General features: G+C 40.6%; 1 long non-coding RNA gene across 1 annotated transcript; it reads left to right on the plus strand.

Moving 5' to 3' along the window:
• Positions 1–487: 487 nt before the first annotated feature.
• Positions 488–30,547, plus strand: LOC104975941 (uncharacterized). The gene is made up of 4 exons (XR_003032809.2): positions 488–3,691; positions 6,185–6,274; positions 8,355–8,433; positions 27,101–30,547. It is a non-coding gene; the product is annotated as an uncharacterized lncRNA (long non-coding RNA).
• Positions 30,548–72,089: the final 41,542 nt, after the last annotated feature.

The following is a 72,089-nucleotide window of genomic DNA, read 5'->3' on the forward strand; positions in this document are numbered from 1 at the left end:
ATTCAATGCAATCCCTATCAAGCTACCAACGGTATTCTTCACAGAGCTAGAACAAATAATTTCACAATTTGTATGGAAATACAAAAAACCTCGAATAGCCAAAGCTATCTTGAGAAAGAAGAATGGAACTGGAGGAATCAACCTACCTGACTTCAGGCTCTACTACAAAGCCACAGATATCAAGACAGTATGGTACTGGCACAAAGACAGAAATATTGATCAATGGAACAAAATAGAAAGCCCAGAGATAAATCCACGCACATATGGACACCTTATCTTTGACAAAGGAGGCAAGAATATACAATGGATTAAAGACAATCTCTTTAACAAGTGGTGCTGGGAAATCTGGTCAACCACTTGTAAAAGAATGAAACTAGAACACTTTCTAACACCATACACAAAAATAAACTCAAAATGGATTAAAGATCTAAACATAAGACCAGAAACTATAAAATTCCTAGAGGAGAACATAGGCAAAACACTCTCTGACATATATCACAGCAGGATCCTCTATGACCCACCTCCCAGAATATTGGAAATAAAAGCAAAAATAAACAAATGGGACCTAATTAACCTTAAAAGCTTCTGCACATCAAAGGAAACTATTAGCAAGGTGAAAAGGCAGCTTTCAGAATGGGAGAAAATAATAGCAAATGAAGCAACTGACAAACAACTAATCTCAAAAATATACAAGCAACTCCTAGAGCTCAACTCCAGAAAAATAAATGACCCAATCAAAAACTGGGCCAAAGAACTAAATAGACATTTCTCCAAAGAAGACATACAGATGGCTAACAAACACATGAAAAGATGCTCAACATCACTCATTATCAGAGAAATGCAAATCAAAACCACTATGAGGTACCATTTCATGCCAGTCAGAATGACTGTGATCCAAAAGTCTATAAGCAATAAATGCTGGAGAGGGTGTGGAGAAAAGGGAACCCTCTTACACTGTTGGTGGGAATGCAAACTAGTACAGCCACTATGGAGAACAGTGTGGAGATTCCTTAAAAAACTGGAAATAGAACTGCCTTATGATCTAGCAATCCCACTGCTGGGCATACACACTGAGGAAACCAGAAGGGAAAGAGACACGTATACCCCAATGTTCATCACAGCACTGTTTACAATAGCCAGGACATGGAAGCAACCTAGATGTCCATCAGCAGATGAATGGATAAGAAAGCAGTGGTACATATACACAATGGAGTGTTACTCAGCCATTAAAAAGAATACATTTGAATCAGTTCTAATGAGGTGGATGAAACTGGAGCCTATTATACAGAGTGAAGTAAGCCAGAAAGAAAAACACCAATACAGTATACTAACACATATATATGGAATTTAGAAAGATGGTAACAATAACCCTGTGTACGAGACAGCAAAAGAGACACTGATGTATAGAACAGTCTTATGGACTCTGTTGCAGAGGGAGAGGGTGGGAAGATTTGGGAGAAAGGCATTGAAACATGTATAATATCATGTATGAAACGAGTTGCCAGTCCAGGTTCGATGTACGATACTGGATGCTTGGAGCTAGTGCACTGGGACGACCCAGAGGGATGGTATGAGGAGGGAGGAGGGAGGAGAGTTCAGGATGGGGAACACATGTATACCTGTGGTGGATTCATTTTGATATTTGGCAAAACTAACAGAATTTGTAAAGTTTAAAAATAAAATAAAATTTAAAATAAAAAAAAAAGAAAATACAAAAAAGAAAAAGACATGAAAAAATGCTTCTCAAAAAGAAATATTCAAATGGCAAATCAACATAAGAAAAGGTGCTCACCTTTACAGATTATTCACAATTACATGAATAGCTAAAATGAAAAAGACAAGGAGAACAATAGCTCAAATATACATTGAGTAGAATGAATATATAAATCATGGTGTTTTCATACAATATCAGTAAAACAAAACATTATTGCTACATGCAACAATGTGTGATTTTCACAAATATAATACTGAATCAAAAAAGCCAGTAAATACTGCATATTCCATATATATATAATTAGAAAACAAGAAAAATCACCTATGTATTATATAAGGATAGTGGTCAGCCTTAGAAGGATAATGCCTAGAAAGGCCGTGAAGATGTTGGCAATGTTTTATTTTTTAACTTGGATGCTGATTACCTGGTTTGTTCACTTATTTAAAAAATCCTTAAGCTGCATACTTGTACGTGTTATACTTTAATGTATACTGTTAGAAAAATTGCTGAAGAAACCATTTTTATGTTGTAATTAAGTTATATAGTGGAAGATATTAGAATATGATTTTTAAGAAAAAAGATGAAAAATAACCGACCTGGCCTCAAGTTTCTATGTGTGCTGAAGTGTTAAAACCTAGGCGGGACACAAGTTCCAAACATGTTTTCCTCTTTGAGTTTCCTGAGCTCTGACTTGGTTCTTCCAGTAAATTCTTGACTTGGTTGCTATCTGATCTTTGTGATACCGTTCTCAGCTTCCTGCCTGCCTCCAGCTTGGCTCAGCCCCATATGTGACCCCAGGTCCTCACGCCATGGACTGGATTTATTTATGTCCTATCTATAACTCCATCTCCTTGATTTTTACCACTCTGTCAGCAGTCTCTGATAAGCTTTTAATCTAAATTTATCACTATTCAGAAGAACACTGATAGGAAAAATAAAAATAATAAAGATTTATTTTACAGAAAACAGTAGTTCTCTCTCTGGGTTCTAGCTTTTGTAAAGCTATGAGAAATGAAAAGCATAGAATCTTTATCACAGAAAAAAGACACTAGGGCAAGAGTTGTAAAATCAAATACTCAAATGGGCCAGGCAAATTAAAAATGATACATTTCTGTAAATGAATTTATTTTCCTATTAAAAGAAAAACACATACTTATTTCCATTTTTTCTAAAATTATACAGCTCTTAGTCTAAACTTGTGGTACAGGGAAATACATATTTACCATATATTTGAAGAGTTGCTGCTGCTGCTAAGTCGCTTCAGTTGTGTCTGACTCTGTGCAACCCCATAGATGGCAGCCCACTAGGCTCCCCCGTCCCTGGGATTCTTCAGGCAAGAACACTGGAGTGGATTACCATTTCCTTCTCCAATGCATGAAAGTGAAAAGTGAAAGTGAAGTCGCTCAGTCGTGTCCGACTCCTAGCGACCCCAGGGACTGCAGCCCACCAGGCTCCTCCATCCATGGGATTTTCCAGGCAAGAGTACTGGAGTGGGGTGCCATTGCCTTCTCCGATTTGAAGAGTAACAGCAAATAAAATCATTAACGGCATCTCCTCTTAGGGCAGACATGAATAGGGGTAAAGTGTAGGGCTCATGACTTGCTGAAACAGGTAGCTGATATTCTGATCCACCATATGATGCTGTGGGAAAAATATAGATCTACTGCAAGCAGTTAGAATCTATATTTTTGGGTAAAATCCCCAACTCCTAAATTTTAATTAAAAACCTTAAAAGACTCTGAAAGTCAAATAAAAAATGTTTGGGTGTGGATTTGGCCAATGAACTGTTAGTTTGTAACCCCTGTTATGGGCTAGTTGCATATTCATTAAATTCATCCTTTTATTAAAGAAATTTCAGAGGACTATCCAAGATGACAATAACCAGACATGCTGGTGCAGCATACAAGTTTTGGAACAAACGTGGAAGGGTCAATTCAAGCACTAGTTCTCAGATCCAAAGATGGAAACAAGGTTTAGGTAAGTAAGCCAATTCATTCATTCACTCCATGAGCAGTTATTGGGTAGCTGCTCCCCAGATGTGCTTCAGTTTGGCTCAATTAGAATTATGTAATTATTCTGAAGTAAACAACCAAATATAAGCAAGTGCACAAACCAGGAAAACTTTTGGTCAAATGACAGGCCAGGATTTAAAATTCAGAAACCTTGACCCCTCTTTGGGAAAGCTTTTTGGGATCAGCTTTTATGGTAGTTACTTAGGGGTTAGTCCTGGAGGCTAGAGGGAAATTAAAAGCCTCTTGAAGGCTGACCTTTCAAACCAAAGTCTAGCCATTGCTCAATTCACATTCAAGATAGAGAAACAGAAGATAGAGAAAAAGTTCACCAGACACACACAGTGAAATAAATTCATGCAGAATAATATTTCGAAGTGGACATGCAGTTAGAGCTAAGATTGCAAGAGCTAAGGAGAGATACAAGGACAAAGTGACAAATAACTAACTCATTCCATGTCCTGCTGCTATTCCATGTCCCAGTTTTTGTTTTCAAGAAAAAGGCACAAAGAATAAAATGTCTGTCATCCCAGTAGCTTTTTTTCCTCCTTTCTGTAATAGGAAGAGAGTTGAGGTCATTATTCTTTTTTATCTTTCTTTTTTTTTTTTTAATGTTACTGTCTCCGGGGTCTAGTTTTTCCTTACATATACAGGCCAGTCTAATAAATATTTTGCTTCTCACAATACCACCCAAGGACTCAAACATTAATTATTTCAAATGACAGCAATTACTCTTTTATGTAGCATCAGTTCTCCAAGCTACTTAGGGACTTCCCAAAGATGTTGCAGCTGCCAATTCAAACCAGATTGAATGCAGAGCCGAAGTAAATTCTTTCCTGGAACTAAAGGGCGTCTTTCTGAACTTTGTTTACAGAATTTAATTTCTTCTCTCTTCAGTTCCAACAGAACTTGTGACAAAGAAATATGAAAACATTCTTTAGCAATTCCAAGGTCAAGACCATAGGACAAAAAGGGGCCCTGTGGTTTGTTCCTTTTTATCAACATTTGGTGCAGCAGAAAAAGGATTGTTAAATTCCCCTGTATTGAGGTAGTCAAAATCATGTCTGATTCAGAAAAAAAACAAACAAAAAAAACTTGGATAGGATTTTGTTTACCTAGACCTCGCCCTCAATAGAAAGGAATGGAAATGCTTGGCAAGCTCTGTCCACCCATGTTCCATCTCTGTACCCACTTCTTCTAGCCTGCTACTAGTGCTAAGTCACTTCAGTCGTGTCTGACTCTGTGCAACCCCATAGACAGCAGCCCACCAGGCTCCCCCGTCCCTGGGATTCTCCAGGCAAGAACACTGGAGTGGGTTGCCATTTCCTTCTCCAATGCATGAAAGTGAAAAGTGAAAGTGAAGTCACTCAGTCTTGTCCGACTCTTAGTGACCACGTGGACTGCAACCTACTAGGTTCCTCCGTCCATGGGATTTTCCCAGCAAGAGTACCGGAGTGGGGTGCCATTGCCTTCTCCATCTTCTAGCCTAACATCTGTTTATTCATCGGCATAGGATGGCGCCTTTGTCAGCATAGCAAAAGACTTCCTGTCTCCTGGATCTCTCAGCAATGACAGTCTCTAAAATATCATCTCTGAGGATCACTAGTATGACAGAAAAGGCTTAGATTTGGAGTCGGAATTCTTGCTGAGCAAGACAATTTCAATAGCCTCAGTTTTCTTATCTGTATCATGAGAATAAAGACCCAAAACCATTATCTATAGCTACAATCAAAATTAGATGAAGAATATGAAATATCCAGAATGGTACCTTAGGCAAAACAAGTTGAATCTGAATTCCTAAGAGAAATGCATCTTGAACATTAATCACAGTGTTATATGTTATTCACAAAATTGTAGAATAGTCAACTTGAATTATTTCTCAATATGTGTCTCTTTTATTGGTTTGAAAAAGCCTGAATACTCTAGAATTTTAATAAATTAAGCACATATTATTTTTTCAGAAGAGACTCAGGCTGCAAGTTATGCTGCTAGGAATACTAGCATGCCTGCATGCATACTACATTGCTTCTGTCGTGTCCGACTCTTTGAGAACTTGCAGACCCTGAGCCCCACCAGGTTCCTCTGTCCATGGGATTCTCCAGGCAAGAATACTGGAATGGATTGCCATGCCCTCCTCCAGGGGATTTTCCTGACCCAGGGATCAAACCCACATCTTTTACGTCTCTTGCACTGTGTTCTTTACCACTAGAACCATCTGGGAAACCTGAATACTAGTATACAACAACTCAAACACATTCCCTCACGCCCCCATGGACACATAAAAGTTTAATTCCAAGTTAAACTATCTAGAAAATTAATATGAAGGTCAAAATGGGACAGTTTTTCTAGTTGAAAACCCTGTTTATTTATTCTTTAATCCAAACATTTTTACAAATCTGAAAAAGAGGTTGATTACATTTTAAATATTCACTTCTGCCTATTTGGTTCTGTTTGGTTAAAGGGTGATGGGATTTGGCCAGGCTTTCTTCCCAGAATCAAGAGTCATTCTCTGAGGAAGAGTAGACTCACTCACTGTCTTGAAACACTGATGGTATGTACTATTCACTAGACTATGTGGGGAAACTGCATGCCTATAACTTTTTAAAAAAAATCTTTTACTAACATATAACATACCTACAGAAAAGTGTGCACATCATAAGAGTATGAAAGTGAAAGTGAAGTTGCTCAGTCGTGTCCGACTCTTTGCAACCCCGTGGACTGTAGCTTACCGGGCTCCTCTGTCCATGGGATTTTCCAGGCAATAGTCCTGGAGTGGATTGCCATTTCCTTCTCCAGGGGAATCTTCCCAACCCAGGGATGGCCCGGGTCTCCTGCATTGTAGACAGACGCTTTACCGTCTGAGCCACCAGGGAAGTCTTTTTAGAGTATAGCTCAACAGAATTTTAATAAACTGATTACATCCATGTAACTAGCACCCCCCCTAAAAAAAAAAAAAAAAACAGAACACCACCAGGAACTCAGAAATCTCCTGATGCCCCTCCCCATCTCTGCCCATCCAGGGGATAAGCTTAAAGCACTCAGAGGTTTTACCAGTTTGCATACATTACATAAAGTGACTCATACAGTATGTATGGCTTTTTGGTCTGGCTTCTTTTACTCAACAGTATGTTTGTGAGACTGATTCATATTTTTGCACCTATCTGTAGATCAATGTAGCATCCCATTGTGTGACTGTATCACAGTTGGTTTGCCTACTGTGCCGATGCATATTTATCTTTTTTATCCTTCCAGCTTTGGGCTTTTACAATTAGTGCTGTAAAAAGTATTCTGGTGCTGGCCTTTTGATAAGCATGTGTATGCATTTCTGTTGGTTACATACCTAGAAGTGGTATTTGAAAATTTAAAAATAAGCCTATCTTTATCTTTGGTAGATAATGCCAAACAGCCATCTAAAAATGGCTGTGCCAAAATCTATTCTTGTGAACAATATATGAGAATTCTGATTGACCCACATCCTTGTCAACACTTGCTATTGTCAGCCTTTTTCGTAGTAGGCATTCTTCTGAGTGTATAGTTATTATATGGAAATCATGTGTGCATGTGTATGTATATACTCAGTCATGTCCAACTCTTTGTGACCCCATGGACTGTAGCCTGCCAGGCTCCTCTGTCCATGGGATTTCCCAGGCAAGAACACTGAAGTGTTTTGCCATGACCTCTTCCAAGAAGAAGTCTAGTTGTAGAAGTAATTTCTAGGATCAAGAATCACACACCCACAGAGAAGAGCTGCCTACATAATCTTCACAAAGTAAAGACGCATTTGACCACAGTACAGCTGTGAGCTATTGGTCATAGCTTACAGTTTTTGAAACCACGTCTCAGATATATTGAAGCCACAAATAAGCTGGTTATCTTTCCATAGAGTAGTACTCTTCCTGTCCAGAAGTGGCATACCTAATGATTGCTAACAACTTTGTAAATAGACGCTGGCCATTCTCAAAGGCAATGAAAAAGAGTGAGTGGATGGATCACCACAAAGCCTTCAGGGAGATCAGAAAAAAACTTTATGGGCTTTTGCAATGGTACCTCTATAAATTTATCATTACTTGATATAAGAATTCCTTTTATTTTATTGAGGTACTTGTTAAGCATAGAGTCTGGAACCAAGCTGCCAGGATCTGACTCCTGATTCTCCTATTTACTAGCTGTCTTACCTTGCCCAGGTTTTTTAGTCTCCCCAGTTTCCTCATATGTAAAGTGTGGAAAATAATAGTATATGGTAAGAGTTGTCACGAAGGTTACATGTGAGTTCAATGAGCTATATGAAGTGCTAGAATACTGCTTAGCACATGGTAGGCATTACACAAATATTTGCCTCTATTTCATAATGTTATGTCATGAAACTATACCCCATCACCTAAGAGAACACTCCAGTAGTCCTCAAAACCTAATATTATATGTGGACAGACTATGGCCAAAGGAGACATTATCAGCCTTAGACTAACTCAGGAGTCATGAATTACCAAGTTAACCATGCTGATCAGTGTGACTTCTGGGATCTCTTGCATCTGTAAGATTCTCTAATTCTAGTGAGTATTGAAATAAGAAATGTGGCTTAATATTTATGCTTGCCAGCTTTTTTAATCTTGAAACTTCTTGCTTATTTCAAGGATGAAAGAGACCAGATAAAGAAGACCAATACCCTGAGTACCTTGGGATACTTATCCAGAAGTCAATCAAGAAATAAAGGTTAGTCTAGCTAAGAAGTTTTATGTGTTGAGTGCATTGTAGATAAAAAACAAAAAACAAAAACAAACAAACAAAAAAAAAACTGCCCAGTGATAAAGGGAAATTCAGTGTGTGGATAGTCAGGTTTCAGGCACATTGTTTCAGGAAAAGTCAAGAGTCTGGGTAGATTGTCTGTTAGACATGCATAGAAATAATGTCCTAAGGTCAGCTTTAATCCAAGCCTCAGAAAAGGCAAATAATTTGCACAAGGAAAAACTCTTTGAAATGGTCAGAGAATGTAGCTTCAACAGCAGCTTGGAAATTTGAAATGCTCAACTTTAGAAAGGTTGGCCCCCACATGACAGAAAGCTGCCGAATTAGCACGAACCCATTCCTAGTCTAACAAAGACTGATTTGATTCTCATCAGATATTGTTGTTCAACTGAGAGAGACTATTTCTGAATATTTGATAATAATTCTATAACCTCACAAAGATTTTCTACTTTTGCAAATAAAACCTCTAAATAATTCTGGAACCCTGCCCCTTCTTTAAGTCTGTATCTGGTCAATTGTTTTTGTTGGCACACATACACACATACAAATACGTCAATTTCTATCACAAATGATTCTAAAAAGTATCTGTTCAGACCTTTTTACTCTTCATTTTCTGGTACACTGCATGAAAGAAGCTTGGTAAGTCTGATTAGCAGATAATCCTAAAAGTGTGAAATAGGTGCCTCTCATGCATTATTTAAGGAAAATCTTCCTGTTACTTATTGAAAGAGATCCCTTCAAACATGTCTGAATTTTTAGAATGCACAAGCAATGAGACTTCCCTGTGGGAAACTCAATAATTCACTTGTAGTTTGTAAGTTCACTGAAGGTAAATTTGCTGAATGAAACTGAAAGCACCACCATTTCAATAGGAGGCTGTTTGTGGCAGTGATTAAACAGATCAACTTATTAAATATAACACTGAGTGATTTAACCAATGTATTTATTGCAACAGTTAAAAGACCAGTTGTACACTCCATGCAGCATAGCTGCTTAAACAGCTATAGTTCCTCAATGGTTATTTTCAGACCAGATTGCTTACATTTTAGTCTCCTTTATAAACCATTTCAAGGTCTCAATTTGTATTAAAGACAACCCTCATTCTATTTAGTACTTTAGCCAATAGAATGTACTGCAAGGATGGACTCAATTTCAGTTAAAAGGGCTTTAATTCTGACATAAGGAATGACCATGTTGAGTGTACAAATTAGGTTTGAATTTTATAGCCAAAGTGCCATGAAAATCATGGGCAATATTAAAGCTGCAAGTAAATGCCAACTTTTCTTTATTGAGCCAATATGCAAAGTTTGTTTTGAAGGCATCCATGTTTTGTTTTAAGCATCACTTCATCTGTCTTTGCAGCTGTTAATACAAAATCTAATTCATGGCAAGATCACCTTGGACCACTGCTCTCTCCATCTTTTCTCTTCTTTCCCATATCCCTTGGATTACTGCCCTTTCCATCTTTTCTCTTCTTTCCCATATTTTTCTCCTACTGTCTCCTCACCAACCCTCATATCTTTTCTCATCTTCTATACATGGGATAGGTCCTACTTATTTGCATTTTCAAATCAATTAAAATAAAAACCATCTGTATTTCAAACCCAGTATGTTATAAACTGTCCACTCTAAAAGACTATGTTCAGGAAATGGAATGTTAGCTAAAATATATTTTCATTAATATACTATTCTTCATAGTTAAGATGAGGGTTTGGACTCTGGCCAGAATGTAAGCTCCCATGAGAACAAGGAGTTATTTCTTACTATTTAATGGATATTTGAATTTTTTTCTTATAATTCGGATACTATTACTCTGGACTTTAATGACTTTACAGCAAACATCTTTACATTTATCAACATTAACAAGTCATTCTAGAATATTCCATGTGCCAGGCAACACATATGACAGCTGCAAAATTGCAATTATAATCCCTTTATGAGCAGAGGGACAAATCCCAATATAAAGTTGGGGGTTGGCACAGGTATAAAGAAAACAAAAGTTTGAGGGGATATGGTGGTAAATTTAAATTGGGTAAGTATTTTCAAATTTACAAAGGAGAATATGGAACAATCTTAAAGGGCTGATACAAATGTGAACAATTCGAATTCATCAATGATGAACATAATGTAACTCCAAGCAGTAAGCAAATCCAAGGTGAGTTGCGTAAGGTTCCAAGGTTGGACGTTGTGGTATTAAGAACCAGTAAAGATCCGCCTGCAACGCAGGAGAAACAGGAGACAAGGTTTTTTTTTTTTTTTTTTTTTTTAATTTTCTCTAAAGGGAGAACAATTCTTGGGGGCTTGGGGTACTTCTGAGATAAAGCCACTCTGCCAGGAGACAAGGTTTGATCCCTTGGTTGGGAAGATCCCCTGGAGGAAGGCATGGCAATCCACCCATTTTCTAGTGTTCCTGCCTAGAAAATCCCATGGACAGAGGAGCCTGATGGGCTAGAGTCCACAGGGTTGCAAAGAGTCAGACATGACTGTAGCGTCTGAGCAAAGATATTGTAGAAAACCAAGGAGTAGGAAATTAAGGAGCGAGAGGCCCATTTTCTTAGATGGCTCTTTCTGAAAGGCTTCCCAAAGCTAACTCAGTCTCCTGTTTCAGTCTTCAGCCTTCGACCAACTCTGCAGTCTGAGTGACTCTCTCACCCCTGCCCCTGTTGATCTTCATCCTGTCACACTGTTTACATCAGCCACAGCACTTACTATGATGTGAATTTATCATAATATGTCTTTTACTTCTCCTCACTGACGGGCGCTCCATGAGGTCACCACTGTGTCAATCTTTTTCATCACTGTAATCCTCAGAGCAGTGCCCAGCACATAACGGTTGAATGATTGATTAATTGACTGAAGGAATGAAAAACTGAAAGAATTAATTTGCTTCGGGGGAGAAGCAATAAACCTAATGGATGAGATAGCAGACGGAAAGATTAGTATTCAAATTTGGGCTAGGAACAAGTACTGGCTATATGTAATCAAGCGACTCAAGGGCTCTGCCTCTCCATTGCCTCATTTGTAATCTGGGTAGTGTTTCTTACCCTTCTCTGTGTTTGTGAAGACAAAGGAGCTATTTTATGAGACAAGATTTAGCATAGTATTTGTATTAGTCATCTACTGTGTTGTTGTTGTTTAGTCACTCGGTTGTGTTAGACTCTTTGTGATGCCGTGGATTGTGGCCTGCCAGGCTCCTCTGGCCATGTGGTTTCCCAGGCAAGAATACTGGAGTGAGTTGCCATTTCCTTCTCCAAGGTGTCTATTGTTATGTAACAAATTGTAGTTGACCCTTGAATAACATGAGCTTGAACTGAATGAGTCCACTTACACATGGATTTTTTCCCATTAAGTATGTACTTCAGCACCACATGATCCGAGGATAGGGAGGAACCATGTATAAGCAGGGCCAACTGTAAGTTATAATCAGATTTTCCAGTGACCAGAGGATAGGTACCACTAAACCCTAGTGATGTTCAGGGTCAACTGTACCCAAAAACATGCAAACTGGAAACAAAGAACATTTATTATCTCACCAGTTCCATGGGTCAGGAATCTAGGGGGTGCTATGCCAGGTCTCTCACAAGGCTGCAATTGAGATGTTAGCTGAGGCTGAAGCCACCTCAAGGCCCATCTTGGAGGATCTGCTTCTAAGTTCACCCATGAGCCTCTCTGAGGACTGTCTCATAACATAGCAGCTGGCATTCCCCACTGTGAGCACTCTAAGAGAAAGCTGAGAGAGCTCAGGACAAATCAGTCATTATAATCTAATCTCAGAAGTGATATCCCACCACTTAGTCATGTGAATTACTGAGTCTGCCTCACACTCAAGAGGAGGAGTTTCATCAGGGCAGGGGAGGTAGGTATCAATGCAGCCATCTTAGAGGCTGCCTACCACAATGCCTGAACAGTAATAATAATAAGCTAACATTAAACAGCTACTGTAGGGCTCCCAGACAGCCATTTTGCTTTTTTGCATTTCTTTTCCATGGGGATGGTCTTGATCCCTGTCTCCTGTACAATGTCACGAACCTCCATCCATAGTTCATCAGGAATTCTATCAGATCTAGTCCCTTAAATCTATTTCTCACTTCCACTGTATAATCATAAGGGATTTGATTTAGGTCATACCTGAATGGTCTAGTGGTTTTCCCTATTTTCTTCAATTTAAGTCTGAATTTGGCAATAAGGAGTTCATGATCTGAGCCACAGTCAGCTCCTGGTCTTGTTTTTGCTGACTGTATAGAGCTTCTCCATCTTTGGCTGCAAAGAATGTAATGAATCTGATTTCAGTGTTGACCATCTGGTAATGTCCATGTGTAGAGCCTTCTCTTGTGTTGTTGGAAGAGGGTGTTTGCTATGACCAGTGCATTTTCTTGGCAAAACTCTATTAGCCTTTGCCCTGCTTCATTCCGTATTCCAAACCAAATTTGCCTGTTACTCCAGGTGTTTCTTGACTTCCTACATTCGCATTCCAGTCCCCTATAATGAAAAGGACATCTCTTTTGGGTATTAGTTCTAAAAGGTCTTGTAGGTCTTCATAGAACCGTTCAACTTCAGCTTCTTCAGCATTCCTGGTTGGGGCATAGACTTGGATTACTGTGATATTGAATGGTTTGCCTTGGAAACAAACAGAGATCATTCTGTCGTTTTTGAGATTGCATCCAAGTACTGCATTTCGAACTCTTTTGTTGACCATGATGGCTACTCCATTTCTTCTGAGGAATTCCTGCCCGCAATAGTAGATATAATGGTCATCTGAGTTAAATTCACCCATTCCAGTCCATTTTAGTTCGCTGATTCCTAAAAGCAAAGGAGAAAAGGAAAGATATAAGCATCTGAATGCAGAGTTCCAAAGAATAGCAAGAAGAGATAAGAAAGCCTTCCTTAGGGATCAGTGCAAAGAAATAGAGGAAAACAACAGAATGGGAAAGACTAGAGATCTCTTCAAGAAAATTAGAGATACCAAGGGCACATTTCATGCAAAGATGGGCTCGATAAAGGGCAGAAATGGTATGGACCTAATAGAAGCAGACGATATTAAGAAGAGATGGCAAGAATACACAGAAGAACTGTACAAAAAAGATCTTCACACCCAAGATAATCACAATGGTGTGATCACTCACCTAGAGCCAGACATCCTGGAATGTGAAGTCAAGTGGGCCTTAGAAAGCATCACTATGAACAAGGCTAGTGGAGGTGACGAAATTCCAGTTGAGCTCTTTCAAATCCTGAAAGATGATGCTGTGAAAGTGCTGCACTCAATATGCCAGCAAATTTGGAAAACTCAGCAGTGGCCACAGGACTGGAAAAGGTCAGTTTTCATTCCAATCCCAATGAAAGGCAATGCCAAAGAATGCTCACTACTGCACAATTGCACTCATCTCACATGCTAGTAAAGTAATGCTCAAAATTCTCCAAGCCAGGCTTCAGCAATACATGAACCGTGAACTTCCAGATGTTCAAACTGGTTTTAGAAAAGGCAGAGGAACCAGAGATCAAATTGCCAACATCCGCTGGATCTCGAAAAAGCAAGAGAATTCCAGAAAAACATCTATTTCTGCTTTATTGACTATGCCAAAGCCTTTGACTGTGTGGATCACAATAAACTGTGGAAAATTCTGAAAGAGATAGGGAATACCAGACCACCTGAACTACCTATTGAGAAACCTGTATGCAGGTCAGGAAGCAACAGTTAGAATTGGACATGGAACAACAGACTGGTTTCCAAATAGGAAAAGGAGTACGTCAAGGCTGTATATTGTCACCCTGTTTATTTAACTTCTATGCAGAGCACATCATGAAAAATGCTGGATTGGAAGAAGCACAAGCTGGAATCAAGATTGCTGGGAGAAATATCAATAACCTCAGATATGCAGATGACACCACCCTTATGGCAGAAAGTGAAGAGGAACTAAAAAGCTTCTTGATGAAGGTGAAAGAGGAGAGTGAAAAAGTTGGCTTAAAGCTCAACATTCAGAAAACTAAGATCATGGGATCTGGTCTCATCACTTCATGGGAAATAGATGGGGAAATGGTGGAAACAGTGTCAGACTTTATTTTTGGGGGCTCCAAAATCACTGCAGATGGTGACTGCAGCCATGAAATTAAAAGACGCTTACTCCTTGGAAGGAAAGTTATGACCAACCTAGATAGCATATTGAAAAACAGAGATATTACTTTGCCAACAAAGGTCCGTCTAGTCAAGGCTATGGTTTTTCCTGTGGTCATGTATGGATGTGAGAGTTGGACTGTGAAGAAAGCTGAGCACCGAAGAATTGATGCTTTTGAACCGTGGTGTTGGAGAAGACTCTTGAGAGTCCCTTGGACTGCAAGGCGATCCAACCAGTCCATTCTGAAGGAGATCAGCCCTGGTATTTCTTTGGAAGGAGTGATGCTAAAGCTGAAACTCCAGTACTTTGGCCACCTCATGTGAAGAGTTGACTCATTGGAAAAGACTCTGATGCTGGGAGGGATTGCGGGCAGGAGGAGAAGGGGACGACAGAGGATGAGATGACTGGATGGCATCACTGACTCGATGGACGTGAGTTGGAGTGAACTCCGGGAGTTGGTAATGGACAGAGAGGCCTAGCGTTCTGCGATTCATGGGGTCGCAAAGAGTCGGACAAGACTGAGCGACTGAACTGAACTGAACTGAACATTAAACATGGTTTACTGCCTGCCAGCAAAGGTACTTTATGTGTATTATGTATTTAATTCTCATACAGTGCTGTGAAGGAGGTAGAATTGTTAGCCTCACTTAATGGACGAGGAAACTGTGGTAAGCCCCAGTGTTACTAGTAGCATCCTCAGGCTTTAAAACACAAGAATCTGACCCCAGGATCATGGTCTTAACCTCATTGCTAAACTTCCTCCCAGAGAAGAGTTTAATAAAAGGCAGCTGTTGCCATTAAATTCAAGGATCATGAGTGAAAAGATGATTCAAGGAGCAGAGGCAAAGAAAGACCCAGAAGACAGGTAGCTGGATTCAGGAAACTGAAAGAAGGAGATGAAATGTCACATCCAGGAGAAAACACAGTGTCTTGTGGGTTAAGACAGGGATTAGGGCTACCATGAGAGAATCTTGGTGGTTAAATGATACATGACTAACTCAAATGTAAAAGAGCCTTGGTGAAGACAGAATCATAGCTTTACGATACAGAACAGCATCGTAGGCGTGGATCCCTGGGCAAGATTTTTAGAACCTTAATTTGCCACAATATAATAATAAAATATTATCATTTTTTTTCTAGTCTAGGGGCATTCAGGATAAAAGTTTTGGGACTCCCAGACTAAGTTATTGTTTGTGGTTAGAGGTGGCGGGGGGGAGAGTATTTACTGAAATGACATGTACTCTTTCATCTGTTTCCCTAAACATACAAATATGTTTCAAAAAACATCCATGATTCAAGAGCCAAGTTTGCATCACATTCCTGGACAGGAAATAAGGACTCTGCACATGACACCTGGCAAACCATCTCGCTATTCAGGACCTTCGGAACACTTGCTATGATCCTGGCAAAAGTAAATTACTGAAGAGAGAAACAGCAGCCTCTCCCTTCTAAGTTAAACAAATGGTCAAAACATTTGGTTAGAGGACAGGAAACAGCAGATAAATGTAATTTCGTCTGAACTCATGCTTGCTAGCCATATCCAAAAAGTTTCAAAGGAAGCCACAGCTGGTGTTCAGATAATTACCCAGTAGTTGTAGCAAAGCCATAGAAGAAACTGACATGGACCACTGAATTTTTTAAGGAAACAGAAAAAAAAAAAAAAAAAAATGATTCCTTGACCACTCTCTAACTCAGCGCCAGAATGTGAAGCAGAGAAGTATGAATAACATGTAACAATTTCTTTTTTGCAAAATATGACTCACTTTAAGAAATGTAGTGTGAAATTTTTAAGTTGGAGAATAAATTATTTTGAGGGTGACTACTGCATTTATAAGCATTGTTTAATTTAGGAAAGGATTCTGGTAAGACTTCAGAGTTTCTATTTTTCAAAAGTTTTCTTGGAATTGTGACATTGCAAATTTTTGGAGCTGGAGAGAACGTTGGAGGTCAGGGTATATCTGAAAAGTGTTGTTTGAGGAAGAAGGAGATCAAAATGCTGCTAGTAAAATAAAGTTTTACCTTATATTTCTGACTGGTCAGAAATTAGATTAGGACAAGGATAGGCTGGATGTATCATGGAATTTGCTTCTTTCCCTAATAAATTTTTACACATGACTAAGGCATCTGGTCCCATCACTTCATGGCAAATAGATGGGGTAACAGTGGAAACAGTGTGAGACTTTATTTTTCTGGGCTCCAAAATCATGGCAGATGGTGATTACAGCCATGAAATTAAAAGACGCTTACTCCTGGGAAGGAAAGTTATGACCAACCTAGATAGCATATTAAAAAGCAGAGATATTACTTTGCCAACAAAGGTCCATCTAATCAAGGCTATGGTTTTTCCAGTGGTCATGTATGGATGTGAGAGTTGGAGTGTGAAGAAAGCTGAGCGCCGAAGAATTGATGCTTTTGAACTGTGGTGTTGGAGAAGACTCTTGAGAGTCCCTTGGACTGCAAGGAGATCCAACCAGTCCATCCTAAAGGAGATCAGTCCTGGGTGTTCATTGGAAGGACTGATGCTGAGGCTGAAACTCCATTACTTTGGCCACTTCATGCAAAGAGTTGACTCATTGGAAAAGACCTTCTTGCTGGGAGAGATTGGGGGCAGGAGAAGGGGATGACAGAGAATGAGATGGCTGGATGGCATCACCGACTCGATGCACATGATTTTGGGTGTACTCCTGGAATTGGTGATGGACAGGGAGGCCTGGCGGGCTGCGGTTCATGGGGTCGCAGAGTCAGACACGACTGAGAGACTGAACTGAACTGAACTGAACAAGCTGGGGCTGTTCTTCAGGACATTATCCAAGGAGTTTACCAGTAGCCAGCGCTTCAGGTTCTTGCCCCATTAGCCCAGTTAAAATGAACTGTCTTTTTTTTTCCCCCTTAATTTATCGGCTGCACTGGGTCTTTGTTGCTGCATGAGTTTTTTCTAGTTGTGGCGAGCAGGGCCTATCTAGATGTGGTTCTTATTTAGGTGGCTTCTTATTTAGGTGGCTTCTCTTGTTGCAGAGCACAGGCTCTGTAGTGAGGGCTTGGTGGCTCAGACAGTAAAACATCTGCCTGCAATGAGGAATACCTGGGTTCCATCCCTGGGTTGGGAAGATCCCCTGGAGAAGGAAATGACAATCCACTCCAACACTCTTGCCTGGAAAATCCCATGGATGTGGGAGCCTGGTAGGCTACAGTCCCCGGCGTCACAAAGAGTCAGACACAACTGAGCGACTTCACTTTCCTAATAAGTAATTGTGGCTTAGAATAAAGATGCACAGGAAAGACCTCTTTCAGAATCTTCATGTTGTATTTATTGCATTTACCTTGTCCCAAAGCAGTTATACATGAAGAGAATTTCATGTTGAAATTCTCGTAAAGGAGTGGGATCTCAGAGCTGTTGAAAACCATGGAACTCTATGATATTCTTTGAGTACTCCTATAGCAGTAGTTTATACTTCACCATCAAAGTCAATATAAAACATTTAAATAGAAACCCTTTGAAGGCAGAGTCCAGTCTACCTCATCTTTGTATTCCGTGCTCCACACAAGGTGCCCAGTGAGTTTCCATGAACATTAAACGGTGATTGATAACACGACTTAGTGTAGCAGCAGTGAAGGCTCCGATTGGCATGTCCATCTCCAGATACCTACACCCTCTACGTCTGACAACCTGAGCGAATCACACCCACATTCAGAGGTCATAAGTTTCTTTAGGAGTCCTGGGTGATTCATGAAAGCACATGTCTATTATTTAGTTAATCTGTTTATTGAGTATTTTCATGTTGGGCAGTATCCCAGGTGCTGAGGATCAAAAGATAAACAAGACACAAAGCTGTTTTGTGTCTTGCAAAAAAAGGGGCATATTTCTTTTACACTAAAAACATGACTCATTTCATAACATTTATGTGTACATTCAACTTGCCAGAAATATATCTATTACTTACAGATCTGTACATCTAGAGTGAAACAAACAAAAAAGTACTCAAAATCTATCACTTACCTATATAGAAAGTACATCTCATCTTTGCAAATGAATTGAGCACACATAAATAGGCAGCTGTAGCAAAGCTGAAATGATAAATACAGCTACTTTTCCAAAAATGATTGAAGTTCCAGATCTATTTTATCACTTGCCAGGCACATAAACTTGTACAAGTCATCTGTAAAAGGGGTGAATGAAATTTGTCCCACGTTACTATAGTCCCAGCATTCAGCCTATAGTAAATACACAATAAATATTTCTTAAGTAAATCACTGAATAAACATGTATCTTATCTATGTTATAAAACGTCTTCTTATTTTCTTAGAATATAAAAAACCCTGGGAGATCATCCTTTGGAACGGAAGGATGAAAGTGTGAAATCACTTTCATTCAACAAATAGTTTTTGAGCACTTAATCAGTTCAGTCACTCAGTCATGTCCGACTGTTTGCGACCCCATGAACTGCAGCATGCCAGGCCTCCCTGTCCATCACCAACTCCCAGAGTCCACCCAAACCCATGTCCATTGAGTCAGTGATGCCATCTAGCCATCTCATCCTCTGTCGTCCTCTTCTCCTCCTGCCCTCAACCTTTCCCAGCAAAAGGGTCTTTTCCAATGAGTCAGCTCTTTGCAGCAGGTGGCCAAAGTATTGGAATTTCAGCTTCAACATCAATCCTTCCAATGAACACACAGGACTGATCTTTAGGATGGACTGATTGGATCTCCTTGCAGTCCAAGGGACTCTCAAGAGTCTTCTCCAACACCACAGTTCAAAAGCATCAATTCTTCGGCACTCAGCTTTCTTTATAGTCCAACTCTCACATCCATACATGACCACTGGAAAAACCATAGCCTTGACTAGATGGACCTTTGTTGACAAAGTAATGTCTCTACTTTTGAATATGCTGTCTAGGTTGGTCATAACTTTCTTTCCAAGGAGTAAGCATCTTTTAATTTCATGGCTGCAATCACCATCTGCAGTGATTTTGGAGCCCCCCAAAAATAAAGTCAGCCACTGTTTCCACTGTTTCTCCATCTATTTGCCATGAAGTGATGGGACCAGATGCCATGATCTTAGTTTTCTGAATGTTGAGCTTTAAGCCAACTTTTTCACTCTCCTCTTTCACTTTCATCAAGAGGCTCTTTAGTTCCTCTTCACTTTCTGCCGTAAGGGTGGTGTCATCTGCATATCTGAGGTTATTGATATTTTTCCCGGCAATCTTGATTCCAGCTTGTGCTTTATCCAGCCCAGTGTTTCTCATGATGTACTCTGCATATAAGTTAAATAAGTAGGGTAACAATATACAGCCTTGATGTACTCCTTTTCCTATTTGGAACCAGTCTGTTGTTTCATGTCCAGTTCTAACTGTTGCTTCCTGACCTACACTTAATATAACACATATAGTACATGCCAGATTCTGTGCTGAGCTCCATGGATCAAGTCTCCTGGTGGAGGAAGGCAAATTATGAGATTATTTCAGAAATGCAAGTAATATCTAGAATATTGTCATTGTCAAAAAGAATACAAATGATATGCAGTCTGGCTCTGAAATTGCATCATTTTTCCTCATGAGTAGCAACTGGTAAGAGTGCCAACTTTGAAAATGATCCTGTTTTCATCTATAGTAATTTTGCTTTTCTCTTTCTTCTAATCCTCTTTGTATTTTCTCTCTATATATATTTTTGGTCAAGCCACATGCATTGAAATAATCCTTTTCAAGGATAACTTTCAAATATGTTTTACAACCAGCAGTTCAGGCAACAACGTCACACAGGTCATGGTGCTGAAGCCCAGGTCTGGGTGTCCCTTGATGTTCTGCATGTTACCTCTTTAGACACAAAGAGATTACGAAGAGATTCTGAGAAAGGTCCTGAGGAGGGGTGGGGCTGCAGTGGCAGATGATGGAAGGATTTGGGCTCAGGATAGTATCTACCTACCCAAGCTATAAGGTAGTATTTCAACACCATAAATGGCACTGCCATGCCAGATGAAAAATAAAGCTTCTGCATAGTTAGTGTCTGGCTATGGCAGAGCTTCATGTAATGCGAAGCTTTAAGAATGTTTGCTCTGCTTCCATATACTCTGCAAAATGAAAACAATCACCATTAGGATCCATATTTCAAAGGAGCCATGCATGGACTTGCATATAAACTCTTGGCTTTTTATTAAAATGACAGCTTCTAGTTTGTGTTATACATAAAGTTGGGTAGAAATCACAGAGTCTTTGCTGTTTCCTATTCTCCCTGGAAATAGTGTTTTAAACTTTCTATGCCAACTTTCCTACTGTTTACACCCATGGACCTAGTCCCGTGGATTTCCCAAAACGGCAAGTAGTACACTCAAAGTACTAAGAAGCTAACATTTCAGTTATGATTATATCCTGTTTATGTGAATTGTTACTTATTTAAAAAGTAGTCTGGGTTGCTTCTGGTTGTTTGGAGTAGGAGGAAGAATGAAGGAAAACAGGAATAACCTTGTTTGCCTTTAGTTCCAAAGGGGAGGCTCGTTTCACTATAAAGAATTGGGTAATACTGGAGGAATCAAGGGGAGGCCCCCTTGGAAGGTGGTGTTCCTGAGACAGAGAAATGAGAACAGCAAGGGCAACGAGGCCTCTCCATGAAGACAGGCAGCCTGGTGGGCAGTGGAGGAAAAGTCCACTGAGCACTCATCCATGAGTGGCCAGGAGGACAAGAAATAATTCTGAGGAAAAATAAGGCAGAAAATGATCTTGACTCACTTGAACTTCTGGTTTTGTTCCATATTAATGGTCATTGTAATCTTGAGTCATTAAGTGCAATGAAAAGATTTTTGAGGTGCTGACAAAATGAAGAAAATGGGAATTGGACCTATTGAAATAAAGTGATTGTTCCTTTCTTTCTCCCTTCTCCCTTCCCTGTTGTTTTCTTCCCTTTCTTCCCACTTCCTCCCATTCTTCTTCCTTTCCTTTTTCCCTCTTCTTCTCCCTTCTCTCTCTTTCCTCTGAGGGAAGGAAAGGGCTGTGTTCAGTTGACTCTCATGAGGCTTAACTCGAAAGTCCATCTGGTTTCTCTAGAAATTAAATCTCATTAGGAGCCAATGTGTCTCTACCACAGATAACTAATCCCTTGAACAGATCCCTTTCCAAAATTGCAAAATTAGAAAGACTTTCCCATTTGTCAGCCCTATTCATGCCTCTCTCCCCAACCCCTACCCAAACACACATGTGAAGATGCTGCTGTTGCTGCTGCTAAGTCGCTTCAGTCGTGTCTGACTCTGTGCGACCCCATAGACGGCAGCCCATCAGGCTCCCCCGTCCCTGGGATTCTCCAGGCAAGAACACTGGAGTGGGTTGCCATTTCCTTCTCCAATGCATGAAAGTGAAAAGTGAAAGTGAAGTTGCTCAGTCATGTCCAACTGGGTTGCCATTTCCTTCTCCAATGCATGAAAGTGAAAAGTGAAAATGAAGTTGCTCAGTCGTGTCCAACTCTTAGCGACCCCACAGACTGCGGCCCACCAGGCTCCTCTGTCCATGGGATTTTCCAGGCAAGAGTGCTGGAGTGGGGTGCCATTGCCTTCTCCGATGTGAAGACGACCTTCAGGTATAAAACTAAGCTAAGAAGAAATCCATAACCTGCTCATTTTTAGAATAGAACAGATCATCAATGCTCTCACCACTGTTTTCATATTTTCTAGTGTAATACCTATCATAAAAGAGGCATTCAGAGGAAAAAAAAATTCTTGAAAAAATTATGACAAACTCATAAATATAGTCTACATACAGAGAGTCTAAATATGGACTTTCTTCAGTGTCATATTTCCATGGAACAGCGTCAGTTTCCTGGTTAGTTTCACAATAAAATTAATTGCCTTTATCAAGTTTTATCATTTTTACAACAGACATCTATTCGATAAGTAGTGAGCAAAGAGTCAGATTCATTCATTTTCTTTTCAGCAAGCATTAATCATGTCAAATACTGTGTGCCAAATACAACTGTAAACAAGATAGAGTCTGCTGGTGTCCTGGAAGAGCTTACCTTCTATTGGATTACTTAAGCAGCTCAGATTGGGAATGGGCCAGACTCTCCAGAGCTAAGTGATTCTCTCCAATGTATTATTCAAAATTTTCATTACTACACATTGTGGATAGTCACTGTCTCTAGCTGAAAACTGCAGAAGTGAAAGTCATGAACACTCAACTTAGACTGCAAGTACATCGAAGCAACTAGCACCTCTAAAGCAGCTAGGAAGCTGGTTTTACCTTCCAGAATCAGTGTCACTTCCTTATACCGGGGAAGTGATATTGCTTTAATGTGCATCTTTTTAGCCCCTAAAAAAATAATTTGGAGCTTAAAACTTACTCTTCCCCACCCCCCCAATAGCAATAATTAAAGAAAACCCTAAAGCTCGGACAACTGACAAATATTCAGTAATATGCATGCTATGACTTATTTTTCCCAGGAGTGAGCATAAATTTGCACTGTTTTTACCACATTCGTAGGTCCAGTTTTCTCTGTTAAACAATGGCTAACATGAGAAAATCCATTCATGGGTGTGGTTCATGGCCTGGAACATGGTCAAGGAGCTACCCCCATGGGACTGGCAATTACTTGTGGTGAGTCTGGAATCACAGTGCAATCTGTTCCTGGGCCCACACTCGGACAGGCCTTGCCCAAGGAATTGTCTGTGTGTGCAACACACGGGAAGGAATTAAGACAGGCTGGAACCTGGGACCTGGAACCCTTTGCTGTAAAGCTTGCACCTGGAGAAACATCTACTCAAACTACAAAATACAAAGAAACTACAAGAGACTAAAAATACTTGTGCCTGTGCAGCTGGGGCAGTTTCTGGACAAAAGATACAAAAAGACCCAAAACTCCAACTGCCAATTCTGAAGAGCCAGTAGCATAAGCAGGGTACTGCACATGCCCTTTGCACTCAGTACCACCCAGTTCAGTTCAGTTCATTTCAGTCGCTCAGTCGTGTCCAACTCTTTGGGACTCCATGAATTGCAGCACCCCTGGCCTCCCTGTCCATCACCATCTCCCGGAGTTCACTCGAATTCACGTCCAGCGAGTCAGTGATGCCATCCAGCCATCTCATCCTCTGTCGTCCCCTTCTCCTACTGCTCCAAATCCCTCCCAACATCAGAGTCTTTTCCAATGAGTCAACTCTTTGCATGAGGTGGCCAAAGTATTGGAGTTTCAGCTTTAGCATCATTCCTTCCAAAGAAATCCCAGGGCTGATCTCCTTCAGAATGGACTGGTTGGATCTCCTTGCAGTCCAAGGGACTCTCAAGAGTCTTCTCCAACACCACAGTTCAAAAGCATTGATTCTTCGGCACTCAGCTTTCTTCACAGTCCAACTCTCACATCCATACATGACTACTGGAAAAACCATAGCCCTGACTAGATGGACCTTTGTTGGCAAAGTAATGTCTCGCTTTTCAATATGCTATCTAGGTTGGTCATAATTTTCCTTCCAAGGAGTAGGCGTCTTTTAATTTCATGGCTGCAGTCACCATCTGTAGTGATTTTAGAGCCCAGAAAAATAAAGTCTGACACTGTTTCCACTGTTTCCCCATCTATTTCCCATGAAGTGATGGGACCAGATGCCATGATCTTCGTTTTCTGAATGTTGAGCTTTAAGCCAACTTTTTCACTCTCCACTTTCACTTTCATCAAGAGGCTTTTTAGTTCCTCTTCAGTTTCTGCCATAAGGGTGGTGTCATCTGCATATCTGAGGTTATCGATATTTCTCCCAGCAATCTTGATTCCAGCTTGTGCTTCTTCCAGCCCAGCGTTTCTCCTGATGTACTCTGTATAGAAGTTAAATAAACAGGGTGACAATATACAGCCTTGACGAACTCCTTTTCCTATTTGGAACAAGTCTGTTGTTCCATGTCCAGTTCTAACTGTTGCTTCCTGACCTGCATACAGGTTTCTCGAGAGGCAGGTCAGGTGGTTTAGTATTCCCATCTCTTTCAGAATTTTCCACAGTTTACTGTGATCCACACAGTCAAAGGCTTTGGCATAGTCAATAAAGCAGAAATAGATGTTTTTCTGGAATTCTCTTGCTTCTTCGATGATCCAGCAGATGTTGGCAATTTGGTCTCTGGTTCCTCTGCCTTTTCTAAAACCAGCTTGAACATCTGGAAGTTCACAGTTCACATATTGCTGAAGCCTGGCTTGGAGAATTTTGAGCATTACTTTACTAGCATGTGAGATGAGTGCAATTGTGAGGTAGTTTGGGCATTCTTTGGCATTGCCTTTCTTTGGGATTGGAATGAAAACTGACCTTTTCCAGTCCTGTGGCCACTGCTGAGTTTTCCAAATTTGCTGGCATATAGAGTGCAGCACTTTCACAGCATCATCTTTCAGGATTTGAAAGAGCTCAACTGGAATTTAATCACCTCCACTAGCTTTGTTTGTAGTGATGCTTTCTAAGGCCCACTTGACTTCACATTCCAGGATGTCTGGCTCTAGGTGAGTGATCACACCATTGTGATTATCTTGGGTGTGAAGATCTTTTTTGTACAGTTCTTCTGTGTATTCTTGCCATCTCTTCTTAATATCTTCTGCTTCTATTAGGTCCATACCATTTCTGTCCTTTATCGAGCCCATCTTTGCATGAAATGTGCCCTTGGTATCTCTGATTTCTTGACGAGATCTCTAGTCTTTCCCATTCTGTTGTTTTCCTCTATTTCTTTGCATTGATCACTGAAGAAGGCTTTCTTATCTCTTCTTGCTATTCTTTGGAACTCTGCATTCAGATGCTTATATCTTTCCTTTTCTCCTTTGCATTTTGCTTCTCTTCTTTTCACAGCTCTTTGAAAGGCCTCCCCAACAGCCATTTTGCTTTTTTGCATTTCTTTTCCATGGGGATGGTCTTGATCCCTGTCTCCTGTACAATACCACTCAAGGGGTAGACAAAAGACCTAAGCTACCCACTCCCACCCAACTCCTGGACATACCTCTACCCTCACCCTGTAAAGGAACCAGCTTGCCCCTCCCTCAGAGAGTGAGCAAGGGAATCTGTTGTGTTTTTTGCTCTCTGGGAGAGAGATTGCCTTGGTTCCTTTACAGGGTGAGGGTAAGGGTGTGTCCAGCTGCAGGGCCTTGCCTGAGTTTCTTGTCTGGCTTCTGGTCAATGTCTATTGATTGTGGAAGGTCAAGAATCCTGGTTGGTATCAGAATGGCTTCAGACCAGATCAAAACAAACAAAAGATTAAAAACCATTATGGTTAGAGTTTCTTATGAAATTATTGAACCAAAAAAGAATATCCAAGATCAAGAAGCTGGGACTGTTGAGGCCAAAAATTTTTAATAAATAAACAATAAGGGGATGAGGGTACAAGGGAAAGTCAGTAATCCAATATCAGAGCTAGGTACCAATCCTGCCAACCAAAAGTGTCCAGGTGTACTGATGCACAGTTAAATGTGCAAATGTCTAAGGATGGGTTTGTGAACATTGAGCATGTTCTAAACTTCTTGTGCCCTGACACAAAATGGCATCACAGATGTATGCAGAAAGAATGGAACCAAAACAGTGTAGCCAGTTTGGATGGATTATTTGACTTTTCTGGGGGGAAATTTGCACTCAGTATCCCATTCTTAATTGCTGAACTTCCAAGTTCCTATCTTCTCCTTTTCCTAGAGTAAGTTATAACCATTGTAATCATGAAGAAGTCTCTTAATCCATTTTTGTCCCTTTTTTTGAGCTCTGAATATCGTTTGAAATGGTGGTAAAAGGACAGAATAATCTAAATAAGTGTGACTATCTGGAGGTCAATAGTGCTCTCAATCACTCAGATGCTTAAATAAATCTAGATTTTATTTTCCAGGCCAAGAACATATCAAGATGATTTAGTGTATTTTCCCTCTGTGTGTGTGGAATCATGTGTCAATGTCAAATTGTCATGTCAATGTCAAATCAAACATTGAGCACATTAATCAAATTTTTTTTAAAGAAATGGAAAATAATAGATCCCTCTTCATCAAGATTCCCAAGACATCTAACCCCTAGGAATAATTTTAAATTTAACGTAATATACAAATTCCCAAGGAAAAATCTCCTCCAAATGAATTTGTTCAAAACATGTCTTCTGACATTTCATCCATTTAGAGAGGCTTATGAGGAAGTGGGAGTTGGTGATGGACAGGGAGGCCTGGCGTGCTGCGATTCATGGGGTCGCAAAGAGTTGGACACGACTGAGCGACTGAACTGAAGTGAACTGAACTGATGAGGAAGCTTGATTGAGCAAGCTTTAGATAGATAAGGCATCTTCATTCTCTGATAAAGACCCAAATCAACAAGCCACCAAATAAATAAAAAGGAAGATAAAGCTGTGTTAGATGAATCAGCAGCCCCTAGTCTTACACTTGAATGTGCCTTAAGACTTCAGTTGAAAACATCATTGTAAATGTTTCCTGGCTGCTTCAGTTACAATCCAATTGGGTTTCTCCCATGACTTTGTTACAGCACATGTCATTTTGTTATATAGCTATTTGCACATGTGGCAGAAATTTATTCCAAAGTACTAATAGCTGTATTCTCCACTTCCTACAGCTCCTCTCCCTCAAAGTCTAAGGTTGGCCTGGCCCTTTCCTTGTTCAAGAAACCACTGGAGGTTCATCCGATGCCTGAGGGGAAGATTTCAGGGCAAAACCACAAAAGAACCATCTCTGGGTTATGAATTTAAAAACTGAGAGGATGGGCTAAAACTGAAAGATTTGGAAGATAGATGAATTACTTTCTCCTTCCTATTATCTACCAGGCCAAGAAAATACTCTGTGGACCTGGGAAAGAGGAGAAGAAAGATATGCCAGGAAATGAGAATAAAGGAATAAGCAGAGAAGAGTGAAGTCAACATGAAGATATGATCCACCTTCATATGGGGAGAAAAAACACTGGCAGAGGGACTAGAAATCACGAGTAAAGTGGTGTTGTGTGAGTCAAGGAGTGGAAGGAAAAGGAGACTGTGATCAGAGAATGGTTCACTCATTTTTCTGCCGTAGAACATTCCCAATAGGTGTAAAGAGCAGGTATGGCCACAGGTGCATAGAGGAAAATGAAAACAAAGGCCACTGCATAGAGAATATCAAGGAATACTGACATGAGGGGACGACCTGAGTAATTGCACTACCATCTTATTTACACAGCAAAAGGGTCTCCATCCTGCCTGTGAGTGGGATGCCAGCTCTCCACTGATGGCACAGCAGGGCAGAAAGGATTTGCCTCATTGAAACAGACACTGTCCTCCCCATAAAACAATACAGTGGTGCAATGTAAAGAAAGTAGAGTGGGACGCGACAGTGAGTGAATCTTCTAGCCTCATGAGGAAAGTTAATGATGCAATCAGGGAAGGGTAGAGCAGCTGTGCTGGAAGACAGCTGAGGGCGGAGAAGTGAGTCATGGTAACTCTTCAGGAAAGGCCACCAGGCTCTCACCACCTGCCCTCAGCCAGGGCTGGCCGAAGTTCTAAAAGTGTCCAAGGAGGCGACCCAGTTCCAAAGACCATATCACTTGTGGCAAACTGCAGCCTCTCTCCCTAAGTGTTTCTGGAAGCGTGGGAACAAACATCATCTCTGGCCTCCGGAAGAACGTGCTACGGCTGAATTGCTTTCAGTCTTGGAAGTTGCTGGCGTCAGAGACTCTTATTTTCTCCAGTCATTAGAGTGCATTCAAATCAAGGCACTCCTTTTTCCTCAGCTTTTCGTTTCCTCAAACGTAGGCGATCAAACCTCTCCCACACATCTGTCTCCGCTCAACTGAGCCAGGCCGCCTCGGGAGGCGGATGCTGGCAGCTCCCGTTTGTTAGCATCAATGCTCATCAGCAAAATTCCTTTTGTCGCACACTGTAACTTATTCACATGTCCCAGGGATTGGGGCATGACATCTTGGGGTGGGGCAGGCATTATTTTGTCTAGCACACTCAGCTTCCTTTATCTGTAAAGTGAGAGTAATAATACTACCTACCTTGCAGAATTAATACACACACATTGCTTTGGACAGTGTTTGACACTCATAAGTTACAGCTTATTGTTGGCAGAGTCGTACCCAGGTGAGATCCAGGAGGAGAGAGAAGATGGGGGAAAGGACTGTGTTTTACAGCTCTGGGCAAAGAAAATGCTGCGAAGCTCAGAGCTAGGTCAATCTGAATTTGAATCCTTGTTTCATCCCTGATAGCTTCATCACCTTAGAAAATGAACATTTTTTGAGCCTCAATTTCTTCATCTGGAAAAAGGAGACAGTAATATTCAGCTTGCTACTGCTAAGTCACCTCAGTCGTGTCCGACTCTGTGTGACCCCATAGATGGCAGCCACCAGGCTCCCCATCCCTGGGATTCTCCAGGCAAGAACACTGGAGTTTATAACTTCCCTGGTAGCTTAGATGGTAAAGAATTTGCCTGTAATACAGGAGATGCATGTTCGATCCCTGGGTCAGGAAGATACCCTGGAGAAGGGAATGGCTGCCCACTCCAGAATTCTTGCCTGGAGAATTTCATGCACACAGGAGTCTAGCGAGCTACAGTCCATGGGGTTGCAAAGAGTCAGACACGACTGAGAGACTAACACTGGACACAGTCTATGGCAGGACTGCATGTATAAAATGCCTGGTAAATGACAGTACATGATCAGGTAATAAGTCCACTTGTCCCCCCCGCCCCTTATTTTTTTTCTTATACTTACATAAGTGCCATGTCCTGGGGTCTGTGACAGTGCGGAACATAACGTGTCATCTTATATTCTACTATGAAGTCACTAAGATTATAATAGAGTCATGATTTTTTTCCTGCAAGTTGACTTTTAATCTTTCATTCTTTCCCAATGAGTTCTACTTCCTTGTATTATTTTGGTTTCCGTCTCCATTCATTAGATAATATTTACCATGGAAAGGCAAATTCTTGGGAATACTAGATTCTGGAACCCCTAATAAGAATGCTAGATATTAGCATGGTCAAACTCATACAGTGTGCACCCCAGGGTTTTTGAATCATTCACTGTTTTTGAAATTACCCTTCACATGTGTAAAGTAACTCAATACAAATGCAGATAGACATAAGACTGGTTCCTGGAAAGATCATGTAATCTTGGTCCTTGAGAAATCCAAGCATGATATACCCAAAGATATTTAATTATGATTGATTATCTTCCACATATTCCTCATGTATGTATTAACAATCTAGTAGGACAGTAATTCTCAAATTTTGCTACCCATTGGAATCACTTGGGAGTCTTTAAAAAATACAGGTTTTTCTTTGCCACTTTCAAAGAGTGCAACTTAATTAATACAGGATTTGACCTGAGCACAGTGTTTTTCCCAGATGATTTTAATGTTCAGCAAAGTTTGGAAACTGCTGTCTGAAGCTAGTACCTACCCAGGAGTCATTACACAAAAGACATGTGTTTATATGTTATTCAGCTTGAGTTTCACCAATTCATTCAATAAATATTTGTATACAGAGAGATACTGCATTGTTAAAATGTATTATTTTTAGTAGTACTAATTCATCGGACGTGACCGAAGCGACTTAGCATGCAATTCATCTGTATTTTCTTTCATAATTAGTAAGAGCGCCCCCACTCAAGGTGGAGCATAGAATTTGTTAAGTCAAATGAACAAATTTTTTGGTAAAAGGTAAATATTACAAACTATACGACAGAATAGCCTGTATCTCTTTTGTTTTTCTCTCTTAGGACACTCTGCTTTTAGCCACATACCAAAGTACAAAAGCAAGCCAAGTGGAGGGCTATCTGCATGTGTGTGTGTGTTCACACATGTATATGTGTATATATTTCTGTCCAGGGACAGCCAGGCTTACCTGGGGCTTGTAAAAGACACAATGACACAATTCTGTGTCACATTCACCTCATCTGCTACTAACCTCAATCCCCTTTTACCTTTCATGTCTCTCTCCTCATCCCTGCTCTTTGTGGAAATAGCAGAGCATCCATCACACTGCGGGTTATGGAATAAGTGCCCACATTTTTAAGATTTATTTATTTGACTGGGCGTGGTGGCAGAATACAGTTGGAAGACATTTAATATGGAGCCAAAAGGACCCACTAATATAAATATTTGCCTTTAGCATTAGCTAAAGGGTTAGCATTAGCTAACCTGGCTACTTAGGGGAATCATTGGAAGAACTTAAAAAAACAAAACACTAATGCCAATGCCAGGGTCCCATCTAAACAAATAGATTCTGTTTCCATCGTTTCGAGTGGAGTCCAAATTTAGGGCATTCATATTTTGCTGTATTCTTCTTCTCCTTTCCTCCCTTCCTCCTCCTCCTCTTTCTCCTCTCCTCACTTCTTCCTCAAAGCTCCTTAGGTAACAGTAATATAGAACTTGATATCAGAGCTGGAAGGAAAAAGTAATATATTCCTAGGCAATGACGGTCAAGGAAGGAAACATTACCACCAATATGTGAATGCAATAACCTGCACAGATACAGCATAAAACAAATGCAAGCACATTCATTAGATTAATCATATGAGGTCATTGCTTCTGTATATGATCTGTTTAAATTAAGGGTTATTGGGTCAGCATCTACTATGCACCTGGGTGACGCAACAAAGGTCCGTCTAGTCAAGGCGATGGTTTTTCCAGTGGTCATGGATGGATGTGAGAGTTGGACTATGAAGAGGGCTGAGGGCTGAAGAATTGGTGCTTTTGAACTGTGGTGTTGGAGAAGACGCTTGAGAGTCCCTTGGAGATGGGACTCTCCATCTGGATATGCAACCAGTCCATCCTAAGGGAAATCAGTCCTGGGTGTTCATTGGAAGGACTGATGTTAAAGCTGAAACTCCAGTATTTTGGCCACCTGATGCAAAGAGCTGACTCATTTGAAAAGACCCTGATGTTGGTAAAGATTGAAGGCAGGAGGAGAAGGGGACGACAGAGGATGAGATGGTTAGATGGCATCACTGACTCAATGGACATGAGCTTGGGTAAACTCCAGGAGTTGGTGATGGACAGGGAGGCCTGGTGTGCTGTGGTTCATGGGGTCGCAAAGAGTCAGACTTGACTGAGCGATTGAACTGAACTGAACTGAACTGATGCTACCTGGGTCTTTGCTAATGTCTCCAATCTAGCAGTCTACTCAGTCAATTGTAATTCTTTCCCAACACATCTGCTATTCCCATGATGGGGAATTTTTGATCCATACATCCCCAGCTCTTTTTGTGTGCTCTCAGGGGTTGACCAATAGAGTCTCACATGTAGTTGGTGCTCATTGACTCTTTATGGGTTGACTGTAGAAGTGAGCAATTAAATTAAATGCTGAGAGTCATGAAATATGCAGGAAAAGACACAGTCTAGCTCCCACATTCATGGAATTCATAATATCATGTGAGAGTCACATGAAAAATATATTCATGGCTTCCCAGGTGGTCTCCAGTGTGGGAGACTTAAGAATCATGGGTCCAATCCCTGGACTGGGAAGATTCCCCAGAGGAGGGCTTGGAAACTCATTCCAGTACTCTTGCTGGAGAATCCCATGTATAGAGGAGCCTGACAGGTTACAGTCAACAGGGTCACAAAGTGTTGGACAGGATTGAAGTGATTTTCTTGTTGTTCAGTCACTCAGTCATGTCCAACTCTTTGCGACCCCATGGACTGTGGCATACCAGGCTTCCTTGTCCTTCACCGTCTCCCAGAGTTTGCTCAAACTCATGTTCATTGAGTCGGTGATACCATCCAACCATCTTGTCCTCTGTCATCCCCTTTTCCTCCTACTTTCAATCTTTCCCATCATCAGGGTTTTTTCCAATGAGTCAGCTCTTCTCACCAGGTGGCAAAAGTATTGTAGCTTCAGCTTCAGCATCAGTCCTTCCAATGAATATTCACAATTGGTTTCCTTTAGGATGGACTGGTTTGATCTCCTTTCTTTCCAAGGGACTTGCAAGAGTCTTCTCCAAGACTCTGAGCCAGAGAACGCTCAGAAGGTGCAAACAAAACTCTCTGTGCTCCAAGACCCAGGAAAAGGAGCAGTGATCTCCACAAGAGACTGAGGCAGACCTACCTTTGAGTGTTTGAGTGTCTCCTGGGGAAAGACAGGTCAGCAGTGGCCTGCCACAGGGACTGGGGCTCTGGCAACAGTAGTCCTGGGAGGCACAGCAGAAGTCCTCTTAGAGCAGGTCACCATTAACCCCACCTTAGAGCCGTCAAGCAGGTGACCCACAAACTGGATAATAATTATACCAAAGAAGTTCTAGCACTGTTGTGAAGGTTCTAGTGCCCACAACAGATTTCCCAACCTGTGGATCCAGCAACAGGACTAAGAACCCCCAGGGAATTTGACTTTGAAGGTCAACAGGGTTTGATTACAGAACTTACACAAGACTGAGGAAACAGAGACTGTTGGCGGGCACAAACAAAATCTTTTTTGCACCAGGACCCAGGAGAAAGGAGCAGTGACCCCACAAGAGACTGAGCCAGACTTGCCTGTGAGGGTTCGGGAGTCTCCAATAGAGGCGAGGTTGACAGTGGCCTGCCACAGGGTCAGGGACACGGAGTGCAGCAGTCCTGGGAGGTGTGGCATGCTGGCATAAGTCCTTTTGCAGGTCGCCATTACCACCATTACCCCTACCATAGTTTGGCCTCAGGTCAAACTACAGGGAGGGAACAAAGCCCCACTCATCAGCAGAAAATTAAAGATTTACTAAGCATGGCCTTACCCACCAGGGCAAGATCCAGTTTCCCCCACAGCCATCCCTCCCGTTAGGAAGCTTCCACAAGTCTCTTATCCTCATCCATCAGAGGGCAGACAGAATGAAAACCACAATCAAAAAAAAAACCTAACCAAACTGATTACATGGATCACAGCCTTGTCTAACTCAATGAAAACATGAGCCAAGCCATGTAGGGCCACCCAAGATGGACGGGGGTCATGGTGGAGAGTTCTGATAAAATGTGGTCCACTGGAGAAGGGAATGACAAACCACTTCCTCATTCTTGCTTTGAGAACCCTGTGAATAGTATGAAGCAATTTAGCATGCAAAATTAAAAAGTAACATGGGACATCCTCCCCGCCAAAAATTTGTTAAAGCAATTGAGGGGCAAGGTCTCTGGTCAAGAAGGGGAAAAATAATATGTATCATCATGGCTGATTTTCATTGTTATAGAGCAGAATCCATCACAACATTATAAAGCAATTTTCCTCCAATTAAAAAAATAAATGTAAAAAAAAAAAAAAAAAAGAAGGGGAAAAATAATCATGGGACTAAGGAGTTAAGGAGGAAGGCTTTGAGAAGGAAATGAAACTTGAACTCAGTATGGAAGCTGTGGCAGAATTTGAAGGATTAGAATAGTAGCAGGCGTTGTGTAAAGTGAGAATTACAATGTGGAAATGATAGCAATGGATGCGCAGCGTAACATCTGAGTAAGGATCTTGTTGTCTATCCAACTGATAAGAGCAACATAGATTAAAAAAAAAATAAACCATGTGACAATAAACTTTGATGAGTGGGATTGTTCACCACTGCATTCTTAGTTCCTAGAAATGTGTGGTCTATAGTAGGCTCCTAATAAATATTTGTTGAATAAATGACTGTTTAAACAACTAAATGAAAAATGAAGGAAGGCATGAAGAATCAGTATTCATCAGGCATTTATTTATTGCTCAAATTTATTAAGTACCTACTGCATGCCTGGTTATATCCTAGAAATTAGAGACACAAAGATAAATATAATTGTATTCTCTATTGTCACATTCAGTGATTTACGTAAGAATCACCTAAGGAGTTTAGTAAAAATGAGGATTCTTGGGATTTACTCCCTAGATACCTCAGAGATTCTGACTGAAAATGCTGTGGGTGGGGTTTAGGAATATACATTTTCATAATTTTTCTTCCCCTGGATACTGAGTACTCTGAGGATTATACTTGGAGAAATTCTTGCGTAGGAGAAAAGATCTAACATGCACCTCACCAAAGAAATCTCCCAATAACTGTGAATATCAGGTAAAGGGTGCTATAATAGAGACTCTCTCAGGGAATGACGGTGGTAGTATTACTGAACTGAGTCCTGAGTATTGAGTCGGCTTCTAGAGAGTCAGCATGAAAAGAAAGAAGCAACAGCAGGGAGGTGTGAAAAAAACAGAACATTCAGGAAACAGCAATTGGCTTGGTACAAAGATTTGATGTATCTTGGGATGTACCAATTTCTCTCAATAATGTATTTTGGCTGCTTGGCCTAGCATTGTTAGGAGAGAAAGAACAAGCAGTGCTTAAATCAGATGAACCAGTTAAAAACCTGGGAGGATTATGAAACAGAGAGACCACCACATGACTGTGATCATGCTTCTACAGGTCTAGCTCTAGCTCACTGCTTGATGTAAGTTCACAGATTAGTACGATTCATGGAATGCTTACTTCTCTAATTATAGGACCTTTGGTTCTCCAGTGTTGGAAAAACTGAGCTCGAAAAAGCAGAACAAAACACTTTCTTGGTACTGACTTCCTCTGTACCAAGAATGTTCTGTTTAATCAAGAAAATGTGACCTTTCACTTTACTTATCAAGAAAGGAACACATTTCCAACTAAGTACAGATCATTCAGACACACTTCTTAAAAGAGGAGTTTGGGCTGTTTATAAAAGGCAGTTGAACACATCCTTTGGTCTATCCATGTAAATCTGTAGGCTAATCTATAATTATACTGTCTGGAAAGAATATAGAACATGATTTCAACATCTAGTTGTTTTTTCTCATATTGATGCTCCTGATTCTCTTTTTGAAACATCAAACCTGTGGGAAGAGAATTTTGAGTTATCCCAGAAGAGAGAAGCAAGCTGACAGAAAACTGCAATTCAGCTTGAGTCTATTGCGTATTAGTGTAATACAAGACTCATCCTCCTGTGCAATTTAGATGCTTCAGCTCAGGCAGGCTTGGTGATTCCTCAAACATGAGACATGCTTGAGAAAAAGACTGTCAATCATAAATTGGGGAGATGCTAGGGACAAAGCTCCCAGGCTACCTATCTCTGAAAATAATTAATTTAAAACACAGCCATCATCTTATGGGACTTCTACAACTGCAGAACGTTGGGAGGGGCTGTTTTCTTAGCCCAGTGGCTTGGATGTGGGGACACTGTCTCCTCGGCTTCCTGGAGCGGATCATCGCCTTTTTAACCTAGCCACGCACATGCTGGCAGCATCAGTGCATGTTAGTAAGGGCCTTCAGAGGCTGGGGGATGGGAAGTTGTTATTTCATCAATCACAGTAGAAGAGGTTCCCAAGTGACCAAAAGGTAGGTTTTTTTCTTTTTTCTTTTTTCAAGTTGAATTTCTTCTGCCACATTTAACGGAGGCTCCACCCCAGGTCACTGACCTCCTATCTGAAAGAAGCATCATTTAGGGGTTGCCCTCCCTACCTCAGCTGCTCCCTCCAAGCTTTATCTCTCATGGGGGTACAGTTACTCCAGTCCCCTGCAGCATCTCATGGCTATTTTTTGAGTGACAAAATGGTTTCTTTCACATATACAACCTGCCACAAGATGCTATTCCTTTTAACAATCAGAACAGTTGACTGTTTCTACCTCATTGAATGCTCTTTTTTTTTTTTTTTCCTTTTGAACTGTCTTCTGTTTCCACACCAAACATACTGGGTTTCATTGTGCTAGACAGTGGAAGCGAGAAGTGTTAGTCACTCAGTCATGTCCAATACTTTGTGAACCCATGGACTGGACTCAAGCCCGCCAGGCGCCTCTGTCCATGGGCTTCTCCAGGCAAGAATACTGGAGTGGGTTGCCATATCCTTCTTCAGGGGGTTTTCCCAACCCTGGGATTGAATGGGTCTCCCTGACTGCAGGCAGATTCTTTACTGTCTGAGCCATAGGTGCACTTTTCCTTCTTATCCCTTTGAATTTAGAAGCAAATTAAAAAGCCTAAGTTCTGACTTATTTTGGTGCCTGTGACCAAAAATAGGGGATTCACCTCCCATCACTAGGACCCTATTTGTGGATGCTCGAACTTGAAGAGCTGAGTCACACTTAAGAAGCTTCAGTCCATTGGATTGATATAGGCATCTCTGAACGTGACTTCTTTCTTGGGTCTTGTTCTCTAGCATTGCTTCATTTACCCTCTTCTCTTCCTCCTGAATTATTTTATGTATAATCAAATCAATGGGAACTTGAAAGGAGAAGACATTTGATCCTTTCAACCCCAATTGGGTCTGATTTCCCAAATCGCACCTCATAGCATTTTGTGGTATGTTTCTTGGCAAAAGTCTAAGCAATTACGTAAGGCTTTCCCATTCCTATATGTGTGTGGTCACCATACAAATCCTGTAACTATGTATATCACCAGTCACCAACAACCTTTGCAGTACTACCAGGGTTTGTCCCCAAATGGCAGTTATTTAAACTTTCCTGATGACATAATTCTTAAGGCTGGCCCTGAAAAGTCATGGAGTAATTGACAGCCTTTGTTTCTTGATCTACAAGGCCAGGTACCCTATGGCAGATGTTCTTTGTACATTGATCCCCATGAAGGATCCCTGCAGACAGTTTCCATTCAGGGCAATGGTTTCCTGCAGCTTTTTACCTAAGAGCATCTGTTCACCTTATATTTAGCCTATGCATAGAACAGCAAGAAATGTCAAATAGTAAGGTGTCAGGAAGGAACTTTGCCTGTTGAGGACGACAAGATTTCTTGTCCCTCTTGGGACAATTCTGAAGCGTGTTCTGCACAGTTTTTCAGAGACTGCCCAGTGGGATCGAATCCCAGTGAAGCTCAGCCACCATCGGATGATGAACTTACCCTTCATTGGCTCTGGCCTGTCTCCTTTCCTCCTGCTGTTGGCATGCTTTCTGGGATCACCTTCAAAATAAATTTACAGTGAAAACCTTGTCTCTGGGTTTTCTCTAAACAGTACCCAAATGAATACAGATCCCAGGCAAGTATGGGACCTGTTCTAACCACAACCCAACTCATTCTCCTTAGAATCAGGAAGTATAATGCACAATGAGCTATGGTTTCTTGCAGCATATTGTCTTGACTAGGGTTTCCAATGAAGAATTGATAGCACCTCCCATACTAATGTTTCACGCTATCACCAGGGATTCCTATGTTGGCAGGTAAAACAAAAAGACCATGAACCAAACGACTGCATCTGCCTTCCCCCAAGAAAGGCTCCAGGTCTTTAATAAAAGGTTTGTACACAAAGGCAGGATGAACGCCAACTTCTGGCCTTTTCTTGCAAGAGTTTCTTAGACATTTTTATTACACCCATACAAGGTTATTTATTCCTTATTCTTCATCAGGAGCATCAGCTCTTGAATGATCTTTCTCCCAGGGGTTGTACAGAATATTTTGCACAGCTTCTGCCCAGCACTAATGTAGTGTTTGGGGAAAACACCCAGGGAAGAAAATCCCACCTGTGGTCCTTCAGGTCCTTAATCGCAGATGCTTATGAGCTTTGGATAGCAGACCTCCTGGAGGTGGTTGCCCTTCCCACCCGACATGAGGTGCTCAGCCAACGCACTGCAGTTTTCTGAAGAGAGCAGCAGTCAAAGCTCAGGCCTCACCCCTCAAAACCAAGCCAACCATGCTTATACTCACACCTGCATCCCTAACCCAGATACCTCCTTCTGGTGTCTCAGCTTAGGTACTTCCTAGGTGTCTTCTTTATCCAGAGTCTTGGCTAAGTCACTTTTCTCCACTCTGATTCAGTGCTTTCTCTACTCCTAGCCTGTTCCCCTTCTCCTACCCCTGACCACCAGATTCATAAAGAGAAGGACCCCTTATTTATTTATGGGGTCTCCTTCTACAGTGAGACCACTCTTCCCATTTGTACTGCATGTCACGTCTGATCCTGGCTGGGTGCTGTTCCATGGGAAAAGTTGGAACACTGGGAAGCCAGTGCTTCTTTTTCAGGGCCTCTTGCTTGTGCAGTCACAGTAAGTGATTAAAGGCTTGATTGTCACTTTCAGTTTGGCTCATTGCCCTAGGTGACCACTTTATCAGCTAGAAGCTCAACAACAATCTGCTGACCATCATGGCCCATGTTGGACACTCGGTTCACAGTGACCCGAGTTGAACACTTCGCTGTCACAATAAAGGCATACACTTGGCTGGATTCCGGGGCAGGAAATGTCACCACAGACATGGCAAGGAAAGGCTCCTCTGTTTAAGTCTCAGAGTCATGATTCCAAAAGATAACCCCTAGGTCTTCTGAGACCTCCTTAGCCTTTGGTGTTTGGTTTGTTTTTTTTTTTTCAAACTTGACTCCAATCCCCAATGTCTTAGTCTGGGTTTTTCCAGCACCCTCCTAATGTTGTCTATAAATTCTTGATCTTACTTCCTCGTGGCCCTTTTTCTCCTATGCTGACATGAGGCAAATGCACTTTTGATCTAGACGCAAATTTCTTTTTGCCAAAATCTGCCAGAAATGCAGTCTCACCAAGCATACTGTGACTTCCGGCTTCATTAATATTTTGCAGGGTCACATTTCTCTAGGGTAAAAATTCCACTATGCACAACCCAGGGCTTCCCTGGTAGCTCAGCTGGTAATGAATCCGTCTGCAATGCAGGAGACCCCAGTTCCATTCCTGGGTCAAGAAGATCCCCTGGAGAAGGGACAGGCTAAGCACTCCGGTATTCTTGTGTTTCTCTTATGGTTCACATGGTAAAGAGTCCACCTGCAACGTGGGAGACCTGGGTTCAATCCCTGGGTTGGGAAGATCCCCTGGAGGAGGACATGGCAACCCACTCTAGTAGTCTTGCCTGGAGAATCCCCATGGACAGAGGAGCCTGGTGGGCTACAGTCCATTGGGTTGCAAAGAGTCAGGCATGACTGAGTGACTAAGCACAAGCACAACTGTGGGATGTTTTCCAGCTGCCCACTCCAGGGAGTTGTCTCCTGGGAGCAGCTGTGACTGGGCAACGTGTAGTTTCCAGCTCTCCTAGGAATTCTGTGGGGGTAAAAATGACTTTTTCAAATACCATGAGGGTGATTCTCACTTCCTTCCACCTCCAGTTTCCCCTCATACCACAGATTGTTCTATTTCTCTTCCTTTAAACTCCTTGAACTATTGCTCCCATATCAGAGTCAGCATGAACTTCTCCCTCTTCACATTTCCCGGATCTGAGAGGAAGGAACTAAAGAGGCAAACACTGAAGTGGGTAAGTTAGACAAGGCTATGGCAGAATCTTGGAATGCTTGCAAGCGAAGGATCTGTGTCCTCGTACAACTATAAATGTAGCAAATGAGTCCACACTCCTTATCTATAAAGTAAGTATAAAGAAGGCATGATTTTCTCATTTTACAGACAAAAACATGGGTTTAGAGAGAGGTGATACAAATTTCCCATTATCAAACACATTGGAAGTTGTGGAGTTGAGATTTAAACTCCTGTTGTGGTCTTCACACCAATGCAACTTTTCCAGTTAATTGATTTATTTGCTCATCATTTTGATGAAGAGTTGTATTGGTGTCGAGACCAATACAGGAGTTTAAATCTCAACTCCACAATTTCCAAGGGGTTTGATAATGGGAAATTTAAATCACCTCTACTTACTTTATAGATCAGTTCAGTTCAGTTGCTCACTGGTGTCCAACCCTTTGTGACCCCATGGACTGCAGCACGCCAGGCTTCCCTGTCAATCACCAACTCCTGGAGCCTACCCAAACTCATGTCCACTGAATTGGTGATGCCATCCAACCAACTCATTCTCTGTCGTCCCCTTCTCCTCCCGCCTTCAATCTTTCCCATCATCAGGGTCTTTTCCAAGGAGTCAGTTCTTCACATCAGGTGGCCAAAGTATTAGAGTTTCAGCTTCAACATCAGCCCTTCCAATGAATATTCAGGACTGATCTCCTTTAGGATGAACTGGTTGGATCTCTTTGCAGTCCAAGGCACTCTCAAGAGTCTTCTCCAACACCACAGTTCAAAAGCATCAGTTTTTCAGCTCTCAGCTTTCTTTATAGACCAATCGTCACATCCATACATGACTACTGGAAAAACCATAGCTTTGACTAGATGGACCTTTGCTGGCAAAGTAATGTCTCTGCTTTTTAATACTCTGTCTAGGTTGGTCATGGCTGCAGTCACCATTTGCAGTGATTTTGGAACCCAAGAAAATAAAGTCTCTCACTGTTTCCATTGTTTCCCCATCTATTTGTCATGAAGTGGTGGGACTGGATGCCATGATCTTCATTTTTTGAATGTTGAGTTTTAAGCCAACTTTTTCACTCTCCTCTTTCACTTTCATCAGGAGTCTCTTTAGTTCTTCTTTGCTTTCTGCCATAAAGGTGGTGTTATCTGCATATCTGAGGTTATTGATATAACTTTACTTTACAGATAAGGTGAGTAAAATGTTTAGCATCTGTGCCTAGGACACAGTGAGCACTTTATTGTATTTTTCCTTATCCCTAGAAAAATATTAAATTTTTAGCTGGAAATGCTTATTTCATGTTCCTGGCTCCCAGTCATATAGTCCATAAGAAACATTTCCTTGAAGGTTCCTAACAGATCAAGTGAACCCATCCTGCTTTTCTGCTCAATTGTGTGGAACACAAAATCACATGCAGCTCCTTCTTTTACACCTGAAAATGTTTCTGAAGAGATAGTCCATTGTGGAGTGTGAGCAGATAGTTGAAGATGAAGTTTGCATTGATTTTAAAACCGCTATGCCTGCAGGTGATTGATTTTTTTATTGAGCTCTTTTTGTTTGTTTGTTATTTTATTTTAAAGCTTCAGGACGCTCTGACTTGTTTTAGCTAATTACAGATATGTAGGGTCATTAACTTGAAAAGCTATAGCTTTTCAGCATCAGATTTCCTTGAAATTCACTTTTATTCAAAAGATTCAAAAACAAGAAATCACAAAAGACCATGTTTCCTTCATCTCAAAAAAAAAATACAAAAGAAACTTAAGAACACATGTTGATAGTTCTCATAAAAACAAAGTGTGCAAAATCATACATCAAGCATTTCATGGTCAGTCTCCATTTTAGAGAAAATACTTATAAAGAAAAAAAAATACTTGTAAAGAGGCATAAATGTACTATGCACAAAAAATTGATTATACTATTATGCATATTTTATTATGGGAAATTTCAAATATTAAAGTGGACAGAATAGGATAATGAATCCCCCATACCTCAGCTATTATCAACTAATGGCCAATCTTAATTTCTCTCTAGTCCCACCTATTTTATTGAACTCTTTTTAAAATGTGGTTTTGTGGAAGAACCAAAGCAGATTACAGTTTCAACAGAGAGTGAGTAAATGAAATAGTTCCTGGCTTCTTATTTGGTACTGAAGTTGAAGGCAATTCATTGCCACTGAATCATAAGGCAAATGGTCCTCTTGAGTGGGGTCTCATTTTTTTATAGTCAGTTTCCACAATCTGGGGCTTCCCTTGTGGCTCAGCTGGTAAAGAATCCTCCTGCAATGCAGGAGACTTGGGTTCAATCCCTGGGTTGGGAATATCCCCTAGAGAAAGGAAAGGCTTCCACTCCAGTATTCTGGCCTGGAGAATTCCATGGACTATACAGTCCATGGAGTCACAAAGAGTCAGACATGACTGAGCAACTCTCACACTTCCACATTCTGAGCAAAATGAAGGGGAAATTAAAACTGCAAACAACTCTTGCTATAATTTTTAATGCATTTGATCAGAACTTTAATTTTCTTCCTACCTTTACTAAATCATTTCCTCAATGTACTTCTCTAGGTTGCATTTGTTGACTTAATGAAAAAGAGGATTTCAGGAGTAGTGAAGTGATCACTTAGGAAAAGCAGACCTAGTGAATTTAACAAGGAGAAGGCAATAGCAACCCACTCCAGTACTCTTGCCTGGAAAATCCCATGGACAAAGGAGCCTGGTAGGCTGCAGTCCATGGGGTCGCAAAGGTCGGACACGACTGAGCGACTTCACTTTCACTTTTCACTTTCACGCATTGGAGAAGAAAATGGCAACCCACTTCAGTGTTCTTGCCTGGAGAATCCCAGGGATGGGGAAGCCTGCTGGGCTGCCGTCTATGGGGTCACACAGAGTCGGACACGACTGAAGCAACTTAGCAGCAGCAGTGAATTTAACAACTGCAGGACATCCTGAAATTTTCATAAAACATTGTATTAATGTACATCTTCAAAAATATTATACAAATGGCAATACTCTGACATAACAGAGAAACAAATGGAGATAGATAACTTATACACTGATATTGTATAAAATATATCATTATTTAGAAATTTTTCTCCACTATAACAACAACAGCCTCAGACATGAATATAGAATTTGCTAATTTATCTCTTAAAACTACTCAATGTTTGTAGTCCTGAAAACTATACAGTGTTATACTAAGAGTAATGAATACAGGTTAAGAAAGGAGAACTGGCCAGAAGAACTCAGACAGTGAAAGTCAAGATTGAAACATGGAAATAAAAATATCATTACAGAACAAAGCAAGACGTGAAATTCCAGACAGATTTTTAACTAGAGTCTAAGCTGAGTAAATCTAAAGATTTTCTCAATTTATGCTATGAAAATAACAGCACCCAAAGATGTTCTACCTTTTCATCATAAGCATTATCAATTCATTGTTAACTCACCATTTGGAAAATATTGCACAAAGCCTCTTAGGCACATTATTTTAAATGAAGGAACGGTACATTCCTTTTCCGTCCAAAGTGTGAATTCCCATACTGGAAAGAATTAGTAACCAAGGTCATTAAAATATTGAAAAAAGAAACGAGACATGCCTCAGGAATTATGCACGCCAACTTCCTTGGCAGCTAGCCTGGGTATAACTCATAGTCACTTTCATAGGCCCTGGAACAACTAACCTGGTCTTTTGTTTTGATGACATCTTATTATGTGGAATATCCTTCTGTTCTCCAAAGAGAAATCTTAGCTGCCAGAGTTTTAGTCTCTTCCTTCTCCCATTTTCAGGACACTGGATTCTGTCATCTTTGCCTGATGTCCTTTCTCTGATTACAACATATACACAGAGGGAGCACCTGGGTACTGGCTGAGAGAAAGCTCTCAGACCCCTTCTCTGAGCAGCCTTCATCTCTCACACACCAATACCTCAAATGATGCCACTAGAATCACTTCTGAGAGTTAACTGTCACCTGTCTTCACCTGACCTCAAAGGGTCAACTCAAGAAGTCTTACTTATTCCACTCGAATGCAATGGGGAATTCAGAAAGAGTGAGATTCTGACTTGACAGGAACCAGTTCTCATCCATTTCCATATACTCAGTATGTGCCTGTCCTGTGATAGGTGCTCAGTAAAAGGGCAGTGAAATGAAAATAAACAAAATAAATATTCAGTGAGGAAATGCTAAAATAAGGGAGAAAATGTCTAGAGAGTGAAGACCAGAAATCCACCATCTTTACCTCTTTGCTACAGATGGACCTTGAAGTCCAAACTCATTTGTCAGATGCCACCAACTGCTTTCTGTTAACATGTTTCTAAGAGCAGACTGTCCTGCTTCCTGGGTACCAGGCTTCCAATCTCTCTAGTTTAGATGTCCCTGATAATTTAGATGTCTCTGCAGGAACCTGGATCTGCAGACTACTGCGTAAGCAGAAAGTACTTTCTACCTGTCCGAGGAGTGAGAAGAAAATGGATTAGTCTACAGGGCATTGGAAAGGGAGAAGGAAATGAATTAGAAGTATGAGTGGCAGAACTACTGCATACCTCTCTGAGGAAAACTTCGTGGAAAGTAAGCAGAAATGGATAGTTTTAAGGAAAACAATTTTGAGATCTCTGCTTGTTTCCACTGACTTTAAAACTCCCCAAATCATAATAAACCCCCATATGCACTTTAGATTCAGCAACTTATTAGCATTTTTGATATTTCCTTTTTTTTTCTCTCTCTCTCCTCCTCTTACCCTCATTCAAGTGGAATCCCGTAGCAAAGTGACCTTGATCCCAAAGTTTCACAGAACTTGGTGAGAGAGCCCTTTTAATTCGTATTTGCATACATCCATTTTTCCCCAAAGTCATACTCCTGTTTTCAAAGTGAGTCCAGTCCTGGCTGTATACAATGGATGGAATCTAAAGCCCTATCCCTTTTCAGGCCTTGAAGAGCCCAGACTCCTGATTATTTTGTGGCTCTTTTGAATGAAAATTGGAGAATATAAATAAGAAGGAAGAGGTGAGGGAATTCTCTGGTGGTCCAGTGGTAAAGAATTCACCTGTCAATGCAGGGGACAGAGTTCAATCTCTGGCGCAGGAACACTCCATATGCCGTGTAGCAACCAAGCCCATGCACCACAACTAATCAAGCCCACTCTCTAGAGCCGGGGCCCCACAACAAGTGAAGCCATCACAACGAGGAACCTGTGCACTGCCACTGGAGGGTCACTCTCTCTTGCTGCAACTAGAAGAAGCGTGTGTGCTGCATCAAAAACCCAGTGTCCAAAAAGAAAGAAAGAAAAAGAGGGAAGAGGAGAGGGGGTGGAAAACCAACACCTGTTGCCCCACATGCACATGGCTTTGTAGAAAGAAGGATGTTTTTCCACATCCTCTTATGATCTTAAACTCAGAGAAGACACCAAGGACCAGCTAATATTAAAAGTGTACACAGAACTAAAATCTGTGGACTTACCAGTTGTTCTTCCCTACTGTGGAAGTTACCATTTGTCAGATTTTATCCTCCACTTAGAAATATGGCACAATCATGCAGAATCATTTAGGTCAACCACCAATCTTACAGATACAGAAAGTAAAGTCCAGAAAAAGGAAGTGACTTGCTATGTTGGCGTGGCTTGTAAATATCAGAGTCAGTACTTGGACAAATGGTTTCCTGGGCTCAGTTTGGTGTTCTTTCTTCCATACCATTCCTTCTTTTCATAAAACTTCCCTGGGGAAGTTTAATTTGATATTATGTCAAGTGAGGTGCCTAAACTAACTTACCAAATTCACAGTTCATGAGTCAGCAATTACACGAGTGGAAGAAAAATAAACCAGAGGGAGAAATCTAATGACAAGTATTTTGGATAAATGACTCAAAGGAGTGAGGACACAATGCAGTTTATAAATTAATTTAAAATTTCTCCTTAAATAAGTCCGACATGACTGAACACACACATCATCATCATAATCTCCTTAAACAAACACTTTGGTTGAAATATATTGAGATGCTGTCCTCATGCTCCAGGCTGTGACTCAAGGCCACTTTCATTTTGGGAGGATCTAGCAAATGTGGTCCAAGAATTCTATACCTTCCAAACTGTTGTACCTGAGTGAAGGGAAATGAGAAGCATTGTCAAAGACTGAGTTTATCCTCACTCACCCTTGCTAAAAAGGTGGTGAACATTGTGAATCAACTATATTTCCATTAAAACAAAGAACAAATGGAATGTAAACAACAAGGTCCTATTGTATAGCACAGAGAACTATATTCAATATCTTATGATAAGCCATAATGGAAAAGAATACATATGTTTTTTTAAATTTATATACATACCCTGATGCTGAGAAAGATCAAGGGCAGGAGGAGAAGGAGTTGACAGTGGATGAGATGATTAGATGGCATCACCAACTCAATGGACGTGAGTTTGACCAAACTCAAGGAGATAGTGAAGGGCAGGGAAGCCTGGTGTACTGCATTCCATAGGGTTGCAAAGGGTCAGACATGATTTAGTGACTAAACAACAATACATACATATAAATGAATCACTTTGCTGTACAGCAAGTAACACATTGTAAATCAACTACTTCAATTTAAAAATTAAAATTAAAAAAAAAGCAATGAATGAATATAGTTCGGGAAGAAGGATTTGAATTCAGAAAGATGGCGTATTTTATATTTTCTGTTTATAGTCAAATATTTCAAAGTTGAAAATAAGAAATAAAAAATCAAGTGATACTGAAACTTAAAACAAAGTTAAACTGAAGATAGTCAAAAGGAACAATTTTCTAGTCATAGAGTAAATTAATCCTGAGACTATCACATTCAGTATGGTGGCTATAATTAATAATACTGCATTGTATATTTGAAAGTTGCTAGAGAGTACAACTTAAAAGTTCCCATCACTCCCAAAATATTTTGTAACTATGTGTGGTGATGGATGTTAACAAGATTTATTATTTTTCAATATATACAAATATCAAATTATTATATTGCACCCCTGAAACTAATATAATGCTAGACATCAGTTTTATCTCAATGAAAATGGAACTTTAATATACTCAATAATCTGGTGAGTATTTTTGTTAGAGGGCATATGACACATAGAGTTGAGAGAACTGGGGCTCCTGAGGAAAATAAATGCTGAAAGCTAACATAGTACATGAAACAGCTAATGGCAGTAAATCAGGCATCTTCCATCTAAAAGCAATTATGTTTTGCTCTTTTATTTATTCAGAAAACATGTCAATGTGTTAGAAATTAAGGATACAGATGAATTAAGCCTGGCTTTCATTCTCAGGGTCTTCCCTGGTGGCTCAGACTGTAAAGAATCTGCCTGTAACGCAGGAGACCCAGGTTTGATCCCTGGAGAAGGGAATGGCTACCCATCCTAGTATTCTTGCTTAGAGAATTCCATGGACAGTGAAGCCTGGTGTGCTAGAGTCCATGGGGTCGCAAAGAGTTGGACATGACTGAGTAACACTTGCTTTACTTTGCTTCATTCTCAAGCTGATTAGTGAAATAAGACATGACCGTCGGAATTTCAATACAGACTATAAGAAGGTTTTAATAGACTGTGGACTTCTAGATGTTAAACCCTGGTGACCAGGAAGGAGAATAAAAGTATAACTCTCCACAGCAGGATGTATTCAGCCTGGGGCAACTAGAAGGTTGATTCTAATATTAGGTTTGTAAGGTTTCAGCGGTAGCTGGAATCAGGAAGGAGATTAAATTTGTAGGAATGGGGTGTGATGGAAAATCTGCTTTTAGTAATCATGTCATTTCCTTCTCTGGAGCTCATATTTCTATTCTATAAAAGGGAGATTAAAAAATGTATTCACAGAATTACTGAGATGATGCCAAGGATTAATATTGTAGCCCTTTTACTCAATTTAGCCATCAAGTGTCCCACAAGGGAGAATGCTAAGTGGAAAGATTCATCCAAATCACGTTAATCTTAATTTCTAACTCCTAAATCTCTAACTATCCATTCTTCATTGCCAATGCTCACTTCAATTCAATCATCATTTTTGAAGGCTTTTATGTCTGGTCTTAGCATATGGAGATCAATAACACACCCATTCTGTCACTGAGGAACTTCAAATTCTTTCCCTAAAAGTCTTCCCTGTATTCATATAGCATCTTGTTTTTATCTTTAGGATATAAATCTTTATTAACATCTTGTTGCTGCTAAGTCGCTTCAGTCATGTCTGACTCTGTGCGATCCCATAGACAGCAGCCCACCAGGCTCCCCCATCCCTGGGATTCTCCAGGCAAGAACACTGGAGTGGGTTGCCATTTCCTTCTCCAATGCATGAAAGTGAAAAGTGAAAGTGAAGTCGCTTAGTCGTGTCTGACTCTTGGTGACCCCATGGACTGCAGCCTACCATGCTCCTCCATCCATGGGATTCTCCAGGCAAGAGTACTGGAGTGGGATGCCATTGCCTTCTCCATCTTATGAAAATAATTATCCCACTGAACTTGGGGGGAGAGGCACCCTCATACCACCAAATTACAAGCTTTCTTTGAGTGATGTCAACCTAATTCTTATTCAGTTTTGTACCCTCAAACTTGTGTTAAAAAATGCCTGCCATAAAACCATGCCCAATAATTGCTTTTGTTGTTATTTGTCTTTCTTGAATTGAAAATGATCATAAAAATAATATTGAATGCAAAATCACTGTATTTTTTGTTTTATTCCCAACATACACAAATTGGTTTATGTATGATAGTTATCATCATTACAGGATTCCATGCAATGGCTTGTGTTTGTTTAAGTGACGTGGATTGTTCATCAGATTAGGATATCACTTCTATTTCTCTTCTGCCTTTCCACACCTAATTCCCTAGATTTAGTAGCCTCACAACAAACTGCCCTTTCTTTCCTATATGGAAGAGTCATGGTCTATTTCTACCACTTCCTTTTCCTGACATAAACCCATTCCTAGTATAGTAGGTTTGGGGGACTTCCCTGGTGGTCCAGGGGTTAAGACTACCCCTTCCAAAGCAGGAGATGCAACTTCAATCCCTGGTTGGGTAGGTAAGATCCCACATGCCTCATAGTTATAAAACCAAAACATAAAAACAGAAGTAACGGTGTAACAATTTCAATAAAGACTTTAAACATGGTCTATGCTGTCTGGGGAGGCCTTACAAATAGCTGTGAAAAGAAGAGAAGTGAAAAGCAAAGGACAGATATAAACATCTGAATGCAGAGTTCCAAAGAATAGCAAGAAGAGATAAGAAAGCCTTCTTCAGTGATCAATGCAAAGAAATAGAAGAAAACAACAGAATGGGAAAGACTAGAGATCTCTTCAAGAAAATCAGAGATACCAAAGGAACATTTCATGCAAAGATGGGCTTGATAAAGGACAGAAATGGTAGGGACCTAACAGAAGCAGAAGATATTAAGAAGAGATGGCAAGAATACACAGAAGAACGGTACAAAAAAGATCTTCACGACCCAGATAATCATGATGGTGTGATCACTGACCTAGAGCCAGACATCCTGGAATGTGAAGTCAAGTGGGCCTTAGAAAGCATCACTACAAACAAGGCTAGTGGAGGTGATAGAATTCCAGTTGAGCTATTCCAAATCCTGAAAGATGATGCTGTGAAAGTGCTGCACTCAATATGCCAGCAAATTTGGAAAACTGAGCAGTGGCCACAGGACTGGAAAAGGTCAGTTTTCATTCCAATCCCAAAGAAAGGCAATGCCAAAGAATGCTCCAACTACCGCACAATTGCACTCATCTCACACGCTAGTAAAGTAATGCTCAAAATTCTCCAAGCCAGGCTTCAGCAATATGTGAACCGTGAACTTCCTGATGTTCAAGCTGGTTTTAGAAAAGGCAGAGGAACCAGAGATCAAATTGCCAATATCCGCTGGATCATGGAAAAAGCAAGAGAGTTCCAGAAAAACATCTATTTCTGCTTTATTGACTATGCCAAAGCCTTTGACTGTGTGGATCACAAATTGCCAATATCTGCTGGATCATGGAAAAAGCAAGAGAGTTCTAGAAAAACATCTATATCTGCTTTATTGACTATGCCAAAGCCTTTGACTGTGTGGATCACAAATAAACTTTGACTGTGGGAAATTCTGAAAGAGATGGGAATACCAGACCAGCTGACCTGCCTCTTGAGAAATCTGTATACAGGTCAGAAAGCAACAGTTAGAACTGGACATGGAACAACAGACTGGTTCCAAATAGGAAAAGGAGTACATCAAGGTTGTATATCATCACCCTGTTTATTTAACTTATATGCAGAGTACATCATGAGAAACGCTGGACTGGAAGAAACACAAGCTGGAATCAAGATTGCCGGGAGAAATATCAATAATCTCAGATATGCAGATGACACCACCCTTATGGCAGAAAGTGAACAGGAACTCAAAAGCCTCTTGATGAAAGTGAAAGTGGAGAGTGAAAAAGTTGGCTTAAAGCTCAACATTCAGAAAACGAAGATCATGGCATCTGGTCCCATCACTTCATGGGAGATAGATGCGGAAACAGTGGAAATAGTGTCAGACTTTATTTTTCTGGGCTCCAAAATCACTGCAGATGGTGACTGCAGCCATGAAATTAAAAGACACTTACTCCTTGGAAGGAAAGTTATGACCAACCTAGATAGCATATTGAAAAGCAGAGACATTACTTTGCCAACAAAGGTCCATCTAGTCAAGGCTATGGTTTTTCCTGTGGTCATGTATGGATGTGAGAGTTGGACTGTAAAGAAGGCTGAGCGCCGAAGAATTGATGTTTTTGAACTGTGGTATTGGAGAAGACTCTTGAGAGTCCCTTGGACTGCAAGGAGATCCAACCAGTCCATTCTGAAGGAGATCAGCCCTGGGATTTCTTTGGAAGGACTGATGCTAAAGCTGAAACTCCAGTACTTTGGCCACCTCATGCGAGGAGTTGACTCGTTGGAAAAGACTCTGATGCTGGGAGGGATTGGGGGCAAGAGGAGAAGGGGACAACAGAGGATGAGATGGCTGGATGGCATCACTGACTCGATGGACATGAGTCTGAGTGAACTCCGGGAGTTGGTGATGGACAGGGAGGCCTGGCGTGCTGCGATTCATGGGGTCGCAAAGAGTCGGACACGACTGAGCGACTGATCTGATCTGATCTGATGGTCCACATAGATCTGTAGAATCTCATGGACAGAGGAGCCTGGTTGGCTTCAGTCCATGAGATTGCAGAGTCCGACATGACTGAAGTGACTGAGCACATGGTCCACATCAAAAAAAAAAGATTCTTCAGGCCTCTCTGGTGGCTCAGTGGTGAAGAGTCCACCTGCCAATGCAGGAGAAATGCATTCAACCTCTGATCCAGGAGGATTCCACATGCCTTGAGGCAACTAGGCCCACGTGCCACAGCTACTGAGCCCATAGGCTGCAACTACTGAAGCCCTCACACCCTAGAGCCTACACTCAGCAACGAGAAAGCCCATCACAAGGAGAAGCTTGTGTACCTTACTAGAGAGTAGCCTCTATTCACTGCAACTAGAGAAAGCCAGGGCTGACAATGCAGGAGACATAAGAGATGTGGGTTCAATCCCTGGGTCAGGAAGATTCCCTGGAGAGGGAAATGGCAACCCACTCCAGTATTCTTGTCTGGAGAATCCCATGGACAGAGGAACCTGGTGGGCTATAGTGCATGGGGTCACAATGGTCAGACACGACTACACTGACTTAGCACATAGCAGAGAAAACCCACGCAGCAATGAAGACCCAGCACAGCCATAAATAAATAAATAAGTAAATAAAAATAAACATTTTAAAAAATCTTGAAAGAAAGAAACTCAGTCTTTAGTTATAATGTCAAGCATTAGATAGACATTGCCTAAAGTTCTAAACTGGAGTATAAAACTTTGACTAATGGATCTCCAGCTAACCCTGACAGAAGTTGTACCTGAGAAAATAAAATGGAGTTTTCAAGGGATAAAGAATCCTATATAACATACTTATTAGCTTCAGAAAATGAAAGGGTAAGAGTAAACTTAAGCCCTCCTCAAATGTAACACTGTTTTTCTTCCAGAAGCTATATTATATGTGCAATTGCCTAGGGTTCAGTTGGGTAACAGAAAAAAATCTAACTTGATGTTTTTTCAGCAAACATCTGCTCATCTCTAGCCCAGATCAAAGCTCTATGTCTGCAGAGAGACAGGCTACAAAGGTAAATTAAATATACCTATGTTCTCCACAGGAAGTTTACAGTCTTCATTTTATACTAAAGTGAATTCACCCATGGCAGGAACCCAGGGCACTATGGTAGGTTCATTGATTTGTGGGTAATTATCACAAAAGGAATACAGTGCGCAAGGAGTTCAAAGAAGGGAGAGAGTGATAGTTTACGGTGATCAATGTCGGATTCATGACCTCCAAAGATGATTTAGCTTCAGGACCAGGGACCAGGCTTGATCACTCAAGAGCTTTTGTGTAGCAGAGTTTTATTAAAGTACGAAAAGGGACAGTGAAGCTTTTGACATAGACATCAGAAGGGGGATGGAGTGCCCCACTTACTAGTCTTATCAAGGCCTTATATACTTTTACCAGACCCACTCCCACAACATACTTAAGATAACAAGATTAGTCAGTAGGTCCTTGTTAAGGAAATACATGTCCTTGAGCAAGATACATTGTTATATTGACTAAGACAAAGCAATATAGAAAAAAAGTTTGTCCTTTTCTCCTTGAGAGCCCCAGACCCCTTTCTCCTTCTTGAGGGCTCTGGACCCCTTTCTCCTCCTTGGGGACTACAGACTTCTTATCAACGTGCCTAGGAATTGACTATCTCAAGAGACCATCTATATTTGGAGTGATCAAGAAAGAATCTGGAGAAGGCAATGGCACCCCACTCCAGTACTCCTGCCTGGAAAATCCCATGGATGGAGGAACCTGGAAGGCTGCAGTCCATGGGGTCACTGAGGGTCGGACACAACTGAGCGACTTCACTTTCACTTTTCACTTTCATGCATTGGAGAAGGAAATGGCAACCCACTCCAGTGTTCTTGCCTGGAAAATCCCAGAGATGGGGGAGCCTGGTGGGCTGCCGTCTGTGGGGTCACACAGAGTCGGACACAACTGAAGTGACTTAGCAGCAGCAGGAAGAATCTAGGTGCATTTGAGTTGAACACTGAAGATATGGATACTATTGATATTTGGAGAGGAGTTATCAGAATGAAACCCTGTCTGGAAGGACTGATGCTGAAGCTGAAGCTCCATCACTGTGGTCACCTGATTCGAAGAGCTAACTCAATGCAAAAGACCCTGATGCAGGAAAGATGAAGGCAAAAGGAAAAGAGGGCAGCAGAGGATGAGATGATTAGATAATATCACTGATTCAGTGGACATGAATTTGAACAAACTTAGGGAGATAGTGAAGGACAAGGGAGCCTGGTGTGTTGCAGTCCATGGGTAGCAAAGATTCGTACATGGCAGTGACTAAACAACAACAATCAGAATGAAAATCCAGGCTTTAAGGGATAATGCAAACAAAGGCATTCTAGTAAATAAGTACCAAGGCTTAACTGAATCCTAATTTCCCCATATTAAAACTTCACTAATTTTTCATCCATCTATGTCACCCATTTTTCAAACAAATGTAACAGGTAGATCTCTTTGGAATGTGTCTGCTTATGAAATTTATTCATTCAGTTAACTCCTCTTATTCTGTGTTCAGAATTGTGCCAATTAATAGAGAGATGGAAGCCACTGCCGGTTCTCAAGGTAACTGGTTTAGTCAGTGAGGAAGACAGATAAGTAAACATGTTGCAAATCACACACATAACACCGCAGTTTGAAATTCTCTGGACTTGGGAATAAAAAGTCACGTCAAGTGTGATTTTTAATGACCCTCCCCAAAGAATCTATTAATCTTCAAAATTAAAAGAAATTTAAAAAAATCCAGAATAGAGAACAATGGGGGTGAAGGGCAAAGGAACTCAAATGTCTAGAGTAAGAGGAAAAGGATAATGAGTCAGAAAAAAGTATTAAAAGAATCTGGGGTGAGTCTTGTTGTGAGAAGAGTAGGACTTAAAAAGAAAAGAGAATTCCTGGGATCCAGACAAAGAAAACATTAGTGTCCAGAAAGATGGGAAGAGTGAAATCAAATGAAATAAGTATGTATTCCAAAACTATGTATACCAGGAGTTGGCATGCATGTATACCATGCAATTTGGGGGTTTGAACATTAAACATAAACATATGGACTCAATATGATTATATGATCCAGTTAAAAGAATGGGCAGAGGAACTGAATAGACATTTTCCCAAAGAAGGCACACAGATGGCCAAAAGGCACATGAAAAGGTGCTCAGGATCACTAATCATTTGGGAAATGCAGATCACAGTCATAGTAAGATATCACTTCACACCTGTTAGAATGGCTATTATCAAGAAGACAAGAAATAACAAGAGTTGGTGAGGATATGGAGAAAAAGGGAACCTTTGTGCACTGCTGGAGAGCATGTAAGTTGGTGTCACCACTCTGTAAAACATTGTGGAGGTTCCTCAAAAATTAAAAATAGAACTGTCATATGATACAGCAATTCCACTTCTGTGTATTTCTTCAAAGGAAACAAAAACACTAATTTGAAAGGACATATCATCACCTTGTTCACTGCAGCATTATTTATGATAGTCAAGACATGGACACAACCAAAGTGTCCATCAACAGATGAATGGATAAAGACGCGGTATATATACACAATAGAATCCTACTCAGCCATTAAAAACACGGAAGTTTTCCCTTTTTTGACAGTCTGGGGGACTTTGAAAGCATTATGCTAAGAGAAATAAGTCAGACAGAGAAGAAACAAATAACATTTAATCTCATTGTAGGTGGAATCAAAAAGAAACGAACAAACAAAAAATCAGAGACACAGAGAACAGATTGGTGGTTGCCAGAGGCAGTGTGGGGCAGAGGGTAAGGTGTGTGAAATAAGGAAAGGTGATCAAAAGGTACAAATGTTCAGTTATAAAATACATAAGTCTTGGGGATGTAATGTACAGCATGGTGGCTAATTAATACTGTACTCTATATTTGAAAGTTGATGAGACCAAATCTTTAAAAAGTTCTCATTAGAAGAAAAAAATTGCAGCAATGTGTGTGATGAATGTTAATTAGAAACTGTGCCAATCACTGCAATATATACAAATATTGAATCATTACATTCTATACCTAAAACTAATATAATGTTTTAGCTCAATTATATCTCAAAAAAGGAGATCTAAAAAAAAACATGACAAAATATCCACAATGGGTGTTCCTTTTTGGTGAGCAGTTTTCCTCCAAGTTACAGAGATTTAGGAACCCAGAGTCCTTTCATTTTGTGCCCCCACTATCTTCCATCTGTGGCTTCCAAAGTTGGCTGCAAGATTTTTAAGGACTTATCAGTAATACACTACCTGTTACCTTCCACTGGCTAGAACTCAGTCATGTAGACACACCCCATCTGTCAAGGAGGCTGAAAATTATAATTAGAATCTGTATCCAAGAAGAAGAAAAAACAGATTTGTTAAAGAGTGAGCCATACACTCCATAGCACTGTGAAAAGCGAAAGTGTTAGTTGCTCAGTGGTGTTCAACTCTCTGCAACCGCATGGACTGCATGTAGCCTGCCAGGCTCCTCTGTCCATGTAATTCTCCAGGGTAGAGTACTGGAGTGGGTTGCCGTGTCCTCCTCCAGGGGATCTTCCCAACCCAGGGATCAAACCCAGGTCTCCCACATTGCAGGCGGAATCTCAACCCACCAGTCCCAAATAAAGTTGCCAGTTTCCTACCCTTGATCCTCCTCATCTATGATCCAGCATGATTCAGTCTGGATGATAATAGTAACTGAAATCAACTTATTTGACTTCCTGGACATCCTGATTGGCTCAGATATTGACACATGACTCACACTGGTTCAGTGAGACTCAATCCAATCACAGCACTGGAACTTTTGGCAACAGTAATCTCTCTTCTCAGCATGGTTTCTGAGCTGTAAAGATATGAACAAGGACAAGTATTTTGCAGTGAGTAAACATTCCGTCAGACTTTATTTTCCTGGGCTCCAAAATCACTGCAGATGGTGACTGCAGCCATGAAAATAAAAGACACGTGTTTCTTGGAAGAATAGCTATGATAAACCTAGATAGCATTTTAAAAAGCAGAGACATTACTTTGCCAACAAAAGCCCTTCTAGTCAAAGCTGTGGTCTTTCCAGTAGTCACGTATGGATGTAAAAGCTGGACCAAAAAGAAGGCTGAATGCCGAACAATTGATGCTTTTGAACTGTGGTGTTGGAGAAGACTCTTGAGTCCCTTGGACTGCAAGGACATCAAACCAATCAATCCTAAAGGAAATCAGTCCTGAATATTCACTAGAAGGTCTGATGCTGAAGCTGAAGCTCCAACAATTTGGCCACTGAATGCAAGGAGCCTACTAATTAGAAAAGACCCTCATGCTGGGAAAGATTGAAGACAAGAAGATAAGGGGATGATAGAGGACAAGATGGTTGGATGGCATCTCTGAGTCAATGGACATGAGTTTGAGCAAGCTCTGGGAGATGGTGAAGGACAGGGAAGCATGGTGTGCTACATTTCAAGGTGTTGCAAAGAGTGGGACATGACTGAATGACTGAACAACAACAAAACATTTTGTCAGGATGATGGGAGAGTCTGCTTGAGAATGAAGCCAACAAATAAGAAAGCAGAGCTGAGAGATAGAAAGAGATGGCTTTTAATGATATCCTTTGAGTGTATTTAGGCATATCTGATGAGTCCTACTCCTGACTAAGATATCCAATAAATCCATAAAATATTGTTTCTCTTGAACCTAGTTTAAACTGAGTTTCTGTCACTTATAAGCAAAAGACTTAAGAGAGGCCCACTAGCAAAATTCTGGAGCTCCCTCTTGCCCCTCCTTCCTCCTGAAATCCAATGACATAGATATACCTAGTCAGCTCTTTGTGAGAGCAGTTCCTCTGTACGTAAGTAAATGAGCCCTTTGAGATGGGGCTGCCTACGAGTCATCCAGTCTCCATATGGCTGGCCTGTTCATTTTCTAATTTGTGTTTTGTTTTGTTTTTACACATAGGAATTGTTTTAAATAAAATGCAATGCATTTCTTTCTAAAGAGGTCAGAATCATTTTAACTAATTAAAATTTTGTTTCCTTTGTATACGGTTTTTGAAGATGAGTGATCTAATCAGGTCAGCACTGGAGAGTTTTGTTTCATCATAAGAGGCAAATTTCCATAGTTATTCCTCCTTTAAGAGGCAGTAGGATCCCAAATGGTGATAGCTGAGGCTGAGCAAAGACGTTAAGTAAGTCACATGGAGGAAGTGGTTACTGGAAGAACTTTGGGGTAGTCAGCAGGGACTGTTGCCACTGCCTCCACTTCATCTATTTTTACTCTGTTGAAAAATAAGTCTAATATAAGGGTTCATTTGTCATTAGTAAAGTACTAAGTTGATGCCTCATGTCTGCAAATGTCAGATTTCAAGGAAAATACTAATGAGATTATAAATAAAGAAGGCGGAACAGGATGCTTGAATTTCATGAGAGATGGAGAGAGAGAACAAAACAGTTGTGTAAGTACACTCAGGACATAATTCCAAATAAGGAAAATGCTACTTACAGAAGCAAAATCAGTTGGTACTATCTTGCAAGTCAACAGTAAGCCAGACTAGCTTTCAGTTCAGTCACTCATTCGTGTCCGACTCTTTGAGACCCCATACACCACAGCACACCGGGCCTCCCTGTCCATCACCAACTCCCGGAGTTCACTCAAACTCATGCCCATTGAGTCAGTGATGCCATCCAACCATGTCATCCACTGTTGTCCCCTTCTCCTCCTGCCTGCAATCTTTCCCAGCATCAGGGTCTTTTCAAATGAGTCAGTTCTTCCCATCAGATGGCCAAAGTATTGTAGTTTCAGCTTCAGCATCAGTCCTTGAATTTTCAGGACTGATTTCCTTTAGGATGGACTGGTTGGATCTCCATGCAGTCCAAGGGACTCTCAAGAGTCTTCTCCAACATCACAGTTCAAAAGCATCAGTTCTTCAGGGCTCAGCTTTCTTTATAGTCTAACTGTCACATTCATACACGCCTACTGGAAAACCATAGCTTAACTAGACAGACCTTTGCTAGCAAAGTAATGTCTCTGCTTTTGAATATGCTATCTAGGTTGGTCATAACTTTCCTTCCAAGGAGCAATCATCTTTTAATTTCATGGCTGAAGTCACCATCTGCAGTGATTTTGGAGCCCAAAAGAATAAAGTGTGTCACTGTTTCCACTATTTCTCCATCTATTTGCCATGAAGTGATGGGACCAGATGCCGTGATCTTCATTTTTTGAATGTTGAGTTTTAAGCTAACTTCTTCACTCTCCTCTTTCACTTTCATCAAGAGGCTCTTTAGTTCTTTTTCACTTTCTGCCATAAGGGTGGTGTCATCTGCATATCTGAGGTTATTGATATTTCTCCTGGCAATCTTGATTCCAGCTTGTGCTTCATTCAGTCCAGCATTTATCATGATGTACTCTGCATATAAGTTAAATAAGCAGGGTGGCAGTATACAGCCTTGACATACTCCTTTCCCATTTTGGAACCAGTCTGTTGTTCCATGTCCAGTTCTAGCTGTTTCTTCTTGACCTGCATACAGATTTCTTGGGATGTAGGCCAGGTGGTCTGGTATTCCCATCCCTTTAAGAATTTTCCACAGTTTGCTGTGATTCACACAGTCAAAGGCTTTGACATAGTCAATAAAGCAGAAGTAGATGTTTTTCTAGAACTCTCTTGCTTTTTTTGATGATCCAACAGATGTTGGCAATTTGATCTCTGGTTCCTCTGCCTTTTCTAAATCCAGCTTGAACATCTGGAAGTTCACGGTTCATATACTGCTGAAGCCTGGCTTGGAGAGTTTTGAGCATTACTTTGCTAGTGTGTGAGATGAATGTAATTGTGCAGTAGTTTGAACATTCTTTGGCATTGCCTTTCTTTGGGATTGGAATGAAGACTGAACTTTTCCAGTCCTGTGGCCACTGATGAGTTTTCCAAATTTGCCTGCATATGGAGTGCAGCACTTTCACAGCATCATCTTTTAGGATTTTAAATAGCTCCACTGGAATTCCATCACCTCCACTAGTTTTTTTTTATAGTAATGCTTCCTAAGACCCACTTGACTTCGCATTCCAGGATGTCTGGCTAGCTTTACCATTCAGTTATAGGGGAATAACAAGCCTGGTGTAATCAATTCATACAGAACAGAAAATAAGTATTTTTCAAGGCCCAATTGTGGCTCAGCTGGTAAGAATGCGCCTGCAGTGCAGGAAACCCGGTTTCGATCCCTGGGTTGGGAAGATCCCCTGGAGAAGGGAAGGGCTACCCACTCCAGTATTCTGGCCTGGAAAATTCCATGGACTGTACAGTCCATGGGGTTGCAAAGAGTCAGACACGACTGAGTGACTTGCACTTCACTTCACTTCAATCTGTACAGAATTCGTGTGTGACTTTGGACTTTCCATGTCAGCAAGCAACCTGATGGCCATGTTGCTATAAAACTATCACTAGACAGAAACTCACAGCCTAGGCAACCACTCAGAATCACACACAAGAATCAAAATTCTTAGGAACTATATACTTCTTTTTATGACATGACAGATGTAGAAATCACAATACTTAGTCTTATGACATTTGAAGTCTTAACAGTTTAATAGGCTCTGAGGCACAACACAGAATCCTAAACCGAAGTTGATAGCTCAGTGCACTCGGAAGAATGATTAAGGCAAACAAGTGTTTTTCAAGTTTGATTCTTTATCTAGCTCTGTAACAAAGGAATTGTAAGAGAAAAATAAGCCACGTGTCCTATCCCTCTCACAAGCTTTTGGTTATCAAATATCAAATTGCATAGAACAGTTAGAAGTGATCAATAACAGGAGAGATCACTGAGGGTGAAACAGAAGCACTGTGAGCCCAGCAGAACTGGTAGAATTTGGTTACTTCGGATGTGTAGAGAGAAGAAGACTGTTCTGGACTGGTGTGTGTGTGTGTGTTTTCATGTATTGTGTCCTGTGGGTTTTAGAGGCACCATAATGGTACCAATTTGACTGGAAGAAATAAACAGTGCTCAGGTTTTTATAGTGAAGTAGGTTCAGATGAACAAGGCCCTGAGAGACAAGGCAGGAGGGTAGACACTTGATAGGGGAGGGAGCAAATGAGTCAGTATAATTCACTGGAGAGGAGAAAGGGTGGTGTGTGTGTTGCTTTCTGATGGCTGCTGTAGCAAGCTACCACAAACACCCGAGGCTTAAAAAGAGCACAAATTTATGATCTTACAGGTTGAGAAATTAGTGATGCCAACACAGTGCTGTATTTTTTCTGGAGGCTCTATGAAAGAATCTGTTTCTTTGCCTTTTACAGCTTCTAGAAGCAGCCTAGATTCCTTGGCTCATTGCCCCTTCTTCCATCTTCAAAACCATCAGTCGCATCACTCCAACCTCTACCTCCAGCCCTCATATCTTCTCTGACTCTTCTGCCTTTATCTTCTACCTTTTAAGGACCTTTGTGATTATGCCAGGATATCTGGATAATCCAGAATACTTTCCCTATGTTAAGACTCTTAACTTTATTACATTATATCACCCTCTTGCCATGAAAGGTAGCACACCTGTAGGTTCTGTAGATAGGTTATGAGCACTTTGTGGGGAGCATTAGTCTGCCTACCACCTATGGCAGAGGGACTTAATCCTAATCCTGAATCAGTAAATCACTATCAGCTTTTAAAAGTTGATGCTAATACTAAGATGCTGAGTAGGAGAATATAACAGGCTTCATTACTTATAATGACTGCTTTTGGTACATCTCTGTGTTTCTGATATACTTATCAATTCTAGAAACCAGCAGCATAGAAGAGAATACTGTACTATGGGCCCACAAAAGCAATTCAGACTAGTCTAGCACATGAGAATTCTGCAGGCATAAATAACCAGGGTACAGCATGGTTGCCAGTGAATGGAAAACAAAAGTACTTTGTTCAGAATGGAAAACTGGGACTTTAGGAAATGGTACAGACATATCTACAATGAGTGACCACAGGAAGGAACTGGATCATTTTAACAAATGCACTGAGTATTTAATTTCACTTCTCCTTTTACATGAGTGGGTTTTTTTTTTTCCTTCATAGATTTTCAATGTAAGTTGTTATTTTGGTCACATAGATGAAGAAAATGTCCATGGATCTATTTCATTGCAGTGAGAGGGAATGCAATTTCTAAATGACTTCATAATGGCTGACTCAATCATTCTTTTAATGAATATATACTGTAAACCAACTTGGTGACAAAAAAATGACATTTAATCCATAATCTCAAGGATTTCATGGTCCTGTAATCTTCATGATAATTATGTGAGATAGATGTACCATTACTCACTTTTAAGTAAAAGAAGAAAGTCTCAAAAAGTTAAATAATTCATCCAAGGTCATTCAGCTAAGAAATGACAAGGAGTAATTTGAATGAACATTCATGTAAAGGTAAGGCCCATTTTTTCCCACTACATGATGTGGCTTTTCTCTGGGCTCAGATCCTTTTATAAAAAAGACTTTATAACAGACTTTATACCTTGATATTTTCGGCTCCTATTCTATAAAGTGTTCATATTCACTAAACCAAGGAGGATTCATAACTAAAAAACTTTACAAATTTCTTATTTCCATCAGTCTTATGCAATATGGCCCTGTAATTCTGAAACTCACTGACTCACTTGTCAACTGTGGTTGTGGTGCTTTCCTCCTTACACTGATGAATATAGTTAATAATATTAAAAATAGGCAAGAGAATTTTACAGCCAGTAGTCACAAAGAGTCAGACAGAACTTATTGCCTGAACAAATTATCTCAGGTGGCTCAATGGTAAAGAATCTACCTGCCAAGCAGGAGACTCGGGTTTGATCCTTGGATCAGTAAGATCCCCTGGAGAAGAAAATGACAACTCACTCCAGTATCCTTGCCTCGGAAATCCCACGGACGGAGGACCCTGATGAGCTACAGTCCACGGGGGTCGCCTAAGAATCAGACATGACTTAAGAACTAAAGAGCAACAGCATTAAATCTGCGGCACTGGGCTCACAGTGGGAGAGACTATTGATTAACTGACTGAATGACTGCCTCTCTCATGAGCTGTGAGGTCTGTGGCCAAGGCTGTGTCTTCACAACTCTCTAGCTCCAGCTCTGAACCAACATCTGTAGGTTTTCAGTAAATGTTTAGAAAAATGATTTATTCAGTCAAACTTCTACTCATTTTCAAGGGTCCCCCATGCGACACATCCACTTACCTCCTTTTGAAGTCTCTCCTGTTCACTTGCCAAGCAAATGCAGAGCATCACACACAAGGGCGCTGTTTACCGTCAAGTGCCAGAGCCATCTCAGACCAGACCCTGAAAGCCGATTATAAAATGTTCAGGAACTTAGCGAGCCAGCTGTTAAACTAGGGTAAAGTAAATTACATAAACTTGAAATCAAATAAATTATATTAAAAATAAAGACAATAAACAAAACTCACTTCCTAATTATTTTACTGTATTTTTATTACCCGTGCCCTTGAAATTCTTTATGCCAATTTCAACTGTTACAGTGCAAATTTTATATAATCATGCGCTACTACTGTGAATCTCCTCTCAGCTCACATCAGTGACGTCACGTTGGAAGCTTAAAACAAGCCTTGGAGTTTTACAACATGGAAACTGCAAACACTACAGGACAGAGTGTGGTTTGTTGTTTTGCTGATTGTCTAGACTAGAGGCCAGTCGCCTTTTTCTGTAAAGAGCCAGATAATAAATATTTAAAACTTTATAAGCCATGCAGTCACAACTAATCAACACAGGCTATAGCTTAAAAGAAGTCATACACAACATGGAAATAAATGAGTAAGCTTGTGTTCCAGTAAAACGTTCTTTTAAGAAAGGCCAAGGTGTTTCGGGATGGTGGGTAGATTTGGATGCAGTTTGACAATCCTTGGTCTAGTCTTAAGAAATGTTAACATTGAGGGTTAAACTTAAAAGTTTAAACAGTGTCATAACTGTTATATTATGAGTAATACCAAAAATTGAGGATTATTCTCCCAGTGTTCTAAAACTATTATCCAATTTAGCAATGAAGTTAGTCACATAACTAACGAATGAGTGAAGTTCTAATATTTGTTTCTGCCTTTTGACTTTTACCATACTCATTAACACTTATGAAAATATCAATAAACATCCCTATCAGAACTACATTCCTTTGTCATCTGTAACTATGGTTGGACGACAGATATGAAAATATCAATAAACATCCCTATCAGAACTACATTCCTTTGTCATATGTAACTATAGTTGGACGACAGATATAAGAGTTCAGCCAAAATCACTGAAGGCCTTCTTTGAGAATTGGTTATATGGAATTTACAATGGAACATAATCTGAAAATATATATATATATATAACTGAATCATTTAATTGTACACCTGAAAAAAATATTGTATATTTTATTATTATATTTGTAAATTGTATGCTATATATCCATTATCCTAAGATTTATAATAAGTATATGTATGCATAAGTGCTATGCCCTTGGTCCTCAGCTGTAATTCAATGTCTATTACTTCAGATCAGATCAGATCAGTCGCTCAGTCGTGTCCGACTCTTTGCGACCCCATGAATCGCAGCACGCCAGGCCTCCCTGTCCATCACCAACTCCCGGAGTTCACTCAGACTCACTTCCATCGAGTCAGTGACGCCATCCAGCCATCTCATCCTCTGTCGTCCCCTTCTCCTCTTGCCCCCAATCCCTCCCAGCATCAGAGTCTTTTCCAATGAGTCAACTCTTCACACGAGGTGGCCAAAGTACTGGAGTTTCAGCTTTAGCATCAGTCCTTCCAAAGAAATCCCAGGGCTGATCTCCTTCAGAATGGACTGGTTGGATCTCCTTGCAGTCCAAGGGACTCTCAAGAGTCTTCTCCAACACCACAGTTCAAAAGCATCAATTCTTCGGCGCTTATCCTTCTTCACAGTCCAACTCTCACATCCATACATGACCACAGGAAAAACCATAGCCTTGACTAGCCGGACCTTTGTTGGCAAAGTAATGTCTCTGCTTTTCAATATGCTATCTAGGTTGGTCATAACTTTCCTTCCAAGGAGTAAGTGTCTTTTAATTTCATGGCTGCAGTCACCATCTGCAGTGATTTTGGAGCCCAGAAAAATAAAGTCTGACACTGTTTCCACTGTTTCCCCATCTATTTCCCATGAAGTGATGGGACCAGATGCCATGATCTTCGTTTTCTGAATGTTGAGCTTTAAGCCAACTTTTTCACTCTCCACTTTCACTTTCATCAAGAGGCTTTTGAGTTCCTCTTCACTTTCTGTCATAAGGGTGGTGTCATCTGCATATCTGAGGTTATTGATATTTCTCCTGGCAATCTTGATTCCAGCTTGTGTTTCTTCCAGTCCAGCGTTTCTCATGATGTACTCTGCATATAGGTTAAATAAACAGGATGACAATATACAGCCTTGACGTACTCCTTTTCCTATTTGGAACCAGTCTGTTGTTCCATGTCCAGTTCTAACTGTTGCTTCCTGACCTGCATACAAATTTCTCAAGAGGCAGGTCAGCTGGTCTGGTATTCCCATCTCTTTCAGAATTTTCCACAGTTTATTGTGATCCACACAGTCAAAGGCTTTGGCATAGCCAATAAAGCAGAAATAGATGTTTTGTCTGGAACTCTCTTGCTTTGTCCATGATCCAGCAGATGTTGGCAATTTGATCTCTGGTTCCTCTGCCTTTTCTAAAACCAGCTTGAACATCAGGAAGTTCACAGTTCACATATTGCTAAAGCCTGGCTTGGAGAATTTTGAGCATCACTTTACTAGCGTGTGAGATGAGTGCAATTGTTAGTAGTCGGAGCATTCTTTGGCATTGCCTTTCTTTGGGATTGAAATGAAAACTGACCTTTTCCAGTCCTGTGGCCACTGCTGAGTTTTCCAAATTTGCTGGCATACTGCGTGCAGCACTTTCACAGCATCATCTTTCAGGATTTGGAATAGCTCAACTGGAATTCTATCACCTCCACTAGCTTTGTTCATAGTGATGCTTTCTAAGGCCCACTTGACTTCACATTCCAGGATGTCTGGCTCTAGGTCAGTGATCACACCATCGTGATTATCTGGGTTGTGGAGATCTTTTTTGTACAGTTCTTCTGTGTATTCTTGCCATCTCTTCTTAATATCTTCTGCTTCTGTTAGGTCCATACCATTTCTGTCCTTTATCAAGCCCATCTTTGCATGAAATGTTCCTTTGGTATCTCTGATTTTCTTGAAGAGATCTCTAGTCTTTCCCATTCTGTTGTTTTCCTCTATTTCTTTGCATTGATCGCCGAAGAAGGCTTTCTTATCTCTCCTTGCTATTCTTTGGAACTCTGCATTCAGATGTTTATATCTTTCCTTTTCTCCTTTGCTTTTCGTTTTTCTTCTTTTCACAGCTATTTGTGAGGCTTCCCCAGACAGCCATTTTGCTTTTTTGCATTTCTTTTCCATGGGGATGGTCTTGATCCCTGTCTCCTGTACAATGTCACGAACCTCATTCCATAGTTCATCAGGCACTCTATCGATCAGATCTAGGCCCTTACATCTATTTCTCACTTCCACTGTATAATCCTAAGGGATTTGATTTAGGTCATACCTGAATGACCTAAATCATTCAGAACAGAATGGTCTACTACTTAGAAAGTAGCATTTAGTTATATCTGAGTCTTCCAGTCAAATAACACTCCATGAACCCCAACCTCAAATTAATATCTAAAAAACAAGTTTTATGAAAGCAACTGTATACCTCATACAGGTACTCCCATGGACAGAGGAGCCTGGTAGGTTACAGTCCATGGGGTCAAAAAGAGTCAGACACGACTGAGCGACTTCACTTACAGATACTCCAAGGAGAGTTAAACTAAATTCTTTGGAGAATTAAAAATTGCTTATGCAATAGCTTGTCTTTAAAAGTCCCTCTAGACAAGCTTTATTACTGTTTGGTCTGTTGTACTTAATCCAGTTATCTTTTACTCTGTGGAAGCACAGCTGGCTTGATTAAATCACACTCAGAGTAGGTTGAAAACCAAAAGACAACATCCCAGAATAAGATGGCCTTAAAAGGGAGAGACAGCATTTGGTCACTCACCCTCCTCCTCAGCTTTGAGAAGTCTTTATCTCTGCCAGGAAAGACATTGCTAGTTTGTTTAAATTATTTAAGACTAAAGGATTAGACAATAGTTTAGAACCTCAGTGTGGTTCTAATGAAGAAGTCTAAAGAAGTGTATGACTCTTTGAGACCACATGGACTATAGCCTGCCAGATTTCTTTAATCATGGAATTTTCCAGGCAAGAATACTGCAGGGGGTAGCCATGCCCTTCTCCAGGGGATCTTCTCAACCCAAGGGTTGAACTCAGATCTCCCGCATTGCAGGCAGATTATTTACCATCTGATTCACCAGGGATGCCCCTGATGAAGGTATAGTGGTGGAAGAAAAAATCATCTCCAGATATAGATAATAGAAAAAGGTAGGTAATAGGAAAAAAGAAGAGTATAATGGCTGCAGCTCTGCTTTAGGACTCAAACTAGTGTGCGGGATAGGATGAGTGTGGTCAGATTAGTCTTTACCACCTCCGAATGGGCTTCTCTGGGAAATTTTGGTGGTAATACCAAGAAAATTCAGGCTACATTCCCGTAACTCCATTGTGTCAGAAATAAGACTCTGGCAGATACCATCTTGTATTGCCACTGTTTTCCTGTCTATTGTTCCATCTGTGAACAACTTGGCAGTAAGGGTGGTGACCTATTTATCTTTGTAATTCAGTTTCTAAAATAGTGGCTGAGGTGAAGTCAATGTTCCATAAAGGTGCACCACCTGGATACATGAAACTGAATTAGGGAGCTTCTGAGAAAGCTGGGTGCCCTGTTACCAGTTTCATGTTTTGGTGTAATTTAAAAGTCTCATCCCACAATGCTATGAGAGCAATGAAGCAGAAATGACTAAAATAATTCTGATTTTTAAAAAAATCAAAACAAAGGGAGTTTAAATGTTTGCCCAAAGTCATAAATATGGTAAGTGGAAGAGTCAAGAATAAACTCCCAAACCTAAAGCAACTTTGAGAATCCTAATTATAATGTAGATTCAGGAAGTTTTAGGAAAGAAAATTGAGCATCATTTCAGTAATCAATGGATTACAGAAGTTGCAGATATAAGAAGGTTGGCTTTAAAAGAATAATAAGTTATTCAATTTTGAAGAAAATAATAATGAGTAGTTTTATTTTGGTTGCTTTGTTAGTTAGATGCCTAAAATTCCAATAATTAGTTTTATTCCATAGGAGCCATCTTAAGGAACAGTTTCTCTTTGCTTCATGTAAAACAAAATGATTATTTCATCCTATGAACAAGGGTTGGTTAATTTGATGACTGCAGCCCACTGTTAACATGTTCATTTCCCATGGAATTCAGGCCAGGCATACAGAGAACAGGGTCTGATAGTTGTAGTTATGTTCTGGGAAAATAGTTCTTAGCCTTTGCTGGACATCACATCACCTGAGGAATTTTTAATGGCACAGACGCCCAGGCCAGAAGCCAGAATATTTTTATCAGAATCTTTGGGAGTGCCACCCGTGTATCAGAAGGCTCTTTGAGTGACATAAATGTCCAGCCAAAATCGAAAATCTCTTTATTAGTGGGTCTTAATGTAGTAGTGACAACCAACATTTTGTCAAAAGGAGTGGAATGAAAAAGAAAACATAAGAGGGTGTTCTGCATAATAAAAATACAGTTTGTTTTAGTAAAACTTTGGTTTCACTTTTGTGTCTATATGTGCTTGGACTGTGCTGCAATGTAAAACACATTCACTATACGCTGTGTTCTAGAACATTCAATGAATACTGATTTGGGTAGGTGAGACTCTGTGATTGGGTCTTAGGCAGAGGTGGCAGGAGAAACATGTAGGGAGGGCATTGTTCTCACCTCCTTCTCTATTCCACATAAAACCAGGTTGGTGGGTCCATCAATCTTTAGAAAATCAAATTCATTTGATGAATTGGCAAACTGTCTCAGACTTCACAGTAAGGGAAAAATTTGTATTTTGATGGAAAACTATGTATTGTCTCTAGCCTATCTTTCCAGGGTATCTTATTGTAATTCTATGAAAGCTATTGTACAACTCTGAAAAATGATAGATGGCTAATAGAAATGAATGCTTATCTGTAAGCATGCAAATTCTGTCCTATCCAAGAGAGCTTCAATTGACTTACCTCCCCAACTTAGAAGAGGCTAAAGAGCAAGGTCTGCCCATGCACATGCATTTCAACACTTCTTCATTTCATGGGAATTTGTGCTTTGTTAATTCCCTGATAGTTCAGCTGGTAAAGAATTCGCCTGCAATGCGGGAGACCTGGGTTCGATCCCTGGGTTGGGGAGATCCTCTGGAGAAGGGAAAGGCTACCCACAGGCCAGTATTCTGGCCTGGAGAATTCCGTGAACTGTATAGTCTACAGGGTCGCAAAGAGTCGGACATGACTGAGTGACTTGAACTTCACTCAATTTCCTTTGAGCCAGTTATAAAGCAGTGTGATTCCTTCATTATGAATTAAATAAGACATTTAACACATGTTCACTTCTCCATCTCTATAAGAGTTATGATCTTATACTGTTTTGAACATTAACTTTTAATAGTGATAATTCCCTCTTCAGAACAATGTGGCGGGTCTTTGTATTTTGCGGTCTCCTCTCTCTGTGGGCCAAAAGGACATGACTTCACGACCACATACCACTCTTGCAACTTGCCTCAGTTCAGCCACAAAAAAGAATCTGAATTCACCACAGTTGTCAGGCTTGGATCTGACCCAGGAAAGTCATGCCCACAGCTAAGGTTAAGTAATACCATGGCATATGTGTGGTTTCATGTAAAACAGAATGAACACTGATGAAATCTTGGAAATCAAATTGTAAGGAAAACTGCTGAATTTACTAATTTATCTTTTCTATTTTTTTTTTCTAACAGGCTCAACTTTCAGTATATTTCCCAGTCATGTGATTTTTTTTTTTTATTTCAACAAGCATTAACAGAGAACTTTTTTCTTGCATCATGATATTAATAGAAAAGACACACTGAAAAATCCCCCCTAAAAATACCCAGAAATTAAACAAACATCCTTTAAAATATACAGCTAAACTTTAAAGAAATAGAGAAAAGGGTGCTAGAACAACTAGATATCCTCTACAAAAAAAATTATATATATATATATATGCATAAACTTGACACCCTTTACAAAAATTAACTCAAAATGGATAGACATAAGTGTAAAATGCAAAACTAAAACTCGTAAAAGGTAACACAGGAGAAAATCAATATGACCTTGGATAAGACGATGACTTTTGTATTTCAGTTTGCATTTCATCACTACATTGGATTTCAGTCTTGTATTTCATCATTGCAACCAGTTTACAGATTGGCAGATAGATGTTTACAGGCTATCCACACTACCACATTACAATGAGGTTTTATACTTCTAACAGCTTTTGTATGGCTTGTCCTGTTTTCAGAGCCATCTGAAGCTTGAAATTCAAAGTCAAAGTCCTTTTTTAAAAAATTACTTTCATTTCCCATTGACTTCTAAAATTCCCTAGAGCCTATATTAAATGTTTTCTTTTTTCTTATGTGAGTATAGAGGTTCTCAACTTAGGACCTGTGTTAGAATTACCTGGGGAAGCTTTAAAAATCCTAATACCTGGGTCCCAACCCAAATATTTTTATTTGATTGATTTGGGATAAGACCTGGACATCAGTGTTCTCAGGAGATCCCAGGTAATAATATTATATAGGGCTTGATGGGGCTTCCCAGGTGGAGCTAATGATAAAGAACCCACCTGCCAATGCAGGAGACATAAAAGACGAAGGTTTGATCCCTGGGTCAGGAAGATTCCCTGGAGGAGGGCATGGCAACCCATTCCCGTATCCTTGCCTGGAGAATCCCATGGACAGAGCCTGGTGGGCTACAGTCCATAGGGTTGCAAAGAGTCAGACATGACTCAAGGACTTAGCATGCATGCATGCAAGATATGATGATGACTTTTTAGATACAACACCAAAGGCATGATCCACAAAAGAAATCATTTTGTAAACTACACTTTGTTAAAATTAAAAGGCTTCTTCTCTGTGAAAGACATTGTCAAGAGAAATAAAATTCAAACCACAGACTGGGAAAAAATATTTGCAAAAGAATGTCTGATAAAGGACCATTATCCAAACTGCACTAAAACTCTTAAAACTCAGCAAGAAAACCAACCCAGTTACAAAATGGTTATAAGATCTTACCAAAGATATCAGTTCAATCAGTTCAGTCGCTCAGTTGTGTCTGATTCTTTGTGACCCCATGGACTGCAGCATGCCAGGCTTCCCTGTCCATCACCAATTCCCAGAACTTGCTTTCCCAGCATCACGGGCCTTTTCCAATGAGTTAGTTCTTCACATCAGGTGGCCAAAGTATTGGAGTTTCAGCTTCAGCATCAGTCCTTCCAGTGAATATTCAGGACTGATTTCCTTTAGAATGACTGGTCTGATCTTCTTGCAGTCCAAGGGACTCCCAAGAGTCTTCTCCAACACCACAATTCAAAAGCATCAATTCTTCTGTGCTCAGCTTTCTTTATGGTTCAACTCTCACTTTCATACATGACTACTGGAAAAACCATAGCTTTGACTAGACAGACCTTTGTTGGCAAAGTAATGTCTCTGCTTTTTAATATGCTGTCTAGGTTGGTCATAGCTTTTCTTCCAAGGTGCAAGCATCTTTTAATTTCATGTCTGCAGTCACCATCTGCAGTGATTTTGGAGCCCAAGAAAATAAAGTCATCCACTGTTTCCATTGTTTCCCTCTATTTGTCATGAAGTGATCGGACCAGATGCCATGATCTTTGTTTTCTGAATGTTGAGTTTTAAGCCAACTTTTTCACTCTCCTCTTTCACTTTCATCAAGAGGCTCTTTAGTTCCTCTTCACTTTCTGCCGTAAGGGTGGTGTCATCTGCATATCTGAGGTTATTGATATTTCTCCTGGCAATCTTGACTCCAGCTTGTGTTTCATCCAGCCTAGCATTTCACATGATATACTCTGCATGTAAGTTTAATAAGCAGAGTGACAATATACAGCCTTGATGTTCTCCTTTTCCAATTTGGAGCCAGTCTGTTGTTCCATGTCTGGTTTAACTGTTGCTTCTTGACCTGCAAACAGATTTCTCAGGAGGCAGGTAAGGTGGTCTGGTATTCCCATCTCTTTAAGAATGTTCCTCAGTTTGTTGTGATCTATACAGTAAAAGACTTTGGCATAGTCAGTAAAGCAGAAGCGGATGTTTTTCTGGAACTCTCTTTCTTTTTTGATGATCCAGCAGATGTTGGCAATTTGATCTCTGATTCCTCTGCCTTTTCTAAAACCAGCTTGAACATCTGGAAGTTCATGGTTCACTTATTGCTGAAGAATACTGTCTTGGAGAATTTTGAGCATTAGTGTGTGAGATGAGTGCAACTGTGTAGTAATTTAAGCATTCCTTGGCATTGCCTTTCTTTGGGATTGGAATGAAGACTGAACTTTTCCAGTCCTGTGGCCACTGCTGAGTTTATATTGAGTGTAGCACTTTCACAGCATCATCTTTTAGGATTTGAAATAGTTCCACTGGAATTTCATCACCTCTACTAGCTTTGTTTGCAGTGATGCTGCCTAAGGCCCACTTGACTTTGCATTCCAGGATGTCTGTATCCAGCTTTGCAGGCCAGTGGAATTTGATTACAGAACTTCCACAGGACTGGAGAAACAGATTCTTGAAGGGCACAAACAAAACCTTGTGTGCACCAGGAGCCAGGAGAAAGAAGCAGTGTCCCCACAAGAGACTGAGCCAGACTTGCCTGTGAGTGTCCAGCAGTTTCTAGTGGAGGCGTGGCTGGACAATGGCCTGCTGTGGGGTCAGGGCACTGAATACAACAGTACTGGCATAAGCCCTTTTGAAGGAGGTCCCCATTACCCTCATTACCCCTATCATAGTTTGGCCTCAGGCCAAACAACAAGGAGGAACACAACCCTGCCCATCAGCAGAAAATTGGATTAAGTGATTTACTGAGCATGGCCCCGCCCATCAAAACAAGACCCAGATTCCCCCATAGTCAGTCTCTCCCATCAGGAAGCTTCCACAAGTCTCTTATCCTTATCCATTAGAGGGAAGACAGAATGAAAGAAGATATACAGATGGCAAACAAACATATGAAAAGATGCTGGACACCATATGTCCTTAAGAAATTGTAAATGAAAACAACATTGAGATACACCACTACATGCCTAGCAGAATGGTCAAAACCCAAAACACTGGCAACACCAAAAGTTCATGAGGTTATGTCACACAAGTGTATTCCTCGGTTCTTTG

Source organism: Bos taurus, chromosome 26 (genome assembly GCF_002263795.3).
Source record: "Bos taurus isolate L1 Dominette 01449 registration number 42190680 breed Hereford chromosome 26, ARS-UCD2.0, whole genome shotgun sequence".
NCBI lineage: Eukaryota > Metazoa > Chordata > Mammalia > Artiodactyla > Bovidae > Bos > Bos taurus.